This window comes from Triticum aestivum, chromosome 5A, assembly GCF_018294505.1.
Source record: "Triticum aestivum cultivar Chinese Spring chromosome 5A, IWGSC CS RefSeq v2.1, whole genome shotgun sequence".
NCBI lineage: Eukaryota > Viridiplantae > Streptophyta > Magnoliopsida > Poales > Poaceae > Triticum > Triticum aestivum.
In genome coordinates, this window is record NC_057806.1 from 680,445,155 (window position 1) to 680,517,243 (window position 72,089).

Consider the following 72,089-nt stretch of genomic DNA (forward strand, 5'->3'; position numbering starts at 1 on the left):
TAAACTCATAATATAACTGTCATCGAAACCTTAAGCGTGCGGACCCTACGGGTTCGAGAACAATGTAGACATGACCGAGACACGTCTTCGGTCAATAAACAATAGCGGAACCTGGATGCTCATATTGGCTCCCACATATTCTACGAAGATCTTTATCGGTCAGACCGCATAACAACATACGTTGTTCCCTTTGTCATCGGTATGTTACTTGCCCGAGATTCGATGTCGGTATCTCAATACCTAGTTCAATCTCGTTACCGGCAAGTCTCTTTACTCGTTCCGTAATACATCATCTCGCAACTAACTCATTAGTTGCAATGCTTGCAAGGCTTATGTGATGTGCATTACCGAGAGGGCCAAGAGATACCTCTCCGACAATCGGAGTGACAAATCCTAATCTCGAAATACGCCAACCCAACATGTACGTTTGGAGACACCTGTAGAGCTCTTTTATAATCACACAGTTACGTTGTGACGTTTGGTAGCACACAAAGTGTTCCTCCGGTAAATGGGAGTTGCATAATCTCATAGTCATAGGAACATGTATAAGTCATGAAGAAAGCAGTAGCAACATACTAAACGATCAAGTGCTAAGCTAACAGAATGGGTCAAGTCAATCACATCATTCTCCTAATGATGTGATCCCGTTAATCAAATAACAACTCTTTGTCTATGGTTAGGAAACATAACCATCTTTGATCAACGAGCTAGTCAAGTAGAGGCATACTAGTGACGTTTAGTTTGTCTATGTATTCACACAAGTATTATGTTTCTGGTTAATACAATTCTAGCATGAATAATAAACATTTATCATGAAATAAGGAAATAAATAATAACTTTATTATTGCCTCTAGGGCATATTTCCTTCAGACAATACCTTCATTAACCATAAAGTGGCACTTTTCCCAGTTCAAGACAAGATTAGTTTCTTCACATCTCTGCAAAACTCGATCAAGATTGCTCAAGCAATCGTCAAAAGAGGAACCATAGACGGAAAAGTCATCCATGAAAATCTCACAAATCTTTTCACAAAAGTCAAAGAATATAGCCATCATGCATCTTTGAAAGGTAGCAGGTGCATTACATAAACCAAAAGGCATACGTCTATAAGCAAAAGTACCAAAAGGGCATGTAAAAGTAGTCTTTGATTGATCTTTAGTCGATACTGGTATTTGAGAGAAACCAGAATAACCATCTAGAAAGCAATAGTGTGTATGTTTGCATAATCTTTCTAGCATTTGATCAATAAAAGGTAAGGGGTAATGATCTTTCTTAGTAGCTTTATTTAATTTGCGGAAATCAATTACCATCCTATAACCTGTGATAATCCTTTGTGGAATCAATTCATCTTTATCATTAGGAACAATAGTAATACCTCCCTTCTTAGGGACACAATGGACAAGACTTACCCACTCACTATCAGCAACGGGATAAATTATACCTGCCTCCAGAAGCTTGAGTATTTCTTTTCTTACCACTTATTTCATTTTAGGATTCAGACGTCGTTGAGGATCACGAACTGGTTTGGCATCTACTTCCAAATTTATTTTATGTTGACATAGAGTGGGACTAATGCCCTTAAAATCATCAAGAGTATATCCAATAGCAGCACAATGCTTCTTCAGAGTTTTCAATAATCTTTGTTCTTCATGCTCTGAAAGGTTAGCACTAATAATAATAGGATATATCTTCTTTTCATCAAGATAAGCATATTTAAGATTATCAGGCAAAGGTTTAAGCTCAAACACGGGATCACCCTTGGGTGGAGGAGGATCCCCGGCAAATTGTGTTTCAGAATAGGTTCATGTTTAAAGAATACTTCATCTATTTCCCTTCTTTCATTCATGAACATATCATTTTCATGGTCTAGCAAATAGTGTTCTAAAGGATCACTAGGAGGTACGGCAATAGAAGCAAGACCAATAATCTCATCCTTACTAGGTAATTCTTCCTCACGATGTTGTTTACTAAATTTAGAGAAATTAAACTCATGAACCATATCAGCCAAGCCAACAGTAACAATATTCTTAGTGTAGTCTATGGTAGCATTGATAGTATTTAAGAAGGGTCAACCAAATATAATGGGACAAAAGCTATCTTGTGGGGAACCAAGAACAAGAAAATCAGCAGGATATTTAGTTTTCTCACACAAGACTTCAACATCTCTAACAATTCCCATTGCTGAAATAGTATCTCTATTGGCAAGTTTAATTGTGACATCAATATCTTCTAACTCAACATGTGCAATTTCATTCTTAATTTCTTTGTATAAGTCATGAGGTATAACACTAGCACTAGCACTAGCACCCATGTCACATAAGCCATGATAATAATAATCTCCTATTTTAACAGAAATAACAGGCACACCTATCACAGGTCTATGTTTATCTTTAGCACGAGGCTTAGCAATTCTAGCAGTTTCACCTTCGAACCGAATAACATGCCCATCAATATTATCAGACAAGAGATCTTTAACAATAGAAATATTATGTTCTACTTTAACTTGCTCAGGAGGTGTATAAGTTCTAATATTGCTTTTACGAACAATAGTTGAAGCTTTAGCATGATCCTTTATTCTAACAGGAAAATGTGGTTTCTCAATATAAGAAGTAGGAACAATAGGATCATTATAAGTGACAGTCTTTTCTTCAACTTTAATAGGTGCAGCTACTTTTACTTCTATGGGAGGATGATATTTAAACCACTTCTCCTTAGGGAGATCAACATAAGTAGCAAAAGATTCACAGAAAGAAGCTACTATCTCAGAGTCAAGTCCATATTTAGTGCTAAACTTACGGAAAATATCGGTATCCATAAAAGATTTAACACAATCAAACTTAGGTGTCATACCTGACTCCTTACCTTCGTCGAGGTCCCAATCTTCAGAGTTGCGTTTAATTTTATCCAATAAATTCCATCTGAATTCAATAGTCTTCATCATAAAAGGGCCAGCACAAGAAGTATCGAGCATGGTGCGATTGTTTTCAGAAAGCCGAGCATAAAAACTTTGCGTAATTATTTCTCTCGGGAGCTCATGATTGGGGCATGAATATAACATTGATTTAAGCCTCCCCCAAGCTTGAGCGATGCTTTCTCCTTCGCGAGGCCAGAAATTATATATATAATTGCGATCACGATGAACAAGATGCATAGGGTAATACTTTTGATGAAATTCCAGCTTCAATCTTTTATAGTCCCATGATCTCATATCATCACATTGCCTATACCATACCAATGCGTCCCCTTCAAAGAAAAAGGGAAGACCTTCTTCTTAGCAACATCATCGGGTATACCTGCAAGCTTAAATAATCCACAAACTTCATCCACATATATTAAGTGCTCATCAGGATGCTTTGTTCCATCTCCTGTAAAAGGATCAACTAGCAGTTTTTCTATCATACCCGAAGGATACTCATAAGGAATTTCATTTTCAATAGGTTCAATAGGTTGAGGAGCAACTCTTTGCTCTACTGGACGGGGTGAAGATACCCCGAACAAGCCCCTCAGAGTATTACTTTCCATAGTAACAAGTGACAGTAAATTTCAGCACACTATATAAATTTTTCCTTACCAAATTCCACCTACCAAAGGCGCTACACTCCCCGGCAACGGCGCCAGAAAAGAGTCTTGAGACCCACAAGTATAGGGGATCTATCGTAGTCCTTTCGACAAGTAAGAGTGTCGAACCCAACGAGGAGCAGAAGGAAATGATAAGCAGTTTTCAGCAAGGTATTCTCTGCAAGTACTGAAATAAGTGGTAACAGATAGTTTTGTGATAGGATAAATTGTAACGAGCGACAAGTAACAAAAGTAAATAAAGTGCAGCAAGGTGGCCCAATCCTTTTGTAGCAAAGGACAAGCCGGAACAAACTCTTATAATAGGAAAAGCGCTCCCGAGGACACATGGGAATATCGTCAAGCTAGTTTTCATCACGTTCATATGATTCGCGTTCGATACTTTGATAATTTGATATGTGGGTGGACCGGTGCTTGGGTGTTGTTCTTACTTGAAAAAGCATCCCACTTATGATTAACCTCTATTGCAAGCATCTGCAACTACAACAAAAGTATTAAGGTAAACCTAATCATTGCATGAAACATATGGATCCAAATCAGCCCCTTACGAAGCAACGCATAAACTAGGGTTTAAACTTCTGTCACTCTAGCAACCCATCATCTACTTATTACTTCCCAATGCCTTCCTCTAGGCCCAAATAATGGTGAAGTGTTATGTAGTCGACGTTCACATAACACCACTAGAGGCTAGACAACATACATCTTATCAAAATATCAAACGAATACCAAATTCACATGACTACTCATAGCAAGACTTCTCCCTTGTCCTCAGGAACGAATGTAATTACTCACAAAGCATATTCATGTTCATAATCAAAGGGGTAATAATATGCATATAGGATCTGAACATATGATCTTCCACCAATTAAACCAACTAGCATCAACTACAAGGAGTAATCAACACTACTAGCAACCTACTAGCACCAATCCCGGACTTTGAGACAAGAATTGGATACAAGAGATGAACTAGGGTTTGGAGATGAGATGGTGCTGGTGAAGATGTTGATGGAGATTCCCTCTCCCGATGAGAGGAGCATTGGTGATGACGATGGTGATGATTTCCCCCTCTAGGAGGGAAGTATCCCCGGCAGAACAGCTCTGCCGGAGCTCTAGATTGGATCCGCCAAGGTTCTGCCTCGTGGCGGCGGAGTCTCGTCCCGAAAAGTTTCTCTCTATTTTTTTCTCATCAAAAGACCTCATATAGGAGAAGATGGGCATCGGAGAGCCACCAGGGGGCCCACGAGGTAGGGGGTGCGCCCTAGGGGGGGGGCACCCCCCACCCTCGTGAGCAGGGTGTGGGCCCCCTGGCCTTCATCTTTGGCGTGGATTTTTCTTTATTTCTTTTAAGACGTTCCATGGAGTTTCAGGACTTTTGGAGTTGCGCAGAATAGGTCTCTAATATTTGCTCCTTTTCCAGATCAGAATTCCAGCTGCGGGCATTCTCCCTCCTTGTGTAAACCTTGTAAAATAAGAGAGAATAGCCATAAGTATTGTGACATAAAGTGAATAACAGTCCATAATGCGATAAATATCGATATAAAAGCATGATGCAAAATGGACGTATCCGTTTCCGTGCTACATCACAAAATTGAGGTTTTTCCCGCGCATGACTACCTTAGAGGCGAAGTATTCCTGAGCTCGGATCAGGATGACGACCGAGTCTTATTCTGACAACTTTGATCAACTTGATCCGTCATCCTATACTTCAGTAATGTGATGTCATTTCGAAGGTCGTCATAATGTGCTAGTGCGGCTTGAGGCCCTACTATCGACACGTCTAGTCAGTAAAGCGATCATGTCCCAAGATATGTAGTAGCACAATTAACCGTCCCCTCGATTCCCGCGTGTTCTTAACGCATGTTGCCTATGGAACTTGTGAAATTACAGCCACACAACGCTCTTATTCTGCGTTTTAACTTGCCTATAAAAGGATAAACATGAGTGAGATAAACATGAGTGAGAGCCAAATTTATGCTCTCTATCTCCCTTCCTCTTCTTCCTTGAACTCTTTCCCCCGGTGATCTTTCCAGCACCCAAGCCTAAACACCTTCTATTGTCCCCTCTCATTTCATCCTCGAGCGATGGCAGGAGAGAGCAGCCAATTAGTCGGCGAAGCCCATGAAGGGCAGCCAAAAGGCGACGATGAAAGGCAAGACTACCCCTAAGACGAGGGGTGTGTGGAAGTGCTCGATGGTGACCGAGAAGCACATCACCGACCTTATGGACATCGGGTACCCTCCACCATCGAAGGTTGCCCCGGCCCGCTCCCTCATCGTCAACAGGGAGGACAACAAGCATTCCATCAGGGTTCTTCAACTGCGCGCTAGTGAGCTGATAATTTTTGTTTCCCATCTTCTTCAGGGCCTAGGATTCCCCATTCATCTTTTCCCCAGGGGCATCATCCACATCTATGGCCTTCAATTCCATCATCTCGCACCCAATTCCATCATCCGCATAGCTTGCTTCGTCACCTTCCGCGAGGCGTTCCTCTCTGTGAGCCCAATTTTGCGCTCTAGTGCATAGGTTCTACGCACCCGATGGCTAGAAGGAAAGTTCATCGACATCATGAAGAATTGGCAGGAAGAGTGGTTTTACATGTCAGATGTACCACTAACCAATCCTGAACGAGATGGGGTTGCTTTCGCCTACACTGCCATGTTGAGGAACGTAGCAGAATTTTAAAATTTTCTACACATCACTAAGATCAATCTATGGAGTCATCTAGCAACGAGGGAGAGGGGAGTGCATCTACATACCCTTGTAGATCGCAAGCGGAAGCGTTCAAGAGAACGAGGTTGATGGAGTCGTACTCATCGTGATCCAAATCACCGATGACCGAGCACCGAACGGACGGCACCTCCGCGTTCAACACACGTACGGTTGGGGAAGACGTCTCCTCCTTCTTGATCCAGCAAGGGGAAGGAGAAGTTGATGGAGATCCAGCAGCACGACGGCGTGGTGGTGGAAGCAGCGGTGATCTCGGCAGAGCTTCGCCAAGCTCCAACGAGAGGGAGAGGTGTTACGAGGGGAGAGGGAGGCTCCAGGGACTTGGGTGCGGCTGCGCTCCCTCCCCTCCACTATATATAGGGCCCCTAGGGGGGGCGCCAGCCCTAGGAGATCCCATCTCCAAGGGGGGCGGCGGCCAAGGGGGGACTTTCCCCCCAAGTCAGGTGGGGCGCCCCCCACCCCTAGGGTTTCCAACCCTAGGCGCAAGGGGAGGCCCATGGGGGGCGCACCAGCCCACCAGGGGCTGGTTCCCCTCCCACTTCAGCCCATGGGCCCCTCCGGGATAGGTGGCCCCACCCGGTGGACCCCCGGGACCCTTCCGGTGGTCCCGGTACAATACCGATGACCCCCGAAACTTTCCCGTTGGCCGAAACTGGACTTCCTATATACAATTCTTCACCTCCGGACCATTCTGGAACTCCTCGTGATGTCAGGGATCTCATCCGGGACTCCGAACAACTTTCTAGTTACCGCATACTAATATCTCTACAACCCTAGCGTCACCGAACCTTAAGTGTGTAGACCCTACGGGTTCGGGAGACACGCAGACATGATCGAGATGACTCTCCGGTCAATAACCAACAGCGGGATCTGGATACCCATGTTGGCTCCCACATGCTCCTCAATGATCTCATCGAATGAACCACGATGTCGAGGATTCAATCAATCCCGTATACAATTCCCTTTGTCAATCGGTACGTTACTCGCCCGAGACTCGATCGTCGGTATCCCAATACCTCGTTCAATCTCGTTACCAGCAAGTCACTTTACTCGTACCGTAATGCATGATCTCGTGATCAACCACTTGGTCACATTGAGCTCATTATGATGATGCATTATCGAGTGGACCCAGAGATACCTCTCCGTCATACGGAGTGACAAATCCCAGTCTCGATTCATGCCAACCCAACAGACACTTTCGGAGATACCCGTAGTGCACCTTTATAGTCACCCATTTACGTTGTGACGTTTGGCACACCCAAAGCACTCCTACGGTATCCGAGAGTTGCACAATCTCATGGTCTAAGGAAATGATACTTGACATTCGGAAAAGCTCTAGCAAACGAACTACACGATCTTGTGCTATGCTTAGGATTGGGTATTGTCCATCACATCATTCTCCTAATGATGTGATCCCGTTATCAATGACATCTAATGTCCATAGTCAGGAAACCATGACTATCTTTTGATCAACGAGCTAGTCAACTAGAGGCTCACTAGGGACGTGTTGTGGTCTATGTATTCACACATGTATTACGATTTCCGGATAACACAATTATAGCATGAACAATAGACAATTATCATGAACAAGGAAATATAATAATAACCATTTTATTATTGCCTCTAGGGCATATTTCCAACAGTCTCCCACTTGCACTAGAGTCAATAATCTAGTTACATTGTGATGAATCAAACACCCATAGAGTTCTGGTGTTGATCATGTTTTGCTCTAGAAGAGGTTTAGTCAACGGATCTGCTACATTCAGGTCCGTATGTACTTTACAAATATCTATGTCTCCATTTTGAACACTTTCATGAATGGAGTTGAAGCGACGCTTGATATGCCTGGTCTTCCTGTGAAACCTGGGCTCCTTGGCAAGGGCAATAGCTCCAGTGTTGTCACAGAAGAGAGTCATCGGGCCCGACGCATTGGGAATGACTCCTAGGTCGGTAATGAACTCCTTCACCCAGATTGCTTCTTGTGCTGCCTCCGAGGCTGCCATGTACTCCGCTTCACATGTAGATCCCGCCACAACGCTTTGCTTGCAACTGCACCAGCTTACTGCCCCACCATTCAAAATATACACGTATCCGGTTTGTGACTTAGAGTCATCCAGATCTGTGTCGAAGCTAGCATCGACGTAACCCTTTACGACGAGCTCTTCGTCACCTCCATAAACGAGAAACATATCCTTAGTCCTCTTCAGGTACTTCAGGATATTCTTGACCGCTGTCCAGTGTTCCATGCCAGGATTACTTTGGTACCTTCCTACCAAACTTACGGCAAGGTTTACATCAGGTCTGGTACACAACATGGCATACATAATAGACCCTGTGGCCGAGGCATAGGGGACGACACTCATCTTTTCTATATCTTCTGCCGTGGTCGGGCATTGAGCCGTGCTCAATTGCACACCTTGCAATACAGGCAAGAACCCCTTCTTGGACTGATCCATATTGAACTTCTTCAATATCTTGTCAAGGTACATACTTTGTGAAAGACCAATGAGGCGTCTCGATCTATCTCTATAGATTTTGATGCCTAATACATAAGTAGCTTCTCCAAGGTCCTTCATTGAAAAACACTTATTCAAGTAGGCCTTTATGCTTTCCAAGAATTCTATATCATTTCCCATCAACAGTATGTCATCCACATATAATATGAGAAATGCTACATAGCTCCCACTCACTTTCTTGTAAACACAGACTTCTCCATAAGTCTGTGTAAACCCAAACGCTTTGATCATCTCATCAAATCGAATGTTCCAACTCTGAGATGCTTGCACCAGCCCATAGATTGAGCGTTGGAGCTTGCACACCTTGTTAGCATTCTTAGGATCGACAAAACCTTCCGGCTGCATCATATACATTTCTTCCTTAAGAAAGCCGTTAAGGAATGCCGTTTTGATGTCCATTTGCCATATCTCATAATCATAGAATGCGGCAATTGCTAACATGATTCGGACGGACTTCAGCTTCGCTATGGGTGAGAAAGTCTCATCGTAGTCAACCCCTTGAACTTGTCGATAACCCTTAGCGACGAGTCGAGCCTTGTAGATGGTCACATTACCATCTGCGTCAGTCTTCTTTTTAAAGATCCATTTATTTTCTATGGCTCGCCGATCATCGGGCAAGTCAGTCAAAGTCCATACTTCGTTTTCATACATGGATCCTATCTTGGATTTCATGGCTTCTAGCCATTTGTCGGAATCTGGGCCCGCCATCGCTTCCTCATAGTTCGAAGGTTCACCGTTGTCTAACAACATGATTTCCAAGACAGGGTTGCCGTACCACTCTGGTGCGGAACGTGTCCTTGTGGACCTACAAAGTTCAGTAGCAACTTGATCTGAAGTTTCATGATCATCATCATTAACTTCCTCTCTAGTCGGTGCAGGCACCTCAGGAACATTTTCCTGAGTTGCGCCACTTTCCGGTTCAAGAGGTAATACTTCATCAAGTTCTACTTTCCTCCCACTTACTTCTTTCGAGAGAAACTCTTTCTCTAGAAAGGATCCATTCTTGGCAACAAAGATCTTGCCTTCGGATCTGAGGTAGAAGGTATACCCAATAGTTTCTTTAGGGTATCCTATGAAGACGCATTTTTCCGACTTGGGTTCGAGCTTTTCAGGTTGAAGTTTCTTGACATAAGCATCACATCCCCAAACTTTTAGAAACGACAGCTTAGGTTTCTTCCCAAACCATAATTCATACGGTGTCGTCTCAACGGATTTCGACGGAGCCCTATTTAAAGTGAATGCGGCAGTCTCTAAAGCATAGCCCCAAAATGACAGCGGTAGATCGGTAAGAGACATCATAGATCGCATCATATCCAATAGAGTGCGATTACGACGTTCAGACACACCATTACGCTGAGGTGTTCCAGGCGGCGTGAGTTGTGAAACTATTCCACATTTCCTTAAGTGCGTGCCAAATTCGTGACTCAAGTATTCTCCTCCACGATCTGATCGCAAGAACTTGATTTTCCTGTCACGTTGATTCTCAACCTCACTCTGAAATTCCTTGAACTTTTCAAAGGCCTCAGACTTGTGTTTCATTAAGTAGACATACCCATATCTACTCAAGTCATCAGTGAGGGTGAGAACATAACGATAGCCACCGCGAGCCTCAACACTCATTGGACCGCACACATCAGTATGTATGATTTCAATAAGTTGGTTGCTCGCTGCATTGTTCCTGAGAATGGAGTCTTGGTCATTTTACCCATGAGGCATGGTTCGCACGTGTCAAATGATTCGTAATCAAGAGACTCCAAAAGTCCATCTGCATGGAGCTTCTTCATGCGTTTGACACCTATGTGACCAAGGCGGCAGTGCCACAAGTATGTGGGACTATCATTATCAACCTTACATCTTTTGGTATTCACACTATGAATATGTGTAACATTACACTCGAGATTCATTAAGAATAAACCATTACTAGCAGGGCATGACCATAAAACATATCTCTCATATAAATAGAATAACCATTATTCTCGGATTTAAATGAGTAGCCATCTCGAATTAAACGAGATCCTGATACAATGTTCATGCTCAAAGCTGGCACTAAATAACAATTATTGAGGTTTAAAACTAATCCCGTAGGTAAATGTAGAGGTAGCGTGCCGACGGCGATCACATCGACCTTGGAACCATTCCCGACGCGCATCGTCACCTCGTCCTTCGCCAGTCTCCGCTTATTCCGCAGCTCCTGCTTTGAGTTACAAATGTGAGCAACCGCACCGGTATCAAATATCCAGGAGCTACTACGAGTACTGGTAAGGTACACATCAATTACATGTATATCACATATACCTTTAGTGTTGCCGGCCTTCTTGTCCGCTAAGTATTTGGGGCAGTTCCGCTTCCAGTGACCACTTCCCTTGCAATAAAAACACTCAGTCTCGGGCTTGGGTCCATTCTTTGGCTTCTTCCCGGCAGCTTGCTTACCGGGCGCGGCAACCCCCTTGCCGTCCTTCTTGAAGTTCTTCTTACCCTTGCCTTTCTTAAACTTAGTGGTTTTATTCACCATCAACACTTGATGTTCCTTTTTGATCTCCACCTCCGCTGATTTCAGCATTGAATATACCTCAGGAATGGTCTTTTCCATCCCCTGCATATTGAAGTTCATCACAAAGCTCTTGTAGCTCGGTGGAAGCGACTGAAGGATTCTGTCAATGACCGCGTCATCCGGGAGATTAACTCCCAGCTGAGTCAAGCGGTTGTGCAACCCAGACATTTTGAGTATGTGCTCACTGACAGAACTATTTTCCTCCATCTTACAACTGAAGAACTTGTCGGAGACTTCATATCTCTCGACCCGGGCATGAGCTTGGAAAACCATTTTCAGCTCTTCGAACATCTCATATGCTCCGTGTTGCTCAAAACGCTTTTGGAGCCCCGGTTCTAAGCTGTAAAGCATGCCGCACTGAACGAGGGAGTAATCATCAGCACGCTGCTGCCAAGCGTTCATAACGTCTTGGTTCTCTGGGATGGGTGCGTCACCTAGCGGTGCTTCTAGGACATAATCTTTCTTGGCAGCTATGAGGATGATCCTCAGGTTCCGGACCCAGTCCGTATAGTTGCTGCCATCATCTTTCAGCTTGGTTTTCTCTAGGAACGCGTTGAAGTTGAGGGCAACATTAGCGTGGGCCATTTGATCTACAAGACATATTGTAAAGATTTTAGACTAAGTTCATGATAATTAAGTTCATCTAATCAAATTATTCAATGAACTCCCACTCAGATAGACATCCCTCTAGTCATCTAAGTGAAACATGATCCGAGTCAACTAGGCCGTGTCCGATCATCACGTGAGACGGACTAGTCAACATCGGTGAACATCTTCATGTTGATCGTATCTTCTATACGACTCATGCTCGACCTTTCGGTCTTCCGTGTTCCGAGGCCATGTCTGTACATGCTAGGCTCGTCAAGTCAACCTAAGTGTATTGCGTGTGTAAATCTGGCTTACACCCGTTGTATTCGAACGTTAGAATCTATCACACCCGATCATCACGTGGTGCTTCGAAACAACGAACCTTCGCAATGGTGCACAGTTAGGGGGAACACTTTCTTGAAATTATTACGAGGGATCATATTATTTAAGCTACCGTCGTTCTAAGCAAATATGATGTAAAGCATGATAAACATCACATGCAATCAAATAGTGACATAATATGGCCAATATCACTTTGCTCCTTATGATCTCCATCTTTGGGGCGCCATGATCATCGTCGTCACCGGCATGACACCATGATCTCCATCATCATGATCTCCATCATCGTGTCTTCATGAAGTTGTCTGGTCATCTATTACTTCTACTACTATGGCTAACAGTTTAGCAATAAAGTAAAGTAATTACATGACATTATATATTGACATGCAGGTCATAAATAAATTAAGACAACTCCTATGGCTCCTGCCGGTTGTCATACTCATCGACATGCAAGTCGTGATTCCTATTACAAGAACATGATCAATCTCATACATCACATATATCATTCATCACATCCTTTTGCCCATATCACATCACACGACACATGCTGCAAAAACAAGTTAGACGTCCTCGAATTGTTGTTGCAAATTTTTACGTGGCTGCTATAGGTTTCTTAGCAAGAACGTTTCTTACCTATGCCAAAACCACAACGTGATATGCCAATTTCTATTTACCCTTCATAAGGACCCTTTTCATCGAATTCGATCTGACTAAAGTGGGAGAGACAGACACCCGCTAGCCACCTTATGCAACTAGTGCATGTCAGTCGGTGGAACCAGTCTCACGTAAGCGTACGTGAAAGGTTGGTCTGGGCCGCTTCATCCCACGATGCCGCCGAATCAAGATAAGACTAGTAATGGTAAGTAAATTGACAAAATCAACGCCCACAACAACTTGTGTCCTACTCGTGCATAGAAACTACGCATAGACCTAGCTCATGATGCCACTGTTGGGGAACGTAGCAAAATTTTAAAATTTTCTACGCATCACCAAGATCAATCTATGGAGTCATCTAGCAACGAGGGAGAGGGGAGTGCATCTACATACCCTTGTAGATCGCGAGCGGAAGCGTTCAAGAGAACGAGGTTGATGGAGTCGTACTCGTCGTGATTCAAATCACCGATGACCGAGCGCCGAACGGACGGCACCTCCGCGTTCAACACACGTACGGTTGGGGAAGACGTCTCCTCCTTCTTGATCCAGCAAGGGGAAGGATAAGTTGATGGAGATCCAGCAGCACGACGGTGTGGTGGTGGAAGCAGCGGTGATCTCGGCAGGGCTTCGCCAAGCTCCAACGAGAGGGAGAGGTGTTACGACGAGAGAGGGAGATGCCAAGGACTTGGGTGCGGCTTCCCTCCCTCCCCTCCATTATATATAGGGCCCCTAGGGGGGCGTCGGCCTTAGGAGATCCCATCTCCAAGGGGGGCGGCGGCCAAGGGGAGACTTGCCCCCCAAGTCAGGTGGGGCGCCCCCCACCCCTAGGGTTTCCAACCCTAGGCGCAAGGGGAGGCCTATGGGGGGCGCACCAGCCCACCAGGGGCTGGTTCCCCTCCCACTTCAGCCCATGGGGCCCTTCGGGATAGGTGGCCCCACCCGGTGGACCCCCGGGACCCTTCCGGTGGTCCCGGTACAATACTGGTAACCCCCGAAACTTTCCCGGTGGCAGAAACTGGACTTCCTATATACAATTCTTCACCTCCAGACCATTCCGGAACTCCTCGTGACGTCCGGGATCTCATCCGGGACTCCGAACAACTTTTGGGTTACCGCATACTAATATCTCTACAACCCTAGCGTCACCGAACCTTAAGTGTGTAGACCCTACGGGTTCAGGAGACACGCAGACATGACCGAGACGACTCTCCGGTCAATAACCAACAGCGGGATCTGGATACCCATGTTGGCTCCCACATGCTCCTCGATGATCTCATCGGATGAACCACGATGTCGAGGATTCAATCAATCCCGTATACAATTACCTTTGTCAATCGGTACGTTACTCGCCCGAGACTCGATCGTCGGTATCCCAATACCTCGTTCAATCTCGTTACTGGCAAGTCACTTTACTCGTACCGTAATGCATGATCTCGTGGTCAACCACTTGGTCACATTGAGCTCATTATGATGATGCATTACCGAGTGGGCCCAGAGATACCTCTCCGTCATACGGAGTGACAAATCCCAGTCTCGATTCGTGCCAACCCAACAGACACTTTTGGAGATACCCGTAGTGCACCTTTATAGTCACCCATTTACGTTGTGACGTTTGGCACACCCAAAGCACTCCTACGGTATCTGGGAGTTGCACAATCTCATGGTCTAAGGAAATGATACTTGACATTCGGAAAAGCTCTAGCAAACGAACTACACGATCTTGTGCTATGCTTAGGATTGGGTCTTGTCCATCACATCATTCTCCTAATGATGTGATCCCGTTATCAATGACATCTAATGTCCATAGTCAGGAAACCATGACTATCTTTTGATCAACGAGCTAGTCAACTAGAGGCTCACTAGGGACATGTTGTGGTCTATGTATTCACACATGTATTACGATTTCCGGATAACACAATTATAGCATGAACAATAGACAATTATCATGAACAAGGAAATATAATAATAACCATTTTATTATTGCCTCTAGGGCATATTTCCAACATGCCACTCCTCTAGCCAAGCTCCACCCCTGGAACCCCAAGGACATTACTTGGGAGGAGACATATGAGGTGAAAAGCCTCATTAAGAGGGTGGCCTACTTCGTAGAGAAGAAGGTCACCCAGGTGGACGTGATGTATGTGGCTCTAAGCCAAGGGACACAATCCCTCCAAGCCTGAGATCGCCACATGTGGGTGTACACCAGAGAGGATGACCACACCCAGGTCATCCGAGGTGACCGGTGCGGAAAGAGGTCCATGAGGGAGATGTAGTCCATGTACGACACTGGCTACTGCCAGTACCTGTACCCTAACAAGGTACGACAACACATTCCTCCTTTATTCTAGGTGTTGGGTAGAACTTGGAAAGTTGAGTTAATCAAACTCTACCGTCTTGATTTGGTGTAGAAGTGGTTCACCTTCTTGGGCGAGGTCAAATCGCCTGCTCCCCATCCCAAGGCAAAAGAGTCCCGTTATGACCCGACTTTTGTCCGTGGACGAGTGCTCAGGCACGATCGAGGCCAAGCGTACAAGGGCCTCCACAGATGTGGTCATCCGAGGCAATAGCGCCGAGCCTGCCAGCCAAGGTGACCAAGGCTTAGACTCTAGATCCAGTAATGGGGATCAACATGCCGAGGTCAGCAGTCCCTTGCCACAACCAGACATAGAAGCAATAGGTGCAGCATCCATCTTGGCTGCCGATGAGCCACCTACACCAGCCAAGGATGCCAAAATATCGTAAGATGCAAGGTGACTCGACGCCAAGCTAGTCCAAGACGCTCATCGACTAGGCTTCTGTTTCATGTTGTGTGCCCTCGGAGGATTCGTGGCCTTCAGACTGCTCACCGCAGGCTAAGCCTGCACCTCGATAGCACATTCCTTCCCAATCTTGTTTCCACGATGTTCCTCGGCTACATCATTGATTTAACATCCTCAACACCTTTTTTAAATGCCGCCTCATCGTATCATGGACGCGGTGTCGTCTCTCGGTGTGAGAATTACCCTGCATTGTAACACGGGGGTTCCTCTTACCACTCTGGTGCTACAAGTCCCCCCTCCCCTTGCCCAAGTCGGGACAATGGAAGGTGAGCCCAATACCCCGCCGCCAACATCCAATGTTGGGGACGATACAGACGTTCCCATGGCCGAGGTTGACGCCTCGACAGGGAGTGGCAAGGACATCGATTGGAGAGAGGACCCTTCTCCAGCTTTTGAAGAAAGGTCGGAAGTCAGCCCAGCCTCCTACACTCATGCGGTTTTGGAACCGCATGCTCAGCCATCCATCTTCTCATCTCCAGCAGCCGGCGATGGTGTGCCCGATTCCTTACGGAGGGCCTCAACGACTTCTGAGGCCCAGCTAGCAGAGCGCCGATTGGAGGTGGAAGTGGCCTTGACGAGCTCGGCCCTCCTTCTCAATCACCGCACCAACTTTCATGCTGCCCCGAGCCGATGTCAGTCTCTTGAAGTCGGGGTTATGGAGATGTTCCTCAGCTTCACCAAAGGAATGAAGGTATCACTTTTCTCTTTCGCACCTTGTTTTGTTCCGAGCATGTTAATATACTGAGTAGCCCTCATGGTGTACCTCGGTTTCCAATATCCGAGGATACCATTTGAATAGTGAATTCGTAGTTTTAAAAGAGAAAGATGATAAATTGCACGTCGGGCCTCTTCAAAAGAAATGGTGATACAAGTTTTAGAACCTTCCATGCGTTGTTTTTCTGTTTATGTTTTCCTAGTGTTCCTTTTTTTGTTTGGGTTTTTCATTCTCATTAATTTCATTTGATTTGTTTATTTAAAAAAAATCTGAAATACATCTCAACTTCCTTTAGTTACAAGTTGTACATTTTTTATGCACGCGTAACATTTTTAGATACACGTCGAACTTTTCTCAAATACATGGTGGACATTTGTTTCAACTAAATGTTAAAATATAAATCAAACAATTTTTTGAATGGAATGATTTAAAAAAAACCCAAGTGAACGTTTTTTACATTGCATAATCATTTTTCAAAAATATGACAACCATATTCATGAAACATGTGAACATTTTCTCAATGCCTCAAACAATATTTAAAATTATGAGGGACATTTTTCAAAACGCATGAACATTTTTTTAATAGTGTGAGACATCTTTTCTAATTACGGGAGTATTTTATACATTGTGGAAACTTTTTGTGATATCACAAACATTTGTGTGAAACACATGACAATTTTCAAATGTCACAAACATTTTTTGGTGCTATCCCCATTTTCTAAAATTTATTCAAACATTATTTTTGTACGACATTATTATTTTTAAAACATGCGATAAACACTTTTGAAAGTAATTTTCTGGTATCTATATTTTTTTCTAGAAAATTATGTATACCTATTGTTTTGTAAATAAACAAAAGTAAAATAAATAATAAACAAAACAAATGAACAAACAAACTATGGTTCATTACAACTAACAAGCCGACCCATTACAGGGTCGAGGGGAGTGCGTATTGCTGCGGGCGAGATTAACACCTCATTTCCTTCTCATCCGTTAACACAACCACCCCGATTATATCTCGCATTAAGCGACGCAGAAGGAATTCCTCGCGTCAGAGCTACAGTAACAGGCCAGCCCAATACCCTGCACTAAAAGAAATAGCGAGGAAACGGAGAGCGCGCTGGGGTCGATGAGCAAACCACTCATAAGTACCACGTTCGTCATGTATACTAGGCCGTACCCTACATATAGGGCAAAAGAGCCGGTCTTTCATTGTGTTTTATTTTTCATTGTGTTTTATTTTTCCTTTTGTTTTTGTTTTTTCTTATGTTTGTTTTCGTTTTCACTCTACGTTTTCATATATGTCAAACACATTTTTTAAGTAACTAATCAACGTTTTTTGTATACACGTTCAACATTCTCCGAAGGCTTATTCAACATGTTTTTCAAATACTTGTTCAACATTTTTCCAAGTACTTGTTCAACATTTTCTAAATACTCATTCCACATTTTAAAATATTTATTCAACATTTTTAATATGTATTAAATTTTCTAAAATACTTGTTCACCATTTTTCAATCCTCGTTCAACATTTTTCATATACTCGTTCAACATTTTTTATACACTCATTCAACATTTTTAATACTTATTAAACATTTTCAAATACTTGTTCAACATTTTTCAAATTCCTGTCTACTCCCTCTGTTCCAAAATATAAGAACGTTTTTGACACTACTGTAGTGTTAAAAACGTTCTTATATTTTGGGACGGAGGGAGTAACATTTTTTAATATTTATTCAACATTTGTCAAATACTTGTTCAACATTTTTTCAAACGTGTTTTTTGTAAAAACAAAAAAAACAGGCCATGGCATCTCATGCGGCTAGGCTGACCCATCTGGGGCTCCCCGTTGTCTCGATGCACAGCTCCTTGCGTGCTGATGTTTAACTGGGCCGGCCCATTTCGGGTTTCACCCCCAACCGGTCTTGGAAGATTTTAGAACCTTCCCTGAACCAGGGTTTTCTGGTTTTCTTTTGTGTCTTTCTTTCTTTTCTTTTTTCTTCCTTTTTCTATTTTATTTCTTTTTTGTCCTTTCCTATTTCTTCTTTTTCAGCCATGTTTCAAATTTGCGAACAGTTTTACTCAAATTTTGAACATTTTTTTGAAAGTGGAACATTTTTTGAATTGCTGAATATTTTTACAAATGGGTGAACAATTTTTTAAATTCGTGCACATTTTGGAAAAATTGAACATCTTTTTAAAATCATGAACATTTCTTGAAATCTTGAATATTTGTGTTGAAACACTAGACATTTTTTAAATTTGTGAACATTTTTCTGAATCATGAACACTTTTGATATTCACGGGTATTACTAGAAATTGTATACATTTTTTGGAAAACCTGATTTTTTTGAATTTGGTGAACATTTTTCAAAATTCGAACACTTTTTTTGAAATTGCATACATTTTTTGAATCCATGAACATCTACATTTCCTGAACATTTTTAAAATCACGAACAATCTTTGAACTGACGAACAATTCAACAACTTTGCAACTTTTTATGAAATCCCGAATTATTTTTTAAAATTAAAAACCTCAAAAAAAAAGAAAAAAGAAAAGGGGCTCCCCGCCCGCACATGGGCCGGCCCATGAGGGCGCGCGTGGGAGCGGGGAAGGTGCGCTCCTGTGGCTGCCGGCGCGTAGAACACCATATAGGAGGTCCCGTCTCGATTTAGGGGCGCCCCCGGTACACAAGAGCAACTAGTTAACGAGCGCTTCTTCGGGAGCCTCGCAGATCACCACCACGTGTCGTACTCTGGGCGCTCACTACAGATTTTATGTTCTTTATTTTTCCGCACGCGTTTTCGGCTTTTGAACGGTTTTTTCCGGGGTTATTGGACTGTTAGGTTTTTCAACGGTTCCTTAGCTTTTGGAAAAAAAATTCTTTGCACGAAAAAACACGTTTTTGTCCTCCCGCGAGAGGCACGGCCGTGCTACTCGGAAACGAAAACAACGCGTTTTCTGTTTTTTTGTGAGATGCACCGGTTTGCTTCTGTGTGAGGCATGGTTTTGCTTTCGCATTTTTTTGCTCCCGCAAGAGGCACGGCCGTGCCGCTCACAAACGAAAAAACACATTTTCTGTTTTTTTTCTTCCGCGAAAGGCATGGTTTTGCTTTTACGAGAGGCACGGCAGTATCTCTCGGAAATGGAAAAACACTTTCTGTTTTTTTCTTTCATGAGAGCCACTGCCAAAACGCATTTTTTGTTTTTTTTTCTTCCACGAGAGGCATGGTTTTGCTTCCGCAAGAGGCATGGTTGTGCTTGCGCCGGAGGCACCGCCATGCCTCGTTCGGAAAGGAAAAAAACCGTGTTCTAGGTTCGTTTTTTGTCCGGCTTTTCATTTTTTTTTCATTTTTTGAAGCTCCTAAAATTATACTTCCAAAATTTCGTTTTTGAAATATACATGATCAATTTGGAAGCTCCCGATTTGAAAATCTCAACGTGAGGAATCCAACAGTGAAACGATTCGAGATTGGGACGCACAGTTTAAAAGATAAATCATTTTTGATTCAATGGATCTATGAAAAAAGGGAAAATTCCCGGGCTGCGACAAGTGGCGCACCTGAGGACGTGGGAGTGATCTTTGGAAGGAGTACTTCTCAATTAGTGATTTCGCCGGTACACGAGCGCCCTTGCAGCAAGACGGAGGGAAGCCTCGCGGTTGAGAAGCGCGAGGTGGGCCGGCTTTGGTCCGCTAGAGGCCACATCCTCATTTTTATTTTCTTTATTTTTTATTTTTTATTTTTATGCTTCCAAAATTTCTAAACATATATATATATATATATATATATATATATATATATATTAAAATATATAATTTACATAATGTTTTCAAAAAGTTTAGTAATGCATTTAAAAAATAGTAAATGCTATAGAAAAAATATTGACCATGTATAATAACAATGTATACAAAAAATATACAATGTGTGTGAAAAAAGTTGATCATGTATTCAAAAAATTAACCAAGCATTTAAAAAAAGTTAAACAATTAAGCACTTGAAAACTGTTAAATGTCTTTAGCAAAAATGTTGACCATGCATTTAAAAAATATTAATCTTCATTTAAAATATATTAATTAACCATTTAAAAATGTTAAATGCGTACATAAAAATGTAAAAATGTATTAAAATTTTAATCTGTACTTAAAAAATCTTAATCAAACACTTGGGTAAAATATGTTAAATGCGTACAGAAAAAATGTGATTATGTTTAGAAAATATAAATCTTGTATTTCAAAAATATTAATTAAGCATTTGAAAAATATTAATTAAGCATTTCAAAATGTTAAAAATGTATATTGAAAAAAATGTTGTCCATGTATTAAAAAATGCATAGCTTGTACTCGAAAAATGTTAAGCATGTATTAGGAAAATGTGTTAGATACATTCCAAAATTTAACAACTTGAACAGAAAAAGGTAGACAAAAAAATTATATTTAAAAAAATTTAGTCGTGTATTTAAAAAGTTAAATGTGTATAAAAATATTTGCGATGTATACGAAAATGTTGCATATGTTCTGAAACCGGCAAAAACTAAAAGAAAATAAAAGAAAATAAGGAAACAAGAAAACCAAGGGAAAACAAAAAAAGAAAATAAAAGTCGATGAAACCCGATATGAAATGAAGAAAACCGATAAAAACATAAAAAATGATGAAAAACAAAGAAAACTAATAAAAACCATGCAAAGAAATGCGATGAACAAATAAAGAAAAAACAATGAAAAACAGATGAAGAAATGAAGAAGCCGGTGAAAACAAAGACAAAAAACCCAAAGAAACCCGTCGAAGAAACAGAGAAATCGAAAAAAAAAAGCAAAGAAACGATCAAAGGGGAAACCAAGCGACGTGATCACAACAGAAAACGTTCAAACAAACCGAAAAAAGGGTCGGCCCAGTCTCACGCGAGTCAACTATTATCTTCAAGCAAGAGTAATTTCCATCTTGCGTGAGATATTGCTCTCGCGCCGGTACACGACACCCACACATATATCTACGGGCCGGTCCATGTGAAACCTCCGGTTTTGGGAAGCATCTAGATGCTTCCAGCTGGATTTTTTTTGTGTTTTTCCGCTTGTTTTCCTGTGTGATTGTCTGGCCGGTTTTACTTTGTTTTTTTAATTTCCTTTTTCTTTTTTCTCCTTTCTGCTTTTGTTGTGTCTTTCGTTTTCAATTTTTATTGACGTACTAAGGCCTAGGGGATTATTGGGCCTTCAAATAGCAGTAATAGTCTGTCCATGCAAAGAATTCAAAACTGTACTCCCATAGCAATAATAGCAGTAATAGCAGTAATAGTGAAACAAGAACAAGATACATAACGAAAAGCCACAACTGGTGAAATATCACACTATGCCTACACACTTATCCTATTATTGAACATGCATTCAAGTGGACTGTATGTAGCCTGTGCTACGGTCTCCCATCGGTTGCCTCAAAAGCAATAAGCTCCCTAGTTTTCGGCATAGCGTAGTAATGATCACATATTGATCCATCCAGACGTTCGGTAGATAACCTGCAAAAAACGTAATATTTGTTATGTTAAACACATAATCATTCCGACAGATTCAAGTAGCCCAAAGTAATGCACAAACTACCAGACGAACTCATGTCGCTTTATTGGTCTCTACCCCACCTAACCCGTTATCAAACAAAGAAATAACTGTTAGGTGAAGGTACGTTAAAGGACACATGTATTATTCGGTATAACAACTTGGCCAGGAGGCACTTAAGAAATAATTGTTGAATCCTTTCCTCCTGGTCACAAAAACAACAACGTTTACTACCTTCCCACCTTTGTTTTGCCAAATTGTCGTTAGTTAGAATCATACCCTTATGCATGAACCACATGAAAAGCTTGATATTTGAAGACACTTTGTTTTTCATATGTGAATAGACTGAGGGATTGATCCAGTAGTAATCAAGTCCACACACATAGATTTAGCGAAAAACACGCTAGAAGCAGAAAGTGTCCATCGAAATGAATCTGGCTCATTAAGCTCTTCATTCTAAATGTTTGTGTATCTTCTATCATATCATTTGCTCAATTAGTGCTTATTTTTTTTTCTTGAAACAGAATGGCTAGTTGGTTGACTGATCAAAGCTCTTATGAGGGTTAGTGCAACTCCAACAGGAGTAACCAATGCATACATCCTCAAGCATGCGGAGACATGTACACAGACCGCAGAGTAGGTGAGGTTCAAAATTGAGTTGCCGTGTTCGCAACGTGTCTGCACTCCCCAAACATTCCCTAAGTTTGACGGCCGCTTGTCCGATTTCAGACTTCCAAACCAGACCACGAACATGATGACTCCAGTTGAATGGTAAAAAGTGTCAAGGACTCTCATTGAAGTTGCCCTTACCCTGGAGTAGACACGACCTGAACATCAACAAAGCAAGTTGTAAGGGCATCTCCAACGCCGACCCTCAAACCATCCTGACCACGCGGTCCGGATGTGTTTTGACATCCAACGCGGGCCTGTATCGGTTCGGACATCATTTTTCTTGCAAACCGAAAACAAACGATGGGGGACCGCGGGGGGGGGGGGGGGGGGGGGGGGGAGGGGGGCTTTGCAGGCGTCCGAACCGTTGCCACACCCGCTTCTGACTGTTCTGGCCCACCCAAAACACCCTCCCTCGCCCGTGCCCCTTTCCGCCCGAAGTGGTCAGCGCCGCTCCAGAGCACTAGTGCCGCATTCATGCTGGCTCAGAGCGATGCGGCCTCTCTGAGCCAACATTGAAGCGGCGTGCCAACCAAGAGTGCCACCCGTGTCGTTTCCCGGTGCAGACAACTCCTCCGTGCTCAAACACAACCCATCATTCCACCTCCCTACATTAGACATGCGCGATTGCCGAGGAACCTACTCATGTGCCACTCGTCTGTCTATCTGTCGCCCACCATTAACCACCCCGCCATCCGTCGACTATTTAAACTCCAGCCCCGGCCATAGCCGCATTCATCCTCCTCCGCTCACTTTCTCCTCTCCACACCACCCCCGCCATAGCCTCCTCGAGCTCCAAAGCCATTTGGGACAGCCTCTCGTCCGAGCAGAAGATGAAGATGGATGCCATTGCTGCCGACAGGTAGACGGAGGTCGGTGTTGCATACGTTCCAATGGAGAACATGGCCGACGACGAGTCGGCACCACCCTCCTATCTAGTCCATGCCGACATCACCATGCGCCAGGCCCATGCTCACTACAACGAAATGTTGTGGGCCGAGCGGCAGGCCTTTTGCTCCGGCAGGCACTGGTCGACCAAGAGTACAACCTCCGTCTCCTCGACGAGCACCAGTGCGCAGAGGAGTAGCTCGCCGCCGGCACGGCGATCACGCCGGACATGACGTTGCCGAGAAGGATGGGTTGGACGACTCCTATCGCACCGCCCGCGACATCCGCCGCGGCTGTTGCAGTACCGCCAGCATCAGGCGGAGCTAGAAGCCGTCTTCAAGGAGATTGACGAGGCGGCGGGCGAAGTCTACCGCAAGAGCGAGGACGAGGACAACGTTGCCAGCTCCACCACGACCACAAAACTGGCAGGTCCAAGGGCACCACTGGCAGCGGGGAAGATTAGAGCATGGGAGGTTGTCGGCGCTCGGGTCCCAGGAAGGCCACTGCTCTTTCGGTCCCGCTGAAGCCAAGCTTGGCGGGCTCATCATCGTCGGTCGATTAGCTGCTGGCGGGCTGCGAAGGCGGATGCGGAGATTCATTTTCCCGGGCTCATGGCCGTCCGGAGATGGGGAACGGGCATTGGCGGTCATTTTAGGCTAGGTTAGAGTCCGGTCTAATTCAAATATGTCGAAAACCATCCTGCTTTATATAAAAATTATCCAAGTATATGTGAATATCATCTGGGTTGTTTAATTGTGCATGTGTTGTATCCTTGTTCTTATTCCAACTTCTTCTATCAACAAAAGATACACAAACTTTACATATCCATAAAAAAATTATACTTATTAATTTTATTAAATTTTGGTAAAAATATAAACCAACATATGCGGATAGCTTTGGAATGCTACTTTCCGCATCGGTGTCTGGCCCATAGAGGGATGCCGTGTCCGGTTTACGGATTGGCGTTGGAGATGCCGTAGATAAACCAGAGTATCACCTCAGGTGTTTCTCCCTGGCGATGGTGCCGTAGGTGCGGACCAGCAGCGTCCGCTTCGTCAAACTTCGAAAGAGCTTCAGCTAGTTGGCCGTGTGGTGTGGGTGTGCAATGATGATAATCGTCGACGGCATCATGAAAAAGACGTGACCTACCTCCGGTGGTGGGCACGCACGCATCGCGTTCGCGCCACAGTTGCCTATAGGCTATAGCCAGCCATGCGAGTAGGGGGGTCCCGGTGGGGAGTGGGGTGGTGTGGCCCTTTCCCTATTTGTATCGGCTTCGTTTTGTTAACCAAACACGCCTTAATTCCGAAAATAAAAATAGCAGACAGGTGAAAAACAACTGTGCGTCCTCATAACCTCAAGCTCATGTAGATGCTTGCAGCATTTGTTGTTTTATTTCAGCATTGGTCTCTTTATAACAATGAGCCCCCTCTTCAATTTCCATTAAGAATACGACCTTTGATTTTTTTTTTCCGACAAAGGGTGAATTTTATTCATTCAAAATGAAGTATCAGTGGATACAAACACCATGACCACACATTCGACCTTTGCATAGTTAAAATGCACACAGTCAACACCAACACACATAAAAAAATAAACACACCGACAAATAACAAAGTCACACAAGACCAAAGCTATGTCTAAGCGATGAAAAAAATAATTCCTCAAGGGAACAAAATAACGATTAAAAAACTACATTTGCGACTATTTGGGCACCAACAATTTCTTGACATGTAAGGACAGGGAAGTTCTTCAACAACAACTTCTTCAGAAAGAGAACGGTGCTCAAGCGCCGCCGTCATTGGATCCAACCACCAAAGGTCATATTCTAAGTTTTCACTTCGAAGAACAAGGCCGAGCATATCCGAGCAATACCTTCAACAAGGTAATGACACAAAAAAATCGTCATTGACAGGTATAACTAAATCAGGTCAGGCCTAGGGGTTTTATCATTGAGTTCGAGACCGGATACTCAAGAAGCACCACCAATTCAAAGTGAATCATGTGTTGTCGCTACCATTTTTTCGCTATCCAACAGCTACATGCGATGCACTAGAAAGCTCATCGCCGCCGCTCCATAACCATACCCTCTACTTCAAGCAGTTGTTCATAAGTTGCACCTCACCACCACAAAGGAGCCTTCCGGGTGCATCCTGCAATGTAGATAGTACAAGCCACCGACGGCAACCACCGGATCTAGAGAGAGAGAGAGAGACAGAAGCTCTCACAAGATCTTTTGATGGCCACCACAATCCATAGATAGGGCGCCGCCCCGGGCCGACCGGAGTGGCCACCACACGGACCAACACCGACTATGGAGCAGACCTCCACTCACTGCCACCTTACAGGTCGAGCGCATGGTGGCAAATGAATGCCAACGTCCCACCGCGACCCTCGATGAGGACTAGTAGTTGGGGCGCACCCGTGGCGCGCCGCTTGAGGGGCATCTGGGCGGTGCTAGATAGATGAACGTCCTTTTTAGTTTCCTTTTTGGATCAGGATAGCAGCGCATGTACATGCAATTCTTGATGGAACTTATTATATTGGAACATCACCTGAGGAAGAAACTGAAATGCCACACCCACAACGATATAGCATCGCCAGGAGCATGTTGTTGTTTGGCAACATAAGATTCATTAATAGAAATTGCACGCATGTCGGCCCCGGCAGTGGTGGTAGGTCCTTGATGCCTCCCTCTAACCGTGCGGCTGACAAAGCTCCGGCAGTAGCTCGTCGTCGCGGACGGCGACGACCCTCCGGGACACGGTGTTGATGGAGGCACGAGGGAGATTTTGAGCTTGGTCTAGAGGCCCCTGATGGCAGCCCTAGTTCTCTCGATGGCAAACTGCTCCAAACCATTGGCGTCCTGGTTCCTCAGCTTCTCAGCTTCCTTGCCTGCAAATGAGTTCCACTTCATATCTTTGGCATGACTGGTTCTGAGCTTCTAATGATTATATGAATTGTGAGAGAAGCGAGTGTGCTCGATCAAACATACACTGACTTCCGGCTCACCTTTTGGCTCTGAAAGAGCTGGACTGGCTCCGACGAAGCTTTACAGACGCCGACTTGCTTGTGAAGATAGAAAACATGCTTCCGATTCTTCTTTTCTGCAAGGACTTTTCCTTAGCAAACATTTGTAACATTGGTTATATTTATTTCAGTTCTTAAAAAAGCATGGATCGAATAGGAGAAAATAGAGGAATATTAAGGTAAGATCCTAGGAAAGGATGACTCAAATTAATTGAAGGCCCACTGAAATGAGTCAGACATATCATGCAATATGAAATAACATTCTTCAAATTGTGCAAAGGAACTACCTTCGTTGTCCCATTGGCTCTATAGACATCAAAGTAGTGTGAACTGATTCAGTCTTCGTCTATCTACAATGTTATTATATCCCGCGAAAAAAGCAAAACTAATTATACCACCATAAGTTTTATACAAACCACATCAGACAGATATTAGATCAAAACGGATAAGAAAGCATCAACGAAGTTTAAAGATTCCACCCTCTGGATTAACATCAAAATCAGTTATTTGCGTCTTCTTTCCACAAAGTTTGCAAAAGTTACACAAAATAACAATTTTTTTTAACATTGCCACTTTTTTTAATAGAACTCGAATAACCTTGTTGTTCAAATATGAGAGAAGTTATAGCTTAATGATTAACCAAAGTTCGTTTTCTTGAAAAGTGTATCAAGCCTTTACGAGAAGACTATACAATATTTTACTAAACTAAATTCTTTTAGGATGTTTTTTAAAAGCAAGGCATCCCTCATCAAGTCAATACTTTTCTAGTACCTCCTACAAATTCTTCAAAGAATAGTACACCATGAGATAGTAATGCAATGCCTAGAGTTAAACATAATCAACTTTGGCAAAATACATAGTTGAATTTGTACTTGTACCATTGTTCCTGCCATCTTCTGTCAGTGCACATAGTCTGCTTGAACAACCAACTTCAATTATAAGGATTGTACAATAGTAGACTTATTTGTGAATCAAAAGTTCTAAGGAATAAACACTGCAACATAGTTCCTGATATTTATTTAGCTACATAAAGCAGGAACATAAATTCCACCAACTAAGTTGCTATTTGAAGATGTACACAAAGAGATAATAAGAGAACTTATATATGGACATGAAGAACAAAATCTGACCGAGACCAGTATATATTATCTCTCTGCCAACGTATAGTTACTGTATTAGAAGGATCTGTTCGTTTAAATACAGCAGGACATATTTTTAGCTATATAGAATCATGTATAACTGTAATAGTAGTACAAAGCTAGAATGTTCTGTCTCCTATTGACTCTTACATATTTATAACCGGATTACTATGTAATCATGTTACTGAAACAATACATAAGCAAATCCAATCTGCATGTCAAGTTTTCTCTAAGAATAAATTTAGGTATGCCATAATAAAACCAGAGTAGTGCTTGTTCAAGACAAAACTGGTAGTTCACTTGGTTTCCTATATCCAGTTGTTTCTAATAAGAGTTTTACTGGAAGCAAAAAGCTTGGAACAAATCTGATACCTTAGATCCATAATTAAAATCTGCAAAAATGAAAATAAAAAAAAACATGCACCAATATATAAAAACATGGAAATTGATTTGGCCGATGCCCAAAGTCCAGCCTTCTGCCAAAAGTGCTTAAACTGAACAATTGAGAGAATGATAGGTAGATAGACACGGCTTGTCAACATTCCACCACCATAATCAACGGTAAGTGGGGCCTGGCAGAAAATTCATCATGGTTAGATCTGAAGATCAAATATTGCAACAGACTTTGCCCTCTTAGAATTAACATGGAGGCCTGAAACCTCCAATTAGTAAAAAATAACCTCCTATATCAAAAGAAATGCTAGATCGAGGAATCTATTATGCTAAACCTGGAAATGACCAGATTTTGTGATTGTGGGGATCATCAAGAAATCAGTAAAAATCACACTAAAGCAAAAATCTGAAGAGGAATCAACCTGCAATTTCCATACGGCAAGTTGGCTAAAATTACTCAATGTTCATACCTATATTTGAAGTATAGACGTATAAGTGATACAAAATATTTAAGAGAATTGCACACACAATGACCACCAGGCAATTGAAATTGAACCGTGTAGAGAAAAATCAAGGACTACTGAGATGGTTCTGTTGCGGTTGCTAGCAAATCCAACTCCTCCTCCAGCCGCCACCGCGCACAAGAGGTCCTCGTCCATCGTCAAAGCATGGCCCGCTCCCGCACCGGCCCTTCAAGGCGCCGCCGCTGCCGTGGGCGAAGGAGGAGCCCATCGCCGGTGCAGAACCCCGATCCACAGGTGGAAGTCCCTGCCGGCGTGGAGAAGGTGATGGGAGGGAGGAGAGGGCGGCGGGAGGCGGTGGGGTAGAGGAGCGGCGAGGTCGGCGGCCGCCTTCGACGATGAATCGGGGGAGAGTGATGGAGACAAGGACGTCGGGGAAGGAAACGAAGTTGCGTGGAAATTCAGTCACCCAATCCTCGAGCACGTCCACAGCCTAAGTTTTTTACGCGAGAAACAGTATCTCAACCGAGCACTACTTGCCACATGGACAGCGCGAGGGCACACCCATGATGCGCACGTTAATGTGTTCGATAGGTCAGAGACAACAAAGAAGGTTCAGAGCATTTGACAGTGTCAGGTATACCTGATACGTCCATTTTGCATCATGTTTTCCTACTGTTATTTATAATGTTTTATGCAATATAACACTTTGTGGAGTAATTCTAATCTTTTTTTCTCTCATAATATGCAAGGTTTACACAAAGAGGGAGAATACCGTCAGCTGGAATTCTGGACCTGAAAAAGCTACATCAGATATACCTATTCTGGACATCTCCAAAAGAGCTGAAATTTTACGGAGATTTATTTTGGAATATATTAAAAATACTGGAGAAAAGAAATACTGGAGGAGTGATGTGGCTTGGAACTGCGTCGGTGTTTCCCCAAAGAGGAAGGGATGATGCAGTACAACTACGGTAGGTATTTTCCTCAGTTATGAAATCAAGGTTATCAATCCAGTAGGAGAACCAAGCAACACTATGTAAACGGTACCTGCACACAAAGAACAAATACTTGCAACCCGACGCGTAAGAGGGGTTGTCAATCCCTCCACGGTAAAAAGATAAATTGTTTTGTATGAGTTTGGATAAATAGATCTTGATAAAACGCGAAATAAAATAAATAAAGAAAAAGTGCAAAAATGTATTTTTGGGTTTTTGAAAATATAGATCTGAAAACAAATATGGCAAACGATAGATCGGAAAGCAAATATGATAAAAGATAGACCTAGGGGTCGTATCTTCTCTCGAGAAAATAGCACATGGTGACTAAACAAATTACTGTTGGGCAAAGAAGATCAAATAATTATGACGATATCCAAGGCAATGATCATGAATATAGGCATCACGTCCAAGATTAGTAGACCAAAACGATTCTGCATCTACTACTATTAGTCCACACATCGACCGCTATCCAGCATGCATCTAGTGTATTAAGTTCATGGAGAAACGGAGTAATGCCATAAGAATGATGACATGATGTAGACAAGATCTATTCATGTAGGAATAGACCCCATATTTTTATTCTTAATAGCAACGGTACATGCGTTCCTCGCTACCCCTTCCGTCACTGGGTGAGGACACCGCAAGATCGAACCCATCACAAAGTACCTCTTCCCATTGCAAGAAAAATCAATCTAGTTGTCCTAACTAAACCAAAGATTCAGAGAAGAAATACGAGGCTATAAATAATCATGCATATAAGAGATCAAAGAAGACTCAAATAATATTGATGGATATAGATCTGATCATAAACTCGAACTTCATCGGATCCCAACAAACACACGACAAAAAGTAATTACATCAAATAGATCTCCCAGAGACCATTGTATTGAGAATCAAAAATATAAAAGAAGCCATCTAGCTACTGCCCACGGACCCGTAGGTCTAGGGTGAACTACTCACGCATCATCGGAGGAGCACCAATGAGGATGATGAACCCCTCAGTGATCATGTTCCCCTCCGGTGGAGTGCCGGAATAGGGCTCTAGATTGGATCTCGTGGTTCCGGAACTTGCGGCGGCTGGTATTGTGTTTCATTAACTTCCCTAGGGTTTCTAGAATATTTGAGTATTTATAGAGCTGAGAGGCGGTGGAGGAGACCCCCGTGGGCCCCACAACCCATCAAGGCGTGGCAGGGGCCTCTGGCGCGCCCTAGTGTCTTATGGGCCCCATGGGCCTCCCCGCCAAGTGCTTCCTTGGCTCCCAACACTACTAGGGAAAAGCCTAGCAATAGCGCGTGTTTTAGGCCTATCAGCAGCGCGGGCAGAAGCGCCACTGGTACGACGCTATAGCTAAAGGTTAGCAATAGCGTGGGTTGACCCACGCTACTGTTATATCGACTTAGTAGTAGCGCTTCCTCCAAAGGGCGCTACTGGTAATTACTAGTAGCGCTTCTCCCATCCCGCGCTACTACTATTATTTCATATTTCATTTCTTCTTTATTTCATGTTGTATTCATACACCTTTATACAAGTTTTCATACAACAACAATTTAGAGATTGTTTTTACATCATAATGAGTTACTACATCACTGGGTGAAAGAACCATGGACTAGTTTCAAGTGGATGGACATCCACCTGAAACTAATCCTCGGTTCTTTCACCCAATGATATAATAAATATCATCATCATCATCATCATCATCATCATCATATCATTAACAACTTATCATCATAATACATCATTGTCATATAACACCTCCTCATGATCATCGTTTTCATCAATGAGACATCACATAGCAAGTTGGTCACTAGTCATAATCACAACTACTCTCATGATCCACATAATAAACATTGTACCTCATAGGACCTACTACATTCTCTTAGGTAAAATAGCATAAAACAAGATAGCCCCTGACTCTCCATTATGGAGAATGGAGATTATCCTGTCTCCAATTCTTGCCTTTCGCACAATGTTGCTTCCAAGAACCTCCTTACGACTGTCCATACATTTTTCCATTCTTTGATTACCATGTGTTCACCGGTTTTAGAAATCCGATATGGACAGGTGAGATTCGTAGAATGACCTGGCTGTATGTTCAAAACATCAAGGCGACCATTCTGATACATTAGATGAGGTACACAATCCTTCGGGATTTTCTGTTGGAAAACATAGTAATAACTTCGTAGTTAGCAATGTAGTTCAGTTTTAGAAGTATGCAAAAGATGCACGGATGTTGTAATAGTAAAAAATCTTACCATGGCATCTCCATGGATGTTACCGTGGTTCAACACGTGCACTAGTGGAACGTATTGACCATAATGTGGAGGAGTTTGCTAATATATATTGTAATTCTCAAGTTCAATACAAAATGCGATTAGATGATTTTTCTCTTGATAAGTTAATTCAGAGCCATCGGTGTAGTAGGTTCTGTCTACCATCCGCACATTGTTTGAAGAATAAAAATAAGCTGTCAATGGAAATAAGTTGTCAACTATTTTGAAATAAACAATATAAATTAGTTAATAACTATGTTTGAGAAACTCACATAGTGGTATAATTGGATGCGTATCAACAAGGGCTCAAATGGCCATATTGTCTTGCTCAATGTCAGGATCACCAAGATCCATGGTGACAAGCATATTGATGACCCACAAGTATAGGGGATCAATTTTATCTCTTTTTGATAAGTAAGAGTGTTGAACCCAACAAGGAGCAGAAGGAAATGACAAGTAGTTTTCAATAAGGTAATGTCTGCAAGTGCTGAAATTGTGAGTAGCGAGTAGTTTGATAACAAGGTAATTTATAACGAGCAAGTAACGATAATTGTAACAAGTATGCAGCAAGGTAGCCCAATCCCTTTGAGGCAAAGGACATGCCAAAATGATCTCTTATAATCAGCAAAGCATTCTTGAGGGTACACGGGAATTTCATCTAGTCACTTTCATCATGTTGGTTTGATTTGTGTTCACTACTTTGATAATTTGATATGTGGGTGGACCGGTGCTTAGGTGTTGTTCTTACTTGAACAAACCTCCTACTTATGATTAAGTCTCCTGCACGCATCCGCAACTATGAGAAAAGTATTAAGAATAAATTCTAACCATAGCATTAAACTCTAGGATCCAATCGGTCCCTTACGGAGTAGTGCATAAACCGGGGTTTAAGTTTGTATCACTCTCGCAACCCACCATCTAATTGCTACTCCACAATGCATTCCCTTAGGCCCAAATATGGTGAAGTGTCATGTAGTCGACGTTCACATGACACCATGAAGGGAATCACAACATACATACTATCAAAATATCGAACACATATCAAATTCACATGATTACTTGCAACATGATTTCTCCCGTGACCTCAAGAACAAAGGTAACTACTCACAAATGATAAACATGCTCATGATCAGAGGGGTATTAAATAGCATATTGGATCTGAACATATAACCTTCCACCAAATAAACCATATAATAATCAACTACAAGATGTAATCAACACTACTAGTCACCCCTAGCAACGATCTATAGTTCTGGTAACAAGATTGAATACAAGAGATGAACTAGGGTTTGAGATGAGATGGTGCTAGTGAAGATGTTGATGGAGATTGCCTCCCCAAGATGGGAGAGTTGTTGGTGATGATGATGACGATGATTTCCCCCTCTGGGAGGGAAGTTCCCCCGGCAGAATCGCTCCACTGGAGGGCAAAAGTGCTCCTGCCCAAGTTCCGCCTCGAGGCGGCGGCGCTTCATCCCAAAAGTCATCTCCGTATTTTTTCTAGGTCAAAATGACTTATATACCAAAAGTTGGGCACCGGAGGTGGGCCGAGGAGGCCACAATCCACCAGGGCGCACCTGGGGGCCTGGCGCGCCCAGGTGGGTTGTGCTCACCTGGTGGCCCCCTCTGGTGTTTATTGGCTCCAGTATTTCTTAAATAATCCATAAAAAATATCCGTGAAGTTTCAGACCATTTGGAGTTGTGCAGAATAGGTGGCGTGACGTAGCTTTTCCAGGTCCAGATTTCCAGTTGCCGGAATTCTCCCTCTTGGTGTGTTCCTTGCAAATTATGAGAGAAAAGGCATTATAATTACTCCAAAAAGCAATATTATGGATAATAACATTATAAATAACGGTAATAGAACATGATGCAAAATGGACGTATCAACTCCCCCAAGCTTATACCTCACTTGTCCTCAAGCGAAAACCGAAATCGAAAAACATGTCCACATGCTTTGAGAGAGAGGTGTCGATAAAAACAAAATACGGACATAGAAGCATCATGTTGATTATTATAACAACAACAAAATTAAACATAGGACTTTTATCATACTTGCATCATATACTTCCCATGAATAAGTAACAGTTCATCACATAATCGAAGTATGAAGCAAAAACTCTGTTAAAAACCAACAAACTAAGTTCTCAGTCAACTTTGCAACTACAATTCATCATCTGTTCAGGAAGAGTCACGTGTCGGAGCCTTTTAATCAAGTCCACATACTCAACTATCATATAGTCTTCTATGATTGCTAACACTCACCTCGTACCCATGAACAAAACGTTTCAATCAGACACATAGAAAGATAGGGGCTTTTAGTTTCGCCTCCCAACATACTCACCTCGAGGGTGATGTCAACAATAATAACTCATGCTATCTATATTCAACTGGACATATGTGCCTAGATCATTCCTCACCACATGATGCTTGCCAAAAGAGAAAATAAAAAGGAATAAAGGGAAAACTTTGACTCTTTGCATAAAAGTAAATACATAAAAGTAAAAGATACACCCTTCGTAGAGGGAAGCAGAGGTTGCCATGCACTTATTTGTTTGCATGCTCAATCCCTTAGTGCAAAAGAACGCCACGTTGTATTGCCCCTTAAGATGACAACCTTTATTATGCAGTCTGTCGCTTTTATTCTTTGCCATCCAAGTTCGTACAACGCTCACTTTTCTCTTACACTAAATGATCTCACATATTTAGAAGCACTTTTTATTGCCTTTTTGCACCGATGACAACTTACTTGAGGGATCTTGCTCAATCCCTAGGTAGGTATGGTGGACACTTGAAAATGATTTGGGTTTAAGGGTTTTTGGATGCACAAGTAGTATCTCTACTTAGTGCAGAATTTTTGGCTAGCAAAGATTTGGGGGCAAGCACCACATGTTGAAGGATCTATGACAATATGACTTCTATGTGAATATAAACAAACATAATCCATCAAGTTGTCTTCCTTGCCCAACATCAACAATTTTGGCATATAATATTTTGTTGAGGGTTCACAATCACAAAAGATTTCTAGGATAGTATATATGTGAATCTTCTCTTCCTTTATTAATTCTTTCATGAGTTGCATCATTGACTAATGCTATGTTTGTCAATCTCTAATAAAATTTTCTTACTTATACTTTTCCTTATGTGGTGCTATCACCTACCATAGTATTAGTATATGATCATATTGATTTATTCCCTTTCTCTATTTCTTTCTTTCTTGTTTCTTTTCTTTCCTTTGTTTGCAACATGAGTGTAAAGAAAAAAAACTCAAACTAAACTTTATTATAACTTGCGCATGATTATAATGAGAGATCACTAAGCAAACTCTCGAATAAGAAAGGATCAAACTAAACTTTATTTCATCTAAAGCAAAAAGATCAAACTAAGATAAGTAAAAGCAAAAAGATAGTGGGATGATATGATACTGGGGCACCTCCCCCAAGATGGCGGAAGCCAAGGGGAGTGCCCATACCTGATACTTGGTTCTCCTTTGGTGGTGAAGAAGGAGATGAAGCGATCGTAGGCTCCTCCCTCTTCGTCTCGATCTTCATCAGCCAAGCATCTTCTTCCATATTGTTGGAGGAGTAGGAAGACATGATGCCTAGCTTGATAAATCTGACCAGAAACAGCAAGAAAAGAGAACAGAGGATTTCTTCATGACACGGTGGTTAAAAGGTTCGGGAAGTATAAATAGATTTTTTATATTGCATGACAAGCATATAGAAGCAAAATGGAGTATGGAAGGTGTCCCAGGTGAGCACAATCCACCTGGGCGCGCCAGGCATACCCTATTGTCTTGTGCCCACCAAGGGACTGTGACACCCGAATATTTAAGCTACAGTAATCCCCTGTTAATGGTGCCACGTCACTTCGATTACTATTGATGATCTCGCGTTAGTTCAAAAAACCAAACCAAATTCAAATTTCAAATAAGTCAAACAAATAAAGTTTTCAAATGTCAAATCTAAAATGTTCAAAGTATTGAAAATAATCCCAAAGCATTTATAAAAATGAAACGAATATTTTATAAAGTATTTAGATGCCCTAAAACATTTAAAACGGGGCCAAAGCAGTAATTTAAATGCTTTCCTAAATTATCAAAATTTCCAAAACTTTTCAATTACCCCCTCAAACTTTTTGTAGCAGTGATAGATAGTGCACTCGTAATTATGTGACAAGTTGCATATTAGAAGGGCCAAATAGTGGCTAAAGAAAATACAAGACAAGAAAAAATTGGAAACAGAAAATAGAAATGAATAAAAAGTAAAGTGCATTGTCCACTTAGCCGGCCTAGTGAATAGTGTAGCCCAGCCCGACCCCCCTTTTTTCTTCCTCCCCTGTTCACCAGAGACTCGGTGGATGTCGCGCGTTCATCCGTGGCCATGGATGGCCACGTGCTGAGCATCCAACCCTCCCCGATGCCTACTTGACCCATCCTCGACCCCTCTGGAACCCTAACCCCCTCTTTCTCTCCCACCTCGCGCCGCTCTCTTCTCGCGCAAGGCCGAGCCGCCGTCGACATGCCTCAACTCACCCGCACGCTCTCCGTCGCCCTTATGCCCGGGGACTGTGCCCCACAGCCCCGCTCTGCTATGCTACGCCCTCTACGCCGACGAGAACAAGCTGGGGAGACACCTCGTCGTCACCTTCGACCCCGTCTCCTCCGACACCGATGCAACATCTCGTCGTCGATCCGCATCATCCTGCCTTCCCCAGCTCCCTTTGGCTCCCTGCTGCCCGCGCTGTGAGCTCCCGTAGCTGTTCCCCCTCTCCCCCTCCTCGAATCACCACCGTAGCCGTCGCCTCGATCTCATCCAGAACCCCGCACGCCCAAGCCCCCCAGGGTCGCGCCCCCTTGTTCGCCAGCCGAGCCTCCGCGCCCGTGGACCCCAGGCTGCGCCTCGTCCGGCTACGCCCGTTGGCCGCCCGTGCGTGCACCCGCCGCGACCAGATTGAGCCTGCCCCCGCCTGCGCTACTACTGCTGCTCGCTGCCACTGCGCTACTGCTGCTCCTCTTGCACCATCGCTGCTCGCCGAGCCATTCGCCGGCCAGCGCTTCCGCCGCCCGCCGTCGCGTGCTTCCGACCGCGCCCGGCTGATCCACCGCCGCTCGCTGGCCCCTGGCCAAGCCCTCCACGCGCTGCAGCCCCTATCGGCCGCGCCCCACGCCTGAACCACTCCTGAGCGCCCCTGCTCTGTTGCGTGCGTCGGTGCCCCGCGCCCCCCCCGCCGCGCTCGCCCAGACCGCGCCCTGCCCCACAGCGCCCTTCCCCGCACACGCCCTGCTGCGCCGCTGCCACTGCTTCCCGCGACCTCGCTGTGCATGCCGCCACATCGCCCCGCCCCGCTCCCTGCTGCTGAACTGCCGCTGCCGCGCCCGCCGGAGCCCCGCTCCCATCGCTGCCACTGCCAGGCGCAGCTCCGGCCAGCCGGCCTCGCGCGGTCGCGCCTCCCTGGACGGGTTCGCCCGCCTCGTATCCACTGCCCAACACCCTCTAAGGCCGTGGGGCCTTTGACATGTGGGGCCGCCCCAGAACGTTTCTTTTAAGAATTTAAAAAATAATTAATTAATTAACTAACTTAATTGATTTTGATTAAGTAAACTAATCAATTAACTAAACTAATTAAACTGTTAGTTAATTAATTAATCAGTCAATGACAGTGGGGCCCACCCCTAATTAATTCTGATTAGGTTAGCTAATGTGTTTAAATAAAATGGTTCCCACATGTCAGTTTGACCAGTCAACACCCCTGTTGACTGCTGACGTCATGCTGACGTTAGCATACACTATTCTGGATAATGTTGAATTAAAAGTAATTAAATAAATGCTAAAATGATTTAAATCTTTTAAAATCAATATAAAATAAATCGTAGCTCGGATGGAAAAACTTTGTACATGAAAGTTGCTCACAATGACGAGACGAACCTGGATACGCAGCCCGTTCGTCCGTCACGCATCCCTAGCATAGCAAACACGCAACTTTCCCCCTCCGGTTCATCTGTCCGGAAATGTTAAACACCGGGGATATTTTCCTGGATGTTTCCCCCCTTCACCGGTACCACCTCATACCGTGTTAGGGCACCCCTAGCACTGCTACTTGTCATGTCATGCATCGCTATGCATCTGTTTTCTTAATATTTATTGTTTCTTCCCCCTCTTCTCTCGCTAGACACCGAGACCGACGCCGCTCCTAGTGCCCCGATCGACTACGCTGTTGACGACCCCTCTTTCTTGCCAGAGCAACCGGGCAAGCCCCCCCTGATCACCAGATATCACCTACTCTCTTTCTACTGCATGCATTAGAGTAGTTTAGCATGTTACTGCTTTCTGTTAATCCTATTTTGATGCATAGCCTATCATTGTTGCTACAACTGTTGATACCTTACTTGCAATCCTAAATGCTTAGTATAGGATGCCGGTTTATCATCAGTGGCCCTACATTCATGTCTGTCTGCCATGCTATACTATCGGGCCGTGATCACTCGGGAGGTGATCACGGGTATATATTATATACTTTATACATATTTCATGTTGTGACTAAAGTCGGGTCGGCTCGTTGAGTACCCGCAAGTGATTTTGATGTTGGGGGATTGGAGGGGCAGGTGGTTCCACCCAGGTAGTGATGGGCCTAGGTTCCCGACGGCCCTCGACTGTTACTTTGAGGCGGAGCGACAAGGCAGGCGGAGACCACCTAGGTGAGAGGTGGGCCTGCCCTAGTCGGCGTTCGCGGTTACTTCAAAATAACACGCTTAACGAGATCTTGGTATTTGATCTGAGTCTGGATACTGGCCTATACGCACTAACCAACTACGCGGGAACAGTTATGGGCACTCGACGTCGTGGTATCAGCCGAAGCCTTCATGATGTCAGCAATTGAGCGGCGCGCGCTGATACGTCTCCAACGTATCTATAATTTTTTATTGCTCCATGCTATATTATCTACTGTTTTATACATTGCTGGGCTTTATTATCCACTTTTATATTATTTTTGGGACTAACCTATTAATGGAGGCCCAACCCAGAATTGCTGTTTTTTTGCCCGTTTTAGGGTTTCGAAGAAAAGGAATATCAAACGGAGTCCAAACGGAATGAAACCTTCGGAAACGAGATTTTCTCATCAGATAAGATACAGGAGACTTGGACCCTCCATCAAGAAAGCCAAGAGGTGGTCACGAGGGTAGGGGGCGCCCCCCTAGGGCGCGCCCCCTACCTCGTGGGCCCCTCGAAGCTCCACCGACGTACTTCTTCCTCCTATATATATATCCACGTACCCCCAAACGACCGGGGACGGAGCCAAAAACCTAATTCCACCGCCTCAACTTCCTGTATCCACGAGATCCCATCTTGGGGCCTGTTCCGGAGCTCCGCCGGAGGGGGCATCGATCACGGAGGGCTTCTACATCATCATCCAAGCCCCTCCGATGAAGTGTGAGTAGTTTACTTCAGACCTACGGGTCCATAGCTAGTAGCTAGATGGCTTCTTCTCTCTTTTTGGATCTCAATACAATGTTCTCCCCCTCTCTCGTGGAGATCTATTCAATGCAATCTTCCTTTTGCGGTGTGTTTGTTGAGACCGATGAATTGTGGGTTTATGATCCAGTCTATCTATGAATAATATTTGAATCTTCTATGAATTCTTTTATGTATGATTGGTTATCTTTGCAAGTCTCTTCGAATTATCAGTTTGATTTGGCCTACTAGATTGGTTGTTCTTGCCATGGGAGAAGTGCTTAGCTTTGGGTTCAATCTTGCGGTGTCCTTTCCCAGTGACAGAAGGGGCAGCAAGGCACATATTGTATTGTTGCCATCGAGGATAACAAGATGGGGTTTTTATCATATTGCATGAAACTATCCCTCTACATCATGTCATCTTGCTTAAGGTGTCACTCTGTTTTTAACTTAATACTCTAGATGCATGCTGGATAGCGGTCGATGAGTGGAGTAATAGTAGTAGATGCAGAATCATTTCGGTCTACTTGTCTCAGACGTGATGCCTATATACACGATCATACCTAGATATTCTCATAACTATGCTAAATTCTGTCAATTGCTCAACAGTAATTTGTTCACCCACCGTGGAATACTTATGCTCTTGAGAGAAGCCACTAGTGAAACCTATGGCCCCCGAGTCTCTTTCTCATCATATCAATCTCCATCACTTTATTATTTCTTTGCTTTTACTTTATTTACTTTGCATCTCTATACCAAAAATACCAAAAATATTATTTATCATCTCTATCAGATCTCACTTTCGTAAGTGACCGTGAAGGGATTGACAACCCCTAAGCACGTTGGTTGCATTGAGCTATTGTTTTTGTGTAGGTACGAGGGACTCGAGCGTACCCTCCTACTGGATTGATACCTTGGTTCTCAAAAACTGAGGGAAATACTTATGCTACTTTGCTGCATCATCCCTTCCTCTTCGGGGAAATCCAACACAGTGCTCAAGAGGTAGCAAGAAGAATTTCTGGCGCCGTTGCTGGGAAGTCTGCGCATAAGTCAACATACCAAGTACCCATCACAATCCCTATCTCCCGCATTACATTATTTGCCATTTGCCTCTCATTTTCCTCTCCCCCACTTCACCCTTGCCATTTTATTTGCCCTCTCTCTCTATCCTCCCTCTCTATTTGCCCATTTGCTTGTGTGTTAGTTTGTTTGCTTGTCGTCATGGCTAGTCTCATATCTTCTCCATTGTCTCCCGAGAATGAAGTTCTAAATTTTAAATAGAGGGAGGGAGAAAATCTAAAAGATTCTTGGTATAGAATTTGCAATGCTCAAAATAGATCTACCAGGAAGCAATCTACTTCAGTTCTTCTCCGCAATTTTTATGTAGGTGCTAATCCTTGGTATAGATATATCCTTGATACCATTACTGGAGGGAATTTCTTGGGTAGCCATACTTTTGATTCTTATAATGCCATGTTAGATTTATTTGGCTCACCACCTCTTTTGGTTAATGGAACTATGTTAACTTTGTAGCATGTTATGCAAAGACTTCAAATTATTGAAAATAAAGTTGATACTATTGAATTAATTGAAAATCTAGATAAAAAGATCCACAATCAAATTACCCAATACGGATCTAAGGGAGGAATGACTTTGAAAAATATTAAGGAAAAGGAACCCATAGTTAATGAGAAACTAAACTTAGATTCTACTAGAATCAATAAACTTGAGGGTATCATTACGAACTTGGGAACCGCTTTTTCTTCCATAAAGAATATTCCAAGTCCTCCTACTAAAATTGCCAAGCTTATGTATGTTCCTAAAAATAAGGGTGAATCATCTAGTAAGGAAACTGCGGATCTTAAATCTATAAGTATTCATCCCAATCTTTTTGCTATCATTAAGGAACCAATTGCTACAAATGATTTTTTCGATCTTGTGCCTAAGATTTTGATAATCACTAGAAAGAAAGACATTCCTAAGGGATATAGATGCCTCATTGAAGAATTGCCTACCAAAGATGGCAATACCTAGATCTATTCTTGCTTGTTATGCCTAGCTAGGGGCGTTAAACGATAGCGCTTGTTGGGAGGCAACCCAATTTTATTTTTATTCCTTGCTTTTTGCTCATGTTTAGTAATAAATAAATTATTTAGCCTCTGTTTTGGTTGTGTTTTTTGTGTTTAATTAGTGTTTGTGCCAAGTAGAACCGTTGGGAAGACTTGGGGAAAGTCTTGTTGAACTTGCTGTAAAAAACAGAAACTTTAGTGCTCACGAGAACTGCTGTCATTTTTATTTGGAAAGTGATATTTAGTTAATTCCTTTTGCAGATGCTTAATAGATAAATTCCTCACGTCCAGAAATTTATTTTAGAATTTTTGTGGTTCCATATCTTGCGCTAGCTACAGATTACTACAGACTGTTCTGTTTTTGACAGATTCTGTTTTTCGTGTGTTGTTTGCTTATTTTGATTAATCTATGGCTAGTAAAATAGTTTATAATCCATAGAGAAGTTGGAATACAGTAGGTATAACACCAATATAAATAAATAATGGGTTCATTACAGTACCTTGAAGTGGTATTTTGTTTTCTTTCGCTAACGGAGCTCATGAGTTTTCTACTTTAAGTTTTGTGTTGTGAAGTTTTCAAGTTTTGGGTAAAGATTTGATGGATTATGGAACAAGGAGTGGCAAGAGCCTAAGCTTGGGGATGCCCATGGCACCCCCAAGATAATCTAAGGACACCTAAAATCCAAAGCTTAGGGATGCCCTGGAAGGCATCCCCTTTTTCGTCTACTTCTATCGGTAACTTTACTTGGAGCTATATTTTTATTCACCACATGATGTATGTTTTGCTTGGAGCGTCTTTTATGATTTGAGTCTTTGCTTATTAGTTTACCACAATCATCCTTTCTGTACACACCTTTTGAGAGAGCCATACACATAAGGCCAAACCAAACTGATAATTCGAAGAGACTTGCAAAGATAACCAATCATACATAAAAGAATTCAGAGAAGATTCAAATATTATTCATAGATAGACTTGATCATAAACCCACAATTCATCGGTCTCAACAAACACATCGCAAAAAGAAGATTACATCAAATAGATCTCCACGAGAGAGGGGGAGAACATTGTATTGAGATCCAAAAAGAGAGAAGAAGCCATCTAGCTACTAGCTATGGACCCGTAGGTCTGAAGTAAACTACTCACACTTCATCGGAGGGGCTTGGATGATGATGTAGAAGCCCTCCGTGATCGATGCCCCCTCCGGTGGAGCTCCGAAATAGGACCCAAGATGGGATCTCGTGGATACAGAAAGTTGTGGCGGTGGAATTAGGTTTTTGGCTCCGTCCCTGATTGTTTGGGGGTATGTGGATATATATAGGAGGAAGAAGTACGTCGATGGAGCTTCGAGGGGCCCACGAGGCAGGGGGCGCGCCCTAGGGCGGGGCGCCCTCCACCCTCGTGACCGCCTCGTGGCTTTCTTGACGGAGGGTCCAAGTCTCCTGGGTCTTATCTGATGAAATAATCACGTTTCCAAAGGTTTCATTCCGTTTGGACTCTGTTTGATATTCCTTTTCTTCGAAACCCTAAAACAGGCAAAAACCAGCAATTCTGGGCTGGGCCTCGGGTTAATAGGTTAGTCCCAAAAATAATATAAAAGTGGATAATAAAGCCCAATAATGTCTAAAATAGTAGATAATATAGTATGTAGGAATCAAAAATTATAGATACGTTGGAGTCGTATCACGTCACAAGTTGGTATCAGAGCGGACTGCTTGTAGGAATCCCCCTTCCACACTCCTTGGCCGAAGTTGAGTCTAGACGTTGCACAACTTTTACTAACAAGGCTGTGTGGCTTACGGCCCACGTTGCCATTGGGTGGTATTAGGATCTTTTATTCCTCGTCTATGCTCTGGGACTCTGATCTCTCTTCTATTCGGGTTAAATGATTTTGCTAACCCTAACACTAGGATCTCGTAACTACTTTATCACAGAGGGCCCCTTCACTCTAGATGATGGCTTGATTCATTAGAAGACCCTAAAGATACTCTTCGATGTTTTCCCGAGACCCTTATGCCCTTCGCCGTTGCAATCCCTACCATCGATAAATCCTTATGGATAAGTACTTATGCCTGTCCTTCTTACTTTCATTCTTAGCTGCTCTTGTTATTACAAGATGCATCGAATTATCCTTCGACTTTTAATAATCTCTGGAGCCACTGCCTTATAGATCTTTGCCACCTGGATACCCCTACGGATAATTTATTACACTTATCGAGTATCCTCTCATCCCCAGTTGATTCTTGTATTTCATAAAAGTCTTCGAAATACTATTCGGTTTTCTGAAAATCCTCAGTAGGCTATTGCTCCTGAATTCCTTGCCTTTCGGCACTATGGTTAATTCCATATTTCTAGCAACCTCTGTTGACATCCTTTGTCACTGTCATTTCGAGTCCCTTAATTCAATATGTTGCGAATGTACGCAATCCTTAATCAGATCCTAGAATTCATCCTCCTGACTCAGACGTCATTTTAAACATGAGCTGGATCTCGACCATTCAAATTTTGCCACCGATTGTAGCCCTAAGGCTATTCAACTTATCCATCCCTAATCAAAGCATTGCTTCTGATCCCTTGTCTGGAATTCATAATTCCTTTGCATTTAAGCTTTGAGTTAGTCAGTTGTTTCTATAATCTGACCTCCTTGCATTCTTCTTCCTCTGGTGGAGTACCAATGCTCACATCAGATCCCTTGTGGACCACCAGATCCTTTGTTGGATTTTATCCGACAACATCCTTCATATTCAATAAGCCTATGAGCCTTTCATCGGATACATAATGCCTTTGGTAAATTGTATCCCCTACTTTTTGACAACCATGCTCTACTCCCGAGCTTGAGTTATTCGCTCCTGAAGTTGGTGGTATGTGTTCATAAGATGCCCCGATGGGTTAAACCTATGCCTTCCTTACTCTGTGTGAACCCGAAAGATTTCACGGGTCATCATTATGTAGTATTGCTCTAGGTAAAACTTTCGACAAATAATGTCATTTTCGAAAAGCGAGAGGTGAATGGAAGGTTATACATTGAAGAAGTGGGAGTCGACCTTGAACTTTGCGTTCATGCCCATGGACATGATGTATATCCTATCATGGAAGCTTCTTGTAATAATAACTATTCCCTTGATATAATATCATTTGGTATCTGTGAAATGAGCCTTTGCAATCGTGGTTCCGATCATATTTTCTCATTGATTCCATTCCTCGGACTAGTTAAAGCACTTGTCTTCTGCAGATCAATACACCTCCGCGACCTCTATTATGTTCTACCTTCGAGTATTACCCCGTGGTATCTCGATAAAATCACAGAACCATATTACTTCCTATGAGTTCTTCTTCAAGTATTATTTCTCACCGATTCCAAATTTTTCCCGGGTTCTGAGTTGTTAGACACTCAGGAACACCGACAAGTGAATCGATTCGGCAATCTGATTCAATAAACTCTAAGTAATTTTTGTTGCTTATGAGTTAATAATCATTTAAGTCATTCCTAGCCTGATCGGCTACATCATTATCGTGCTAATTTTAACTGTGCTACCTAGTCCTTTTTTCTGGAGCAAAATTTTCAACAATGAGCTAAGCTTATGTCGATCTTCAACATCATATCATTTCTCCTTAAACCACAAGCTTGGTTTTGAGTTTGTGTCGTACCCATGGTTCCAATAACCTTTCGCTTCATCATTCCTTTGACTTGATGTCATCGCCGATGGATTACATCTTCATGAAATCTCTCAAGAATTGTGTCATGATCATTATCAACATTTCCTAAAGGGTTTTCTATGTTGTATTCTATCATGGATATCATGCTCTGCTTGCTCTTGGGAAGGATATACCCTTGAAATATGTGTTTAAACACATTTTTTCCTTTCCATTGTTCTGTTTAATCTGATAATCATATTTTCCTTTCCATTGTTTGGTTTAACCTTTCTTGTGATGTATATGGTCTAAGCAGTAATATTCTCCTACTTATGTAAACACCTCGGTGTACAATTCTGTTGGCAAGACCATGTTACTATTGTTGATGACATTCCGGTAGCCACCGATGGACGAGAACTTTGCCTATTGGTCCGGCTCATTTAACGAGTAGGAAAATGGTTCTCTTCATCCCTCGCGCTTGGTACCAACATTGTTACCGACATAACTGACAGTTTATTCTCTAACATGCCTTGCTATCATGATCGTGCAAGATGACTTCTCCCTCCTACTTTTAACCCACTTGGTGGGCCCATAACCCACAGTTTCACATGATCGAAACCTGACTCTCCTGTACACCCATGTTGCCAAAGTTATTCTTCGCGCTTGATTTCATATGTAATTCATGGGTCATCTTCCTAGTAATCTACTTTGGTATCAGACGAAATACTTATCCCTGTTGATCGAACCCCTTTCACGCCCTGTTTCAAGCATCAAACGATTGCCCGCCCGCTCGAAACTTCCCATGATACCTCCTTACTTTGCTCTCGATATTTCCTTAAGTTTCAATTTGATAGTTACTTTCCACCACCTTCCCTGATGTTATCTACTAGATAAGCAAACATTGTAGTGGTCCGTTCTTCCGTAATACCCTTTGTTCTTTCATAAGTACGATGGAGTTCCCGAAGAAAGTATGCCGACTTCATCATGATGATCTGAAGCAAAGATATGAAGACATCAATGTATTGGACCGGCTTCTTCGAGAAGAGAAAGCCACAATGATAAGACCCACTAGATTCGTTACCAAACTGTCGGCGTTCTAGGAACGGGGGTCCCCAGACTTGCCTGCCTGCAGCCTGCGGCGTGGCTCAAGTGGGGGCCCAGCGCGGCCCATCTTCATCAGCTCAAGCTCAAGACCCTCGCGAGGGGCCAAGCCTGGCGGGGTGGACGACAGGAAGCTTCCTCAGAGGCGGACTCATCCGACAGGCTCGCGAGGAGGCGGAGAGATCAAGGCAGGGGTACCTCATGAGGAACCCGTGACGCAAGCCATGACGATCGAGACCAGGCGGGCGCCGGCCTGCGCAGTGTCCTTGTTTCCCCTTTGGTGCAAAGGGGGCAAGCACAGGCCAAGGCATCAGGCAAAGGTTGCCATTCCGGTGCAACGAGACCAAGACCAGTAGAGAGGCAGGATGGAGGTCACCGTGGAGCCCAAGACGGCGTCATCACAAGTGCTTTTGGCAGTCGAAGACCACCTTTGGTCAGGATAACTTGCACTATATGTTCCCCTTCAAAATGGCCAATTGTTGGCGCCCTTCCCGCTCATTATTTGGGGAGAGGCCCAGGGCCTCTATAAATAGAGCTAGCCACCAAAAAGGAGAGGAGGAGGGATCGAGAACATCTAGAAAACATCCAGAAATCTGGTAGAGCCCTGGCAGAGAGAGAGAGAGAGGCGACTGAACTCACCCTAGTAGTTCATCGCACCTGCTCAAGAACACCTCTCGTGAGGCTGTTCTTCCCTTGTACTATTCATCATCAGCCCCTGAGGCAATCCACCACACCACACACTGGAGTAGGGTATTACACCACAACGGTGGCCCGAACCAGTATAAACCTTGTGTCCCTTGTGTTGTTCGTTGTTTCCAGCTTAGATCACGCGAGGAGATTGGACGTAGATCGGTAGGGGAGAGATCTCCGCGCGCACCCCAGTGTTCGAACCTCAAGGGTCTGCCGGAACCCGAAATCCGACATTTGGCGCGCCTGGTAGGGGTGCGCCGGAATCTTTCTTCCGCCGTTCGCGTGTGATCTTTCGTCATGTCCATGGCTGACGCTCGTCGGGCTCGCGCCGAGCGCCGGGCTGCTCTCGCCACCCGCGTCGCCTAGGCGGCGCCCATCGGCGGACGTCCTCGTCGTTCCCCGTCGCCTGCCGCCAACGCCGCCACCGGCCCGGCGGGGAACAAGCAGCAGGCCTCCTCCCAGCATCCTTCGGTGCGGCGGGAGGGCCGCACCGCCACACCGTCGCTGACTTCAGCCGCTTCGTCGTCCCACGCCCGTCGCGCCCCCACGGACACGCACGCCACGCTGCTCCTGGCAAGAGAACTCTTGCACTACCGCCCCGTCGACGACCTCTACGAAGACTGGCTCGCCCGCATGACCAAGCTCGTCAGCGCCGCAGGGGGCTCCCCCTTGCTGTCCCTCTCGCTGCCTCGCCCTCCATTCCATGCAGGAGGCGAGGATCAGGAGGTGCCTCCACCACCTCCTCCCCAAGGAGGTGGCCTGGCTCCAAGGTGCGCAGCCCCGGGGCGAGACCCTCCGCGTCCGGTGCCTGCGCAGCAAGAAAGGAGCTACCAAGAGATTCCTCGTCCCCAAGAAGGCGCTCGTGCGCTCCTAGCGCCGACGGGCCAAGATCGCGTCCCTGCACCCGCACGCCAAGACCCTGCGCTGCTCCAAGCGGCGGCGCGCGGTAATCCCCATGAGCAAGCCCAGTACCAGCAAAAGGCACCGATGGCCGCAGCAGGCTGCCGTGCCCTCACCCCCGAGCTACGCGGCGTCGCATGGCCAGGCAAGTTCAAGCCTGACCTCCCCCCTCGCTACGATGGCATGGTGGACCCTGCGGAGTTCCTGCAACTCCACGAGCTATGCATCGAAGCCGCCAACGGAGACGAAAGGGTCATGGCGAACTGGTTTCCCATGGCGCTCAAGGACGGGGCCCGCTCCTGGCTCCTGACACAATTTCCTCCTGGGACGAGATGCGCACTCGCTTCGTCGCCAACTTCCAGGGCACTCGCGACCGACCCCCGTCCGTGAGCGATCTGCGCTGCATCAAGCAGCAGCAAGGGGAAACCCTGTAGAAATACATCCAGCGCTTCAACAACGCTCGCCTCAAGATCCCCAAGGTGACTAAAGAAGCTATCATCTCGGCCTTCTCCGGTGGCGTACGCGACGTCAAGATGAAGGAGGAGCTAGAAATCCATGAAGACCTGTGCACATCCCTGGAGCTGTTCAACTTGGCGACCAAGTGGGCCAGGGCTAAGGAAGGGCGCCTTTCCCTCCTCGAGCTCCCGGCTGCCGACCCAGAAGAGAAGAAGCCCAAGGCCAAGGACGTGAAGCGCAAGGGGGCTGCCGTGCTTGCAGCGGAGCCAGACACCAAGCGAGGCAGGGATCAGCCTGAGTCATCCAAAGGCAGTCGGTACTGTGTGTACCACGACCTCCACACCCACAACACCAACGAATGTCAAGAGCTCAAGCCGCGAGAGATGGACGTGTCGGCCGACGCCCCAACCTCAACGACAGGGGCTATGGCCGAGGAGGATAAAGAGGTGGCGGACGATGGGAAGACCGCGGCCCTCGCTAAGGGTGGCATGACCGACCTCGCGAGGATCACTGGCAGGACCAGCCTAGCGAGGGAGGCTGGAGAGATCAACCTCGTGAGGATCGCCCGCGCGGCAACGCAAGCCTTCCTCCTCTGCCGCCACCGCCAAGGAGGAACAAAGACCAACATCAGGACGAGGGGGCTGGGGGCTTCCAGGAGCCGCGTGCAATCGCTTGCATCTTGGGTGGCGCGCAGGCCCCAGCCTCACAGCACATCTTCAAGCAGTTTGCTCGCGAGGTGAATGCAGTCCTGCCCAAGCTTGAGGCCACGCGCCCTCTCAGGTGGTCCGCGTGCGCTATCACGTTTAGCTCAAAGCGGATCAGCTCAAGTGCGCGGCAATGGCCGGAGTCCTCCCGATGCTTTGCTCCCCGGTCATCAGCAACGTGCAGGTCACCAGGACCCTCATTGACGGCGGAGCAGGACTCAACGTCCTGTCCGTCGAGACGTTTGACAATCTCCATGTGCCGTACGATCAGCTTCAGCCAACCAAGCCCTTCTCAGGAGTCACTGATGGTTCCACTGTTCCGATAGGGCAGGTTCGCCTTCCAGTCACCTTCGGGCAGCGCAACAACTACCGCACCGAGCTCATCGACTTCGATGTCGCCCACATCCGTCTGCCATACAATGCCATCCACGGGTACCCAGCCCTGGCCAAGTTCATGGCAGTGACTCAGCATGGATACAATGTCCTCAAGATGCCAGGAAGCGGTGGAGTCATCACCATACCCTGTGAAGAAAGGGACGCAGTGTGTTCACTTGAGCGCGCGTTCCAAGCCGCAGCAATCGAAGACTTGGACCGCGGAAACGAAAGACTTCCCGAGGCGACCCCCAAGAAGAAGAAGGCTTTGGCTGGCCCAAGCCATCAGGAGGCAGGCGGCTCCGGAGGTGTTGGGTCAGGATCTGCGCCCAATCAGGGAGCGCCACCCTCTCTCGCATAGGAAGGCGTGCCCGGTGCCCTCCTCAGGCAGGGCTCGGGGGCTCTTTCTTGGAGAGCCACAGACTTTGCCAAGGTCGCGAGGGAGGCGCTCGGGCACCACTTGGAGGGGTGCTTCCAGGCACGTTTCCCTCAGGAAGGTACAAGGCAAGGAAGACCAAACCCTCAGGAGTTCATCGCAAGCAACACTCAGGAGCTACAGGAGTCGAGAGTCATGCGCGGCAGCCGCCGCTTGCCTGCCATGGCCCCACTCCAGGCGAGGATGGTGGGCTGCGCGTCTGCGTTGACGTGCCAGGGCTCAACCAAGCCGCGTCTCAGGAGCGCCTCTGGCCTTCGCGCGTGGGGCGCTGCGAGGGTCCACCTCATAGCTACGTTCGCATGCCTTTCGGCCTACCGAACGCGGTCGCCACTCATCAGCGCTTGCTGAGGAGCGTTCTGGAGGCTCAGGAGGTCAGGCATCGTGCGGTCCTGGCAGAGATGGAGATGGCTCTCGGAGACCCACCTGTGTCCCCGGAGCCTCCCGAGGTTCCTGGCCCGGGGGCTCGTGAGGGTAGACGTCTTCATCGCGCATCACTCCATCTTCAACGGCACCAGGTGACATCTTTCTAAGTTTCGTTTTTAGCTGGGAGCGCCCATAGGGCCACATCATTCCCAGGTCGCATGGGTCCGTCCCTGCGGCATGTATCCGTTTTGCTTATGCTCTTTACTTACCTTGTCGGGGGCGCCCCTCGGGCTGCATCATCCCCGAGCTGCTCGGGCCTGGCCCTGCAGCGTTTGCTTTTCCCGCGTCTACTTAAAATGAATTTGCTCTTTCACGCTCAATTATCACCTACTGCTTATTGCGGACTTCTCCGCTTTCATGCAAAGCGCTTGCACATTAAAGGGGGGGGGGTACCTGAGCATCGCGACTCATGGACTCCTACTGGCTCTCCAGCCCTCACCCCTTGGCCTTGACCCACGGCATCGTGACCTGTCATACCAGTGGCGGCTGAGCTCGCTCGAGGGCCGGGACCTGAGGACGTAGAGCATTTGCATTCTAACCACCCTGCAGGAACACACCATTGATAAAGGCCTAGAGCCAGGTGCAACCCGCCTCGAGGTAGGGCCTCGTGAGTCCCGCGCTGGCTCACGAGTGCCCAGATACACCTCTCCTAGTCCTACCGTGCTGGCCACATGTCAGGGCGGGGCTGTACACGCCCTGGGGGCTCCTCCCGGAGGGGAGCCCCCTCCCACATACCAGTGGAAGCACCATGCTCCGTGCTGGCTAACGACACTGCCGAGGAGCGGCTATGACCGTACACATATGGAAGCGCTATGCTCCACGCTGGTGATAAACAACTGAGGGCGGCCTCCAGCCGTACCAACCTCAGGGAGCCCAGAGCTCAGTGTCCGGCACCATTGCAACGCCTCCCCTCGGGAGCGCCGCGCGAGGGGGTTGGACATGGGGGCTACGCTCGGGCCTCGCCCGAGCGCACGCCACCCAGCCAGGTCCCTCGGACCTGGTCGTCACACGCCCCTCCCCGAGCAGAGCCAAGGTATGGAAACCCGTTTGAACGTCAAGGGGGACTCCTAAGCATCGCGACTCAGGAGCCTAACTTGCCCCGTAGCCCCTCACTCCTTAGTCCCGTCCTGGTTTCCGGTCGGGGCTAACGCTGGGTGAGGTACGCACGGGGCCGGGCCCTGCCGACGCAGAACGATCAATCCACTCCTCGTTCCCCCCTTTTCCTACTTGTTGCTTGTGCATCAAGGGGGACTCCTGAGCATCACGACTCAGGAGCCTAACTTGCCACGTAGCCCCTCGCTCCTTAGTCTCGTCCTAGTTTCCGGTCGGGGCTAATGCTGGGTGAGGTACGCGCGGGGCCGGGCCCTGCCGACGTAGAGCGCAAGCAAGTAGGGGAGAAAAATGCAAATTCCAGGAAATTCAAAGCAAATATTACAAGCCATAGATTGTTTCACGACGTCAAACACAAGTCTAAACGCCTCCGCGAGGCATGGTGCATGTTGCAGGAATAAAAACAGGACAGAAGCCACGAAGGGATCACTCTTCAGTGGCGTCGCTTCCTGGGGCCGCGGAGCTGGCGGCACCGCGCCCGGGCAAGATGCTAAATATGCGGAACCTTCCCAGCAAAGCTTCGGCTCGGCCTTCCACGGCCTCAGCGGCAGCGGCGGCAAGGTCGCCGCTCACGGGCTCCAGCAGGCTGTCGAGGTCGACATTGGGGTCGCGCAGGTAGACGTGGCTGAGGACACGCGACAGCACCGCCGAAGAAAGGGCGCGCGCCTCGGCCTCGGCCGTGGGGCCAAGGCCGTCTACGACATCTTCAAGCGTGTAGACCAGGAAGGGAAGCAGCTTGGCGGGGCCGTCCTCCGCGCCGGCCAGCGGCTCCTCCAAGCCGCTCTCATAAAGCATCTTCAGCGTGGCACGAGCCCTCTTCTCCATCTTCGCGAAGGCCACCAATCCTCCGCCAGGACCTTCGCCTTGGCGTCTAGCTTGGCCCTCTCCGCCTACAGCGATCGCTCCAGCGTCTCCAGTTCGCTGTGGCGGTCATCGAGCTTGGCGTCCCGGTCCTTGACGGCAGCCTCCCGAGCCTTCATCTCCTTCTCTTTCTCCTGGCGGCCGTGGACCTCCTTGGCGAGCTCGTCGCGTAGGCCTTGCAGCTCGACCTCCAGCTCCTTGCAGCGAGCCTTGGCAGCCGCAGCATCGCCCAAGGCAGCATCGCGGGCGGCCTTGGCTTGGTTGGTGGCCTGCTTCTCCCCATCAGAGGCCGCCACGGCCTGGCTCAGCGCTGCTCGGACGGAGGCAGCAGAATGGGCCCTGCCAGAAGCTAGCTCCAGGCGCCCGGCCACCGGGCGAGGGTCCGCACTCAGAAGATCCTCCCGCAGCTGGCTCAGTTCGCTGGCGACCTGGTCCAGGATGGTGGCAGAGGAAGCAGAAGAAGCAGGAACCGGCGGAGTGGGCGAAGAAGACGGCGGCGTGATCACGGCTTGGCAGGAAGGAACCCCCTGGGCCTTGGACGCCTCGGCTGCAGCATCGAGCGCAGTCGACTCCAGGGTCAGCGGGGCCACGGGGGCTGACTCCTCGCCAAGGCGCCCTAGTCGGCCTCACGAGGACGATCGGAGCAGGGAGGCGCGAGCCGCGCCATCTTCCTCCCCAGCAGACGAAGGCACCGCCCTGATAGATGGACTCGCACCAAGCGGAGCTGCAGAAGCCCGTCTCAACCTCTTCGCTGCAGGCGTCGGCCTAACAAGAGAATATGGACGTCAAGCCTCGGCGGCAGAAACCAAGCAAAGCGGGAATCAAGCACTTACTGGTCGTCGCTCGCGGACCCAAGCAACTTCCGGCCGAACTTGAAGCCCGAGAGCCTGCAACTTGGGTCAGCCTCAGGAGGCCCGGAAGCAGAAGCCACGTCGGGAGGGCTGGGGTTGGCTTCAAACCGCCCAGGGATCGGAGTGGACCCTGGGGGAACCAGCCCCGACCTGCCCTTCCTTGTGACCAAGGGAGAGTCCTCCCCTCTTCGCCCGGCGCCGGCATCTTCGTCATCCGGCATGGAGCGGAGGGCCCGAGACCTAAGCCGAGGGAAGGACTCCCCCGACTCCTTGCCAGTCGCCTCAAAGACGGACTCTTCCTCCTCCGCCTCTTCTTCCTCCTCACTCTTGATGTGCGGAAGGCAGCAGGAGCGGCTCGGATCGGAAGCGCGGGCAGCCGTGCAGTGATGGAAAGGCTTAGACGCGCGTGGGTCCAGTTGCGTGAGGCGAGCCGACCGAGTCGGGCGCGGGCGTGCGGCCGAAGGTGCGTTGGCAAATCAAGTCTGAGCTGTACCGATCGAGATTTGTTTGGAAACAAAACTGGACCGAGTCCGGAAGGAAGTCCTTGTGTTGTACATGGACGCTAGTGCACTATTATAAATAGCAAGGGCTGGGTCATAGTACGAGACAACGACGAGGCAACAGATCAGATTGAATCGGTAGAAGAGAAAAATCCATCGTGGTGATAGGCATCCATCGGAAGCAAGGGCTGAGGTGAAACAATCGCTAGCATCCAAGAGTTGAGCCAAGGGAGGAGCATATCACGTGAAGACCAACTGGTTAGTTATTACTACTAGTATGTGGACGTTTTGTTCGTCTACTTGGGGATCACGCGAAGACTGCTTGGTTATTTTTCACGGAGTCGGCCGTACAAAGAACTATGGCGCCATCGGGTACCAGGTTTGAGGTGGAGAAGTTCAACGGAACTGGAAGCTTTGGGTTATGGCAGACAAGGGTGAAAGATTTGTTGGCACAACAGGGATGCTTGAAGGCGTTGTTGCAGGAAGCCAAGCCAGCTAAGATGGAGGCGGATGACTGGGAGGAGTTACAGTTGAAAGCAGCCGGGACTATACGGTTGTGTCTGCCGGACCAGGTTATTTATCATGTGATGGATGAGAATTCGCCGAAGAAGATCTGGGAGAAGCTGGAAAGTCAGTTTATGTCCAAGACTGCAACGACCAAGGTGTATCTAAAGCAAAAGTTGTATGGGATGAGGATGTAAGAGGGGTCTGATCTTGTGGAGTATATGAACGCCTTTAATCAAGTCGTGATAGATCTAGCACGCTTGGGTGCGACGGTTGACGACGAGGATAGGGCAATTCTGCTTCTTTGTTCGTTGCCATCATCCTATGACCATTTGATCACTACTTTGACGCACGGCAAGGAGACCGTCAAGAATGAGGATATTACTGTGGCATTGCTATCTTATGATATGAGGAAGAAGAACGCGGTGGAAGTCTCTCATGGTGAAGGTTTGCTAGTCAAGGGTGAGCAGTGGCGGAAGGGATATGAGGCTGGGAAGAACAAGAAAAAGAAAAAGAATATACAATGTCACAAGTGTAAGCAGTGGGGACATATGAGAAAGGACTGTCCAGAACTCAATGATGGGGCCAGTGCTAATAAGGTAACTCATGGTGATGACTCAGACAGCAGTAGTGATGTCCTCATAGTATCAGACAGGCGGTCAACCAAATGTGAATCATGGATGTTGGATTCAGCTTGCTCTTTTCATGCGACACCCAACAGGGAGTGGTTCTCTTCGTACAAGTCTGGTGAGTTTGGTTTAACCTATGTGGGCGATGACACAGGTTATCGTGTTGCTAGAGTAGGTGACATCAAAATCAAGATGTTTGACGGAGTTGAGCGGATGCTTCGGGGAGTCAGGCATGTGCCAGGGCTGAGGAGGAATCTAATTTGGCTTGGAGTTCTTCATGATGGTGGTATGGTATTCCGTTGTGATCGGGATAGGAAGACCATGAGAATCATGGAAGATGAGGTGACCTTGATAATTGGAACAAGGACGGCTTCGCATCTTTACAAGTCGCAAGGGAGCACTATTGCAGGTGGAGTCACGGAGACTGGAGTTGCAGGAGTAGCAGCGGGGTCTCACGGCGGCGGCGGGTCTGGGGCAGACTCGTCGAGTAGCTTTCAGTAAGCTACGAAGAAGACAACACAAGTCCGGAGTACATGGAAGTTTGATCCATGGACAAATTCAAGGTGGTGGAGAATATTCGCCAAGGTGGAGTTTGTTGTGTTTGTGTCGAATATTTTGTACTAGTTGGGTTACGCTTGGACTTGGTGTTGTAGTGTGGGTAGGATACTTGTAGTGTCGGAGTCAGACACGTTGTACCCTTGGCCTCTTATATATGAGGAGGCACCCCACGTTGTAACCCATGACGACTAGATAGCGACAGGCTCGCAAGGGGGTGCCGGCGGCTTCTGCCGGCGCCCGGGTGGCCGGTGTTGCGGTATCTCGGGGAGGAGCGCCCGTAGTCATTGCCCCTGGGAGTAGGCGAGTTCGTCGAACCTCGTTAACAAATCTCGGTGTCGTCATTGTCTGTGATTGCTTGTTCCTCGGTGGATCGACCGTGTACCTCGGATTTATTCTAACAGGCCTCAGGTCCGCGTCCATCCTCTTCAGCACCGCCTTCGCACAGGGGTCGACAAGCTCCGTGCGGGACCACGCGTCGATGGCCTTGGGCTGCCCCGTAGGCAGCACCAGACGGGGGTGGAGATGCCCGACATCCACCATGACCCACTTGCTCCGGAAGCCTTCGATCCTCTTCCCAGGCTTCGAGATGGACACCAGAAACCCAGAGGGAAAAATAGTGACGCAACAAGGCCACCGAGGGTTTACCCCGACGTGAGCCTCACAGTAGTAAGCAAAAATCGCCAGGAGAAGAACAGAGTTGGGGTGGAGGTGCCGAGCCTGCAAGTTGTATTGGCGGAGAACAGCAAAGAAGAACTCAGAGAAAGGAGGCACCAGACCGGCGACAATGGCGCTCACAAAGAGCGGATAGAAGGTGCTCCCCTTGGCTTCAGGCTGGTTGGAGCCGGCCTTGAGCACAATCGCCCCCTTGCTTCCTTGCGCCACCGTCATCAGGCGCGTAAGGGCGAGGTTCTTCTCCGACAGGTTCGGGGAATCCAGGGCCGGCGAGTACCAGGCCTCGGTCGGGGACTTGCGAGACGCCATGGTGTGCCGGATGAGAAGGATTGAGACAGATCTGGAGGATTTCAGAAGCAAGAAGGAGGAGAGCGAGAAAGGGGATCTGGAGCGAGGCGAAGGAGAACAAAGCAAGTAAGTCTGGCCCGGGCACCTCTTTTGTCAGATGGGCAGTTGCCGAGGCGTCGTGGGTAGCGCAGACGCCCACGTCCAATCAATCGCCACGCGGTGCCCAAGGCCGCAGGCTGTTGGTGCCCGTGGCGCTTCGCACTTGCCCTTTCACTTTCCTACTAGGCCAAGCCCAGGCGTGCCTTGGGCCCGGGGGCTACTGTCGGCGTTCTAGGAACGGGGGTCCCCAGACTTGCCTGCCTGCGGCCTGCGGCGTGGCTCAAGTGCGGGCCCAGCGCGGCCCATCTTTGTCAGCTCAAGCTCAAGACCCTCGCGAGGGGCCAAGCCTCGCGGGGCGGACGACAGGAAGCTTCCTCAAAGGCGGCCTCATCCGGCAGGCTCGCGAGGAGGCGGAGAGATCAAGGCAGGGGTACCTCGCGAGGAACCCGTGATGCAAGCCATGACGATCGAGACCAGGCGGGCGCCGGCCTGCGCAGTGTCCTTGTTTCCCCTTTGGTGCAAAGTGGGCAAGCATAGGCCAAGGCATCAGGCAAAGGTTGCCATTCCAGTGCAACGAGACCAAGACCAGTAGAGCGGCAGGACGGAGGTCACCGTGGAGCCCAAGACGGCGTCATCACCAGTGCTTTTGGCAACCGAAGACCACCTTTGGTCAGGATAACTTGTACTATATGTTCCCCTTCAAAATGGCCAATTGTTGGCGCCCTTCCCGCTCATTATTTGGGGAGAGGCCTAGGGCCTCTATAAATAGAGCTAGCCACCAAAAAGGAGAGGAGGAGGGATCGAGAACATCTAGAAAACATCCAGAAATCTGGTAGAGCCCTAGCAGAGAGAGAGAGGCGACTGAACTCACCCTAGCAGTTCATCGCACCTGCTCAAGAACACCTCTCGCGAGGCTGTTCTTCCCTTGTACTATTCATCATCAGCCCCTGAGGCAATCCACCACACCACACACTAGAGTAGGGTATTACACCACAACGGTGGCCCGAACCAGTATAAACCTTGTGTCCCTTGTGTTGTTCGTTGTTTCTAGTTTAGATCACGCGAGGAGATTGGATGTAGATCGGTAGGGGAGAGATCTCCGCGCGCACCCCAGTGTTCGAACCTCAAAGGTCTGCCGGAACCCGAAATCCGACACAAACCTTTTCCCCTTTCACTACCTCTTAAATCTCGGGACGAGATTTCTTGTAGTGGAGGAGATTTGTGATGCCCAGATATTTAAGCTACAGTAATCCCCTGTTAATGGTGCCACGTCACTTCGATTACTATTGATGATCTCGTGTTAGTTCAAAAAACCGAGCCAAATTCAAATTTCAAATAAGTCAAACAAATAAAGTTTTCAAATGTCAAATCTAAAATGTTCAAAGTATTGAAAATAATCCCAAAGCATTTATAAAAATGAAATGAATATTTTATAAAGTATTTAGATGCCCTAAAACATTTAAAACGGGGCCAAAGCAGTAATTTAAATGCTTTCCTAAATTATCAAAAATTCCAAAACTTTTCAATTACCCCCTCAAACTTTTTGTAGCAGTGTTACATAGTGCACTGGTAATTATGTGACAAGTTGCATATTAGAAGGGCCAAATAGTGGCTAAAGAAAATACAAGACAAGAAAAAATTGGAAACAGAAAATAGAAAATAATAAAAAGTAAAGTGCGTTGTGCACTTAGCCGGCCCAGTGAATAGGGTAGTCCAGCCCGACCCCCCTGTTTTCTTCCTCCCCTTTTCACCAGAGACTCGGTGGATGTCGCGCACTCGTCCGTGGCCATGGATGGCCACATGCTGAGCATCCAACCCTCCCCGACGCCTACTTGACCCGTCCTCAAACCCTCTGGAACCCTAACCTCCTCTTCCTCTCCCACCTCGCGCCACTCTCTTCTCCTCGCGCAAGGCCGAGCCGCCGTCGACATGCCTCACCTCACCCACGCGCTCTCCGTCGTCCTTATGCCCGGGGACTGTGCCCCACAGCCCCGCTGTGCTCTGCTACGCCCTCTATGCCGACGAGAACAAGCCGGGGAGCCACCTCGTCATCACCTTCGACCCCGTCTCACCCGACACCGATGCGGCAACTCGCCGTCGATCCGCCTCATCCTGCCGCCCCCAGCTCCCTTCGGCTCCCCCCCGCCCCCTCACTGTGAGCTCCCGTAGCTGTTCTCCCTCTCCCCCTCCTCGAATAACCACCGTAGCCGTCGCCTCGATCTCGTCCAGAACCCCGCACGCCCGAGCCCCCCAGGGTCGCGCCCCTTGTTCGCCAGCCAAGCCTCCGCGCCCGTGGACCCATGGCCGCGCCTCGTCCGGCCGTGCCCGTTTGCCGCCCGCGCGTGCACCCGCCGCGACCGGACTGAGCCTGCCCCCGCCTGCGCTACTGCTGCTCCTCGAAGCTGCTGCTGCTTGCTGCCACTGCGCTACTGATGCTCCTCTTGCACCGCCGCTGCTCGCCGAGCCATTCGCCGGCCAGCGCTCCCGCCGCCCGCCGTCGCGTGCTTCCGGTCGCGCTCGGCCGATCCGCCGCCGCTCACTGGCCCCTGGCCAAGCCCTCCACGCGCTGCAGCCCCTATCGGCCGCGTCCTGCGCCTAAACCACTCCCGAGCGCCCCACTGCTCTGTTGCACGCGCCGGCGCCCCGAGCCCCCCGACACGCTCGCCCGGACCGCGCCCTGCCCTGCAGCGCCCTTCCCCGCGCGTGCCCTGCTGCGCCGCTGCCGCTGCTTCCCGCGACCTCGTCGTGCCTGCAGCCGCATCGCCCCGCCCCGCTCCCTGCTGCTGAACTGCCGCTGCCGCTGCTAGCTACCGCGCCCATCGGAGCCCCGCTCCCACCGCTGCCGCTGCCAGGCGCAGCTTCGGCCGGCCGGCCTCGCGCGACCGCGCCTCCCTGGACGGGTTCGCCCGCCCCGTATCCACTGCCCAGCACCCTCTAAGGACCTGGGGCCTTTGGCATGTGGGGCCGCCCTAGAACGTTTTTTAAGAATTAAAAATAATATTTAATTAATAAAAATTAATTAATTAATTAATTAAAGAATTAATTTTGATTAATTAAACTAATCAATTAAGTAAACTAATTAAACTGTTAGTTAATTAATTAATCAGTCAATGACAGTGGGGCCCACCCCAAATTAATTCTGATTAGGTTAATTAATGTGTTTAAATAAAATGGTCCCACACGTCAGTTTGACCAGTGAACACCCCTGTTGACTGCTGATGTCATGCTGACGTCAGCATACACTATTCTGGATAATGTTGAATTAAAAATAATTAAATAAATGCTAAAAATGATTTGAATCTTTTAAAATCAATATAAAATAAATCATAGGTCAGATGGAAAAACTTTGTACATGAAAGTTGCTCAGAACGACAAGACGAACCCGGATACGTAGCCCGTCCATCCATCACGCATCCCTAGGATAGCAAACACACAACTTTCCCCCTCCAGTTCATCTGTCCGGAAATGCTAAACACCGGGGATATTTTCCCGGATGTTTCCCCCCTTCACCGATACCACCTCATACCACGTTAGGGCACCCCTAGCACCGCTACTTGTCATGTCATGCATCGCTATGCATCTGTTTGCTTAATATTTATTGTTTCCCCCCCCTCTTTTCTCGCTAGACCCCGAGACTGACGCCGCTGCTGGTGCCCCGATCGACTATGCTGTTGATGACCCCTTTTTCTTGCCAAAGCAACCAGGCAAGCCCCCCCTTGATCACCAGATATCGCCTACTCTCTTTCTATTGCTTGCATTAGAGTAATGTAGCATGTTACTGCTTTCCGTTAATCCTATTCTGATGCATAGCCTGTCATTGTTGCTACTACTATTGATACCTTACCTGCAATCCAAAATGCTTAGTATAGGATGCTAGTTTATCATCAGTGGCCCTACATTCTTGTTTGTCTGCCATGCTATACTATCGGGAAGTGATCACTCGGGAGGTGATCACGGGTATATATTATATACTTTATACATATTTCATGTTGTGACTAAAGTTGGGTCGGCTCGTTGAGTACCCGCAAGTGATCCCGATGTTGGGGGATTGGAGGGGCAGGTGGTTCCACCCAGGTAGTGGTGGGCCTAGGTTCCCGATGGCCCCCGACTGTTACTTTGAGGCGGAGCGACAGGGTAGGCGGAGACCACCTAGGTCAGAGGTGGGCCTGGCCCTGGTCGGTGTTCACGGTTACTTCAAAATAACACACTTAACGAGATCTGGGTATTTGATCTGAGTTTGGCTACTGGCCTATATGCACTAATCAACTACGCGGGAACAGTTTTGGGCACTCGACATCGTGGTATCAGCCAAAGCCTTCGTGATGTCAGCGACTGAGCGGCGCGCGCCGGGTTGGACTGGAACGCCTGCTCTTGTATAAGGGAGGCTAGGCAGGTGTGCAATGGGCCCAGACCCTTGCGCACATAGGATTTAGACCGGCGTGCTGACCTCTCTGTTGTGCCTAGGTAGGGCTGCGACATGTTGATGTTCCGAGGCCAGACATGACCCGGAAAAGTGTGTCCGGCCAAATGGGATCGAGCGTGTTGGGAAATGTGGTGCACCCCCGCAGGGAAGTTTATCTATTCGAATAGCCGTGATCTTCGGTAACAGGACGACTTGGAGTTGTACCTTGACCTTATGACAACTAGAACCGGATACTTAATAAAACACACCCTTCCAAGTGCCAGATACAACCGATGATCACTCTCTCACAGGGCGACGAGGGGAGGATCATCGATTAGGATTATGCTATGCGATGTTACTTGGTGAACTTACCATCTACTCTCTTCTTCTGCTGCAAGATGGAGCTTACCAGAAGCGTAGTCTTCGAAAGTACTAGCTATCCCCCTCTTATTCCGGCATTCTGCAGTTCAGTCCACGTATGATACCCCTTTTCCATTTGATACCAATGCATACATATGTAGTGTAGCTCCTTGCTTGCGAGTACTTTAGATGAGTACTCACGGTTGCTTTGCTCCCCCCTTTTCCCCTTTCTATACCCGATTACTGCGACCAGACGATGGAGCCTAGGAGCCAGACGCCACCGTCGACAATGACTCCTACTACACTTGAGGTTCCTTCTACTACGTGCAGCCCGCTGACGACGACCAGGAGTAGTTTAGGAGGATCCCAGGCAGTAGGCCTGCGCCTCTTTTGATTTGTATCCCAGTTTGTGCTAGCCTTCTTAAGGCAAACTTGTTTAACTTATGTCTGTACTCAGATATTGTTGCTTCCGCTGACTCATCTACGATCGAGCTCTTGTCTTCGAGCCCTCGAGGCCCCTGGCTTGTAATATGATGCTTCTGTGACTTATTTTAGTTGTAGAGTTGTGTTGTGATATCTTCCCGTGAGTCCCAGATCTGGATCGTACACGTTTGCGTGTATGATTAGTGTACGATTGAATCGGGGGCGTCACAGGGACGCTTTCTGGAAGCTTCTTTATTCCCAAAATTCTAAATTATTCCAAAATTGACAAAAAATATTTTTGCAGATTTTTCGGAGTCTGTTTACTTACCGTACTCTGTACCTCCTTATTTTGACAATTCTGGAGTGTTTTGAAAGGACTCTTTTATGTGTTCTTCTGGTGTCAAAGTTTGGATAATATTACTTTCAACATTAATAGGCATACTGATACGTCTCCAACGTATCTATAATTTTTGATTACTCCATGCTATATTATCTTCTGTTTTGGACATTATTGGGCTTTATTATACACTTTTGTATTATTTTGGGGACTAACCTACTAACCGGAGGCCCAACCCAGAATTGCTGTTTTTTTTGCCTATTTTAGGGTTTTGAAGAAAAGGAATATGAAATGGAGTCCAAACGGAATGAAACCTTCGGGAACGTGATTTTTGGAACGAACAAGATCCAGGAGACTTGGACCCTACGTCAAGCAACCAACAGGGAGGCCACGAGGTAGGGGGCGCGCCTACCCCCCAGGTGCGCCCTCCACCCTCGTGGGACCCCTGTTGCTCCACCGACGTACTCCTTCCTCCTATATATACCTACGTACCCCCAAACGATAACATACGAAGCCAAAACCCTAATTCCACCGCCGTAACTTTTTGTGTCCACGAGATCCCATCTTGGGGCCTGTTCCGGAGCTCCGCCGGAGGGGGCATCGATCACGGAGGGCTTCTACATCAACACCATAGCCCTTCCGATGAAGTGTGAGTAGTTTACCTCAGACCTATGGGTCCATAGTTATTAGCTAGATGGCTTCTTCTCTCTTTTTGGATCTCAATACAAAGTTCTCCCCCTCTCTTGTGGAGATCTATTCGATGTAATCTTCTTTTGTGGTGTGTTTGTTGAGACCGATGAATTGTGGGTTTATGATCAAGTTTATCTATGAACAATATCTGAATCTTCTCTGAATTCTTTTATGTATGATTGGTTATCTTTGCAAGTCTCTTAGAATTATCAGTTTGGTTTGGCCTACTAGATTGATCTTTCTTACAATGGGAAAAGTGCTTAGCTTTGGGTTCAATCTTGCGGTGTCCTTTCCCAGTGATAGTAGGGGCAGCAAGGCACGTATTGTATTGTTGCCATCGAGGATAACAAGACGGGGTGTTCATCATATTGCATGAGTTTATCCCTCTACATCATGTCATCTTGCTTAAGGCGTTACTATGTTCTTATGAACTTAATACTCTAGATGCATGCTGGATAGCGGTCGATGTGTGGAGTAATAGTAGTATATGCAGGCAGGAGTCGGTCTACTTGTCTCGGACGTGATGCCTATATACATGATCATACCTAGATATTCTCATAACTATGCTCAATTCTGTCAATTGCTCAACAGTAATTTGTTCACCCACCGTAAAATACTTATGCTCTTGAGAGAAGCCACTAGTGAAACCTATGGCCCCGGGTCTATCTTCATCATATTAAATCTTCCAATACTTAGTTATTTTCACTGCTTTTATTTTACTTTGCATCTTTATCATAAAAATACCAAAAATATTATCTTATCATATCTATCAGATCTCACTCTCGTAAGTGATCGTGTAGGGATTGACAACCCCTTATCGCGTTGGTTGCGAGGATTTATTTGTTTTGTGTAGGTGCGAGGGACTCGCGCGTAGCCTCCTACTGGATTGATACCTTGGTTCTCAAAAACTGAGGGAAATACTTACGCTACTTTGCTGCACCACCCTTTCCTCTTCAAGGGAAAACCAACGCAAGTGCTCAAGAGGTAGCAAGAAGGATTTCTGGCGCCGTTGCTGGGGAGGTCTATGCAAAAGTAAACATACCAAGTACCCATCACAAACCCTTATCTCCCGCATTACATTATTTGCCATTTGCCTCTCGTTTTCCTCTCCCCCACTTCACCCTTGCCGTTTTATTCGCCCTCTCTCTCTCTCCTCCCTCTCGTTATCTATTTGCCTCTTTTTACCTGTTCCTCGTTTGCTTGTCGTTATGGCGAGTCCTCTATCTTCTCCGTTGTCTCCTGAGAATGAAGTTCTAAATTTTAAGCAAAGGGAGGGAGAAAAATCTAAAATACGCTTGGTATAGAATTTGCAATGCTTAACATAGATCTACCAGGAAGCAATGTACTTCCGTTCTTCTTCGCAATTTTTATGTAGGCGCTACTCCTTGGCACAGATATATCCTTGACACCATTACCGGAGGGAACTTCTTGGGTAGCCATACTTTTGATTCTTATAATGCTACGATAGATTTGTTTGGCTCACCACCTCTTTTGGTTAATAGAACTATGGTAACTTTGGAGCATGTAATGCAAAAACTTGAAATTATTAAAAATAAAGTTGCTACTGTTGAGTTAATTGAAAATTTCGATAAAAATATCCACAACGAAATTACCCAATATGGATCTAAAGTAGTAGTAACTTTGAAAAATATTAAAGAGAAGGAACCTATAGTTAATGAAAGAATAAATAATGATTCCACTAGAATCGATAAACTTGAGGGTATCATTACCAACTTGGGAACCGCTTTTTCCTCCGTAAAGAATACTCCAAGTCCCCCAACTAAAATTGCCAAGCTTATGTATGTTCCTAAAAATAAAGGTGAATCCTCTAGCAAAGAAACTGCGGATCTCAAATCTATAAGTATTCATCCTAATCTTCTTGCTATCATTAAGGAACCATTTGTTACAAATGAATTTTTTGAAATTGTGCCTAAAAGTTTGATAATCCATAAAAAGAAAGAAATTCCTAAGGATGGTAGATGCCTCATTGAAGAATTACCTACCAAAAATAGTAATACCTAGATCTATCCTTGCTTTTTATGCCTAGCTAGGGGCGTTAAACGATAGCGCTTGTTGGGAGGCAACCCAATTTTATTTTTATTCCTTGTTTTTTGCTCCTGTTTAGTAATAAATAATTTACCTAGCCTCTGTTTTGGTTGTGTTTTTTGTGTTTAATTAGTGTTTGTGCCAATTAGAACCATTGGGAAGACTTGGGGAAAGTCTTGTTAATCTTGCTGTAAAAAACAGAAAATTTAGCGCTCACGAGAACTGCTGCCATTTTTATTTGGAAAGTGATATTTAGTTAATTATATTTTCAGATTATTAATAGATAAATTCCTCACGTCCAGAAATTTATTTTAGAATTTTTGGGGTTCCAGATTTTGCGTTAGCTACAGATTACCACAGACTGTTCTGTTTTTGACAGATTCTGTTTTTCATGTGTTGTTTGCTTATTTTGATGAATCTATGGCTAGTAAAATAGTTTATAAACCATATAGAAGTTGGAATACAGTAGGTTTAACATCAATATAAATAAAGAATGAGTTCATTACAGTACCTTGAAGTGGTCTTTTGTTTTCTTTCGCTAACGGAGCTCACAAGATTTTCTACTTTAAGTTTTGTGTTGTGAAATTTTTAAGTTTTGGGTAAAGATTTGATGGATTATGGAACAAGGAGTGGCAAGAGCCTAAGCTTGGGGATTCCCATGGCACCCCCAATATAATCTAATTACACTTAAAAGCCAAAGCTTGGGGATGCCCCGGATGGCATCCCCTCTTTCGTCTACTTCTATCGATAACTTTACTTGGAGCTATATTCTTATTCACCACATGATATGTGTTTTCCTTGGAGCGTCTTGTTTGATTTGAGTCTTTATTTTTTAGTTTACCACAATCATCTTTGTTGTACACACCTTTTGATAGATACACACATGATTCAGAAATTATTAGAATACTCTATCTGCTTCACTTATATCTTTTGAGTTATATAGTTTTGCTCTAGTGCTTCACTTATATCTTTTAGATAGCATCGGTGGATTTGTTTTATAGAAACTATTGATCTCTCATGCTGCACTTAGATTATTTTGAGAGTCTTAAATATCATGGTAATTTGCTTAAATAATCCTAATATGCTAGGTATACAAGATTAATAATAAAATTCTCTTATGAGTGTGTTCAATACTAAGAGAAGTTTGATGCTTGATAATTGTTTTGAGATATGGAGATGGTGATATTAAGAGTCTTGCTAGTTGAGTAGTTGTGAATTTGAGAAATACTTGTGTTAAAGTTTGTGATTCCCGTAGCATGCACGTATGGTGAACCGTTATGTGATGAAGTCGGAGCATGATTTATTTATTGATTGTCTTCCTTATGAGTGGCGGTTGGGGACGAGCGATGGTCTTTTCCTACCAATCTATCCCCCTAGGAGCATGCGCGTAATACTTTGCTTTGATAACTTATAGATTTTTGCAATAAGTATATGAGTTCTTTATGACTAATGTTGAGTCCATGGATCATACGCACTCTCACCCTTCCACCATTGCTAGCCTCTCTAATACCGCGCACCTTTCGCCGGTATCATACACCCACCATATACCTTCCTCGAAACAGCCACCATAACTACCTATCATGGCATTTCCATAGCCATTCCGAGATATATTTCCATGCAACTTTCCACTGTTCCGTTTACTATGACACGCTCCATCATTGTCATATTGCTTTGCATGATCATGTAGTTGACATTGTATTTGTGGCAAAGCCACCATTCATAATTCTTTCATACATGTCACTCTTGATTCATTGCATATCCCGGTACACCGCCGGAGGCATTCACATAGAGTCATATTTTGTTCTAAGTATTGAGTTGTAAGTAAATAAAAGTGTGATGATCATCATTATTAGAGCATTCTCCCAAGTGAGGAAAGGATGATGGAGACTATGATTCCCCCACAAGTCGGGATGAGACTCCAGATGAAAATTAATAATAAAAAAAGAGGCCATAAAAAAGAAAAAGGCCCAAATAGAAAAAATGAGAGAAAAAGAGAGAAGGGACAATGCTACTATCCTTTTACCACACTTGTGCTTCAAAGTAGCACCATGATCTTCATAATAGAGAGTCTCCTATGTTATCACTTTCATATACTAGTGGGAATTATTTATTATAGAACTTGGCTTGTATATTCTAATGATGGGCTTCCTCAAAATGCCCTAGGTCTTCGCGAGCAAGCGAGTTGGATGCACACCCACTTAGTTCCTTTTGTGAGCTTTCATATACTTATAGCTCTAGTGCATCCGTTGCATGGCAATCCCTACTCACTCACATTGATATCTATTGATGGGCATCTCCATAGCCCGTTGGTACGCCTAGTTGATGTGAGACTATCTTCTCCCTTTTTTGTCTTCTTCACAACCACCTTTATATTCCACCTAAAGTGCTATGTCCATGGCTCACGCTCATGTATTGCATGAAGATTGAAAAAGTTTGAGAATGTCAAAAGTATGAAACAATTGCTTGGCTTGTCATCCGGGTTGTGCATGGTTTAAATACTTTGTATGGTGAAGATAGAGCATAGCCAGACTATATGATGTTGTATTGGCCATGTTATTTTGAGAAGACATAATTGCTTAGTTAGTATGCTTGAAATATTATTATTTTTATGTCAATATTAAACTTTTGTCTTGAATCTTTCGGATCTGAATATTCATACCACAATTAAGAAGAATTACATTGAAAATATGCCAAGTAGCATTCCACATAAAAAGTTCTGTTTTTATCATTTACCTACTCGAGGACGAGCAGGACTTAAGCTTGGGGATGCTTGATACGTCTCCAACGTATCTATAATTTTTGATTGCTCCATGCTATATTATCTTCTGTTTTGGACATTATTGGGATTTATTATACACTTTTATGTTATTTTTTGGACTAACCTACTAACCGGAGGCCCGGCCTAGAATTGTTGTTTTTTTTGCCTATTTTAGGGTTTCGAAGAAAAGGAATATCAAACAGAGTCCAAACGGAATGAAACCTTCGGGAGCGTGATTTTTGGAACAAACAAGATCCAGGAGACTTGGACCTTACGTCAAGCAACCAACAGGAGGCCACGAGGTAGGTGGGCGCGCCTACCCCGCCAAGCGCGCCCTCCACCCTCGTGGGCCCCCCCGTTGCTCCACCGGCATACTCCTTCCTCCTATATACCTACGTACCCCGAACGATCAGATACAGAGCCAAAACCCTAATTCCACCGCCGTAACTTTCTGTATCCATGAGATCCCATCTTGGGGCCTGTTCCGGAGCTCCGCCGGAGGGGGCATCGATCACGGAGGGCTTCTACATCAACACCATAGCCCTTCCGATGAAGTGTGAGTAGTTTACCTCAGACCTAGTTATTAGCTAGATGGTTTCTTCTCTCTTTTTGGATCTCAATACAAAGTTCTCCCCCTCTCTTGTGGAGATCTATTCGATGTAATCTTCTTTTGCGGTGTGTTTGTTGAGATCGATGAATTGTGGGTTTATGATCAAGTTTATCTATGAACAATATTTGAATCTTCTCTGAATTCTTTTATGTATGATTAGTTATCTTTGCAAGTCTCTTCGAATTATCAGTTTGGTTTGGCCTACTAGATTGATCTTTCTTGCAATGGGAGAAGTGCTTAGTTTCGGGTTCAATCATGCGGTGTCCTTTCCCAGCGACAGTAGGGGCAGCAAGGCACGTATTGTATTGTTGCCATCGAGGATAACAAGATGGGGTTTTCATCATATTGCATGAGTTTATCCCTCTACATCATGTCATCTTGCTTAAGGCGTTACTCTGTTCTTATGAACTTAATACTCTAGATGCATGCTGGATAGCGGTCGATGTGTGGAGTAATAGTAGTAGATGCATGAAGGAGTCGGTCTACTTGTCTCAGATGTGATGCCTATATACATGATCATACCTAGATATTCTCATAATTATGCTCAATTCTATCAACTGCTCAACAGTAATTTGTTCACCCACCGTAAAATACTTACTCTTGAGAGAAGCCACTAGTGAAACCTATGGCCCCCGGGTGTATTTTCATCATATTAAATCTTCCAATACTTAGTTATTTTCGTTGCTTTTATTTTACTTTGCATCTTTATCATAAAAACACCAAAAATATTATCTTATCATATCTATCAGATCTCACTCTCGTAAGTGACCATGTAGGGATTGACAACCCCTTATCGTGTTGGTTGCGAGGATTTATTTGTTTTGTGCAGGTGCGAGGGACTCGCACGTAGCCTCCTACTGGATTGATACCTTGGTTCTCAAAAACTGAGGGAAATACTTACGCTACTTTGCTGCACCACCCTTTCCTCTTCAAGGGAAAACCAACGCAAGTGCTCAAGAGGTAGCACGTACCTGATATATAATGCTTTATTCGTTGCCCGTTGACAACCTTCGAGTTAGTGCCTTCGAAATTATTTATCTTGATGGCTCTAGACCGGTAAACCTCCTCGATGATACATGGGCCTTCCCATTTTGAGAGGAGTTTTCCTGCAAAGAATCTGAAACGAGAGTTGTACAAAAGAACATATTCTCCAACTTTAAACTCACGTTGCTGAATTCTTTTTTCATGCCATCTTTTAACTATTTCTTTAAATAACTTTGCATTTTCATAAGCTTGGGTTCTCCATTCATCTGATGAGCTTATATCAAATAACCTCTTTTCACCAGCAAGTTTGAAATCATAGTTGAGTTCTTTAACTTCCCAATATGCTCTATGTTCCAACTCAAGAGGTAAATGACAAGCTTTTCCATAAACCATTTTATAAGGAGACATACCCATTGGATTTTTAAGTGCTGTCCATAAGCCCAAAGTGCATCATCTAATTTCTTAGACCAATTCTTCCTGGACCTATTAACAGTCTTCTGCAAAATTAATTTTATTTCTCTATTACTAAGTTCAACTTGACCACTAGACTGAGGATGATAGGGTGATGCAATTCTATGATTAACATCATACTTAGCAAACATTTTACGGAAAGCACCATGAATAAAGTGTGAACCACCATCAGTCATTAAATATATAGGGACTCCAAAACTTGGGAAAAATAACTTCCTTAAGCATTTTAATAGAGGTGTTGTGATCAGCACTACTAGTTGGAATAGCTTCTACCCATTTAGTAACATAATCAACAACAACCAAAATGTCTGTATACCCATTAGAAAAAGGAAAAGGTCCCATGTAATCAAATCCCCAAACATCAAATGGTTCAACAGCAAGAGAATAGTTCATAGGAATTTCTTGACGCTTACCAATATTACCTATTCTTTGGCATTCATGACAAGATGAGACATACTTACGAGCATCCTTGAAGAGAGTAGGCCAATAAAATCCAGACTGCAATACCTTGTGAGCAGTTCTATCTCCAGCATGATGCCCTCCATAAGCCTCGGAGTGACATTTCTATAGGATTTGTCCTTGTTCATGATCAGGTACACAACGTCTAATAATACCATCTACTCCTTCTTTATTAAGATGTGGGTCATCCCAAAAGTAATGTCTTAAATCATAGAAGATTCTTTTCTTTTGTTGGTATGTAAAGCTAGGTGGAAAATATTTAGCAACAATGTAATTAGCATAGTCAACATACCAAGGAGTACCATTAGCAACATTTATTGCAGCTAACTGCTCATCAGGAAAACTATCATCAATAGGTAGTGGGTCATCAAGCACATTTTCAAGCCTAGACAAGTTATCAGCTACGGGATTCTCAGCTCCTTTTCTATCAATGATATGTTAATCAAATTCTTGTAACAAGAGAACCCAACGAATAAGTCTAGGTTTAGCATCTTTCTTCTCCATAAGATATTTAATAGCAGCATGCTCTATGTGAACAGTTACTTTAGAATCAACAATATAAGGTCTAAACTTATCACAAGCAAACACCACTGCTAAGAATTCTTTTTCAGTAGTAGCATAATTTCTTTGAGCACTGTCTAGAGTTTTACTAGCATAATGAATAACATTCAATTTCTTATCAACTCTTTGTCCTAGAACAACACCAACAGCATAATCACTAGCATCACACATAATTTCAAAAGGCAAATTCCAATCAGGTGGTTGAACAATAGGTGCAGAAATTAAAGCTTTCTTGAGTGTTTCAAAGGCTTCAAGGCAATCATCACAAAAAACAAAAGGAATATCCTTTTGCAAGAGATTAGTAAGAGGCCTAGAAATTTTAGAAAAGTCTTTGATAAATCTCCTATAGAAACCAACATGACCAAGGAAGCTACGAATACCTTGCTAACACCCACAGTTTGTTTCTGACAATCTATCTTAGCATTAACTGTGTCCAAGAAAGGTATACCAAAGATAATGGAATAGAAGTCATCTTGTGGGGTACCAAGAACAAGAAAATTAGTTGGGTATTTTATTTTCCCACACAATACTTCAACATCTCTAATAATCCCACAAGGTGATATGGTGTCTCTATTAGCAAGTTTAATAGTAACATCTATATCTTCTATCTCTGTAGGTGCTATGTCTTCCCTAATTTCTTGATATAACTTGTAAGGAATAGCACTCACACTAGCACCCATGTCACATAAACCATGATAACAGTGATCTCCTATTTTAACTGAAATAACAGGCAGGCCAACAACTGGTCTATTTTTATCCCTTTTTGGGTTTTGCAATTCTAGCAGCTTCTGCACAGAAGTAAATAACATGCCCATCCACATCTTGTTCTAAGAGATCTTTAACCATAGCAATATTAGGTTCAACTCTAATTTGTTCATTAGGTTTAGGTGTTCTAACAAAGCTTTTGTTAACCACGGTTGAAACTTTAGCATGTTCCTTTATCCTAACAGGAAAAGGGGGTTTCTCAATATAAGCAGTAGGAACAACTGGATCAACATTATAAAGTATAGTTTCTTCTTTAACGGGTACCGGTTCTTTAATTTCATCTTTAATAGGTGGGTGATATTTAAGCCACTTCTCTTGAGGGAGTTCAACATGAGTAGCAAATGATCCACAAAAGGAGGCTACTATCCTAGAGTCAAGTCCATATTTAGTGCTAAACTTTTGAAAAGCATCGCTATCCATAAAAGATTTAACACAATCATACTTAAGCTTTATACCTGGCTCTTTAACTTCATCGAGTTACCAATCTTCAGAGTTGCGTTTAATTCTTTCCAAAAGATCCCACCGGAATTCAATAGTCTTCTTGATAAAAGAACCAGCACAATAAGTATCCAGCATGGTTTGATCATTACGAGAGAGCCGAGCACAAAAGTTCTGAATAATAATTTCTCTTGAGAGCTGGGCATGAATATAAAATTGACTTAATCCTCCCCCAAGCTAGAGCGATACTTTGTCCTTCACGAGGCAAAAATTATATTTATAATTCCGATCACGATGAACTAGATGCATATGATAATTTTTTTGGTGGAACTCCAATTTCAGATGATTCCAATTCCATGATCCAATATTATCGCAAAGCCTATACCATGACAATGGTTTTCCCTTCAAAGATAAAGGGAAAAAATTTCTCATCACCTCATCTCCGGGTAAACCTGCAAGCTTAAACAATCCACAAATTTATTCCACATATATCAAGTGCATATTGGGATGTTCGGTTCCATCTCCCGCATAAGTATTAGCTAGCAGTTGTTCTATCATACCCGAAGGAATTTCGTATTCAATATTTTCAGTAGGTAATGTAGA